Source organism: Gossypium raimondii, chromosome 8, assembly GCF_025698545.1.
Source record: "Gossypium raimondii isolate GPD5lz chromosome 8, ASM2569854v1, whole genome shotgun sequence".
Lineage (NCBI taxonomy): Eukaryota > Viridiplantae > Streptophyta > Magnoliopsida > Malvales > Malvaceae > Gossypium > Gossypium raimondii.
The window spans coordinates 43,261,919-43,322,866 of record NC_068572.1 but is presented as its reverse complement, the minus strand read 5'-3'; the positions used below and the strand labels follow the sequence as shown (position 1 = coordinate 43,322,866).

The window sequence follows — 60,948 nt, the reverse complement described above, 5'->3', positions numbered from 1 at the left end:
AAACATTACCTTAGTTGATGAAGAATCAAGCGTTTGATTGAAAATATGAAAAATCCAAAAGTTAAGCAATAGAGAAATCTATGGTGTTTTTGATGGTTTTTATGGAATTCTAAAGAGATTTAATGTTATGGGGATGAAAGAAATCAAAGGAATTGAAATTTGGAAATCAAAATTGAATGAGAGGAGCTTGGGAAAACAAGGGATGGCAAACACAAAGAATGGGAAAAACTAACGTGGGTTTTGTGAAGATAAAGGGGAAAATAAGGTATCTTTAAAACTTTGGTAAAATTGCTTTAAAATTACTCCTAAATTGAACCATTTTACAAAATAGTCCTTATTTTACAATTGAAGGTCTTTTCAGCATTATTTTCAAATTTTTATTTAGTTTTTTAAAAGTCATGATCGAAAATAATTTCGAGTGACCACAATTCAGAATTTTTCGAACCCATTCCGAGCCAAAATTCCTAATTTACCCTAAAAACTTCTAGGCCCAATTTTGGGATGTGGCATGTTTTGTATTTATTTTAACCAAAAGATAAAAACATATAAAATTTGGTTAATTCGGTTAACCGACCGAATTAATCGAAATATTTCGATTCGATTAATGTGCTTGAAAAAAACTTTGATTTGATTAACGGGTAAAGATTTTTATAATTCAGTTAATGCTAATACGGTTCGGTTATTAACAGAACCGACCGTTTGAACACCCCTAATTAACAATATGCATATAATGGAATTTGAACTTATGCCAATTGGGTTAACAAAACCTCAAATTTACCACTTAACTAGAATTTTATTTTGACATTTTATATATTTTAATTCTATTATGCACATTTTATCACCTCCATTGATTGCATATATTAATAGTAATGTTGTTGATTGAGATGGTGTAACAAATTAACTCGACACCAACTTAGGATTGATGACAATATCATGATAAATAATTGTATTCATTTAGTAATCTTAATATGATGTAGTCATGTATTTAAATTTCATTTTACTTAGAATTTAATATATATTATTTTAATATCATACATATTTTATGTGTTATTTAAACACATATTTATATTCTAAATTTGTGGTTTCACACGCATACGTGTGTGATAGGATTTCTAGTATTAATTAATTTGATATATATATGATTTATATGTTAACATGTATTAATTGATATCAAGACATGTCAATTAGCATGACATACTACTTGCTAAAACATAATTTGTCAAAGTGCCATTTTATTTATTTTATGAGTCGATTGCATCGATGATCCTCAGACTTTCATTTTAAATTGATCCCTAAATTTTAGGTTATTTTAATTACATCTTTAAAATATTGAGGTTATATCAATTAGGTCATTTTGTTACTAAAATTGTTAATTTAACTATTAAATGATAAATAAGATCTTATGTGACATAATTTAAAAAAAATTAAAAAATAAATATTATAAAAATAGATGTTTTCAAAAAAAAAAATCTTAGGTTTGAGATTTCCGAAGCTTTTACAGAAGCATTATCGTTAGGGGCGAAACCAGAACAATTTTTTAAGGGGGGGTGAATGAAATTTTAATTTTTTTATAGTCTATATATTTATAATTTTTAAAGTATTAAATAAAATTTTTATAATTTTAGGGGAGGCCAAAGTACAATTTCACTTTTATTAATTTAAAATTTTAAAAAAAATTTAGAGGGCCTAAATGATAATTTTTCATTTTAGGGGGGGCCGAGGCCCATGCCAGCCCCCCTAGAATCGCCTCTTGTTATCACTCTCTTTCGCTCTCTCTCTCTCCCCCCTCCCCTCAATTTTACTTTATTTTTAACTTTTACTTTTAAAATTTATATAACAATGTTCTATTTATATAAAATTTTCATTTTAAATTTAGCTACATAAGAATTGAAATATCATTTAACGGCTAAATTAACGCTTTTAATAACGAAAGGACCTAATTGATATAACATCAATATTTTAAGGATATAATTAGAATGATTTCAAATTTAGAAACTAATTTAAATTGAAGGATGTGTGGTACAAGTAACACTTATTTTATTATTCTTTTACTGCCCTTTAAATACAAATGATATCATTTTAGACTTATTTGTAAAATATTTTTATTTCTAATATTATAATCCATTAATTAATAATATTAACAAATTCCACAGGATATGGAAAATGTTTCATTCTCTTCGAGACCAGCAATTGACTGGTTTGAAATTTGAAAATAACATCTCAATGTAATGGGATTTGACCTTATTTTAATTTAGGCATAATAGTTTCCTCCACTTTCGTGACTGAGTGTATATACTCATGACACATGTATAAACTAGGCTGGACAAAGTATTTTAGAATATTGTTTCCTTCGATTTATATTACTTATTAATAATAAAATATATTATTTATATTTATATTTATATTTGTATTTATATTTAATTAAAATTATAAATATAATACTCGTTTTAAATATTTTGTTTCTAGAATAATAAATAAATTACCCATTATAAAACTGATTTGAAATATTGGTTAGAGTGTTGGTTGGCACTTAAATAATATAAATTCAAATCTTATCATTCTTCTTAATATTGTTTTTAAAACATAAATTTTAAAATTATAGATAAATTTCAGTTTAATGTACAATTTTTACATGAATTTTGATTTTATGCAATTTTATGAATGAAATTTTGATTTGATATAATATCATCTTATGCTTATATATCACATACACAAATAATTATATTTATTTAATATAAAAATAAATTGATGTATTTATTTTTTATATGTGTATGATTGAATTAAAATTAAAGTTTCAGATATACATTTAAACCATAATCAAAATATTATGTGTATAATTGCACCAAATTAAAATGTAAGTGACTTATTTTAAATGATAAAAGAATTCAACTTAGATATGGTTGTATTGAGATTTGCAATATTTTTCTTTATTTATTTTTGTTGTATTGATTTTATCGTTATATTTTAAAAAATAAAAATTTAGAATGGGGAGATGGATAATAATATAATGAAAAATGTTCTCACCGTCCATCTATTTTAAATTAATTGATAATCCCTCTTTGGTTCAATTCAAAGTTATAGTATTTGATAGTGTAATCAAAACTAATGTACGATTAGTGAATAAAATTATGCTTTTTCTTGATAATACAAGATTAAGAAGAACAAATGCTTTTATAAAAATAAATACGATAAAAGCTATGCACTTTTTTCGTAATCGTGATAGCAGTGACGTAGAAATTAAACTTATTTAGTAGCCATGGACTAATCTTTCCGCCCTTTCTGTGGGTTGTATAATTTTTTAATGTTAAAATAATTCCCCATTTCAGTATTAAAAATATTCCAAGTATGTAGCACTATCTCTGTTACATAGTACAATAATCCCCCATTTTTGTATTTACTTCCTCTTAACTCTAGATTTTCAAATGCAAGAAGTGTGATCAAATAATTTGGTCGGTAAAGAATTTATAAAAAAATTAAGGAAAATGATTTCGATTTGAATATGAAAAGAAATCTATTCAAATTAAATATTTTTCATGATCTTATGTTTATTTAATGATATAAAAATAAATTTTTTATTAATTATTTATCTCAATAATATCATTTTCAAATATTTACTCTAAATTCTCTCTAAAAACATTTTATTTTAAAAATCTGAAAAAAATTTAGAAGTTTTCTTCCGTAAGTGGAATATTTTCTTTCTACTCATAGTAAATATATTGGTAGAGGTGGCTGTGGACCCGAACGAGGCACGCCCTGCAATGCAAACTGTGGGTTTTTACATAAATAGGTTGAAAAAAAAAATTTACTGAAATAGGGTGTCAGAAAAAATATTTATCAAAATGGGTTACTTTTTTCATTGGAGCCTATTAGATAGGCGCCAATAAATAAAATAATAATAAATTTTTTTTGAATAAAATATAATTTTATACTTTTTCGGGTTAGTATAGAACCCGTATAATACATAGTATTGGCGCCTATCTGGGAGGCGCCAATCCGGGCCTGGGCCTATGATTTTTGCCCGGGCCGGGCCTGGACAAAATTTCAAGCCCATATTTTGGGCCGGGCCCGGGCCTAGGAGTCGGGCCGAAAATTTTTTGGGCCCAGCCCGGCCCATGGACAGCTCTAGGCGCCAATGAAGGCCTCATAAATTTAGGATTATGTTATAAATTTTTGTGTTTGTAATTATTTAAAATTTAATTTATTAGTAATAAATTACTAAATTACTAATAAGTTACTAATAAATTTATAACATAATCCTAATTTACTAACAAATTAATTATAAAATAATTACAATATTCATACAAAAATTACAATATTACAATATATACCGACATTACAATATTCATACAAAATTATAATATTACAATATTCATACAAAAAATTGCAATATTCATACAAAATTATAATATTACAATATTCATACAAAAAATTACAATATTCATACTAAATATAGATAATTTATAATTAATAATTAATAACAAAAATATTGCAATTTTATATGAATATTGTAATTTTGTATGAATATTGTAATATTATAATTTTGTATGAATATTGAATGTCGTATATATTGTAATATTGTAATTTTTGTATGAATATTGTAATTATTTTATAATTAATTTGTTAGTAATTTAAGATTATGTTATAAATTTATTAGTAACTTATTAGTAATTTAGTAATTTATTACTAATAAATTAAATTTTAAATAATTACAAACACAAAATTTATAACATAATCCTAAATTTATGAGGCCTTCTACGCCATAGACCGTCCCATGGGGGCCTGACCCGATGGTCCGCTTGAAATATGGGTTTGAGCAAAAAATTAGGCCGTTTAGAAAGCGGGCAGGCCTCAGCACAACTTTTTGGCCGGGCCCGCCCGAATACAATAAATATATTTTTATTTTTTATTTTTAAAATACTTTTTTATTTTTAAAATTTTTGGTGTTTATTTAAAAATGGGCGGGCGGGCTTGGGCACATGATTTTTTCGGGCAGACTGGACAAAATTTTAGGCCCATATTTCGAGCCGGTGAAATTTTTTGGGCTGACTACGCCCATGGACAGGTCTAGTAATGGCGCTCTCTATAAGACACCTTCATTGGCGCCTCTATGAGGCACCTTCATTGGCGCCTACGATAGGCGCCACCCGACCCGACCCGACCGTTGACCGTATTTTGACCCGTATTTTAAAAAAATTATTAAAAATATAAAAAATATTTTATTCAAAAAATATTATTTTTTATTCATTGGCGCCTATCTAATAGGCTCCAATGAAAAAAGTAACCCATTTTGGTAAATACCTTTTCTGACACTCTATTTCAGTAAATTTTTTTTTTCAACCTATTTATGTAAAAAACCCGCAAACTGTCAATGAGGTAGGCAGCTATGGCCCAATATTACGGTACTTTTCAGTTTTTATCATTTTCCCAAAGAATTAAAACATATTACAATTATAACAACTTATTGAATCAAGTAGCGTCTCTCAAAAGAAAAGAAAAAGAAAAACTTATTATGATAATATATTTAAATAAAAATTTGAGTCAAATATTTTAGATATAAAAAGTATAATGTTGAGAGAATTTGTCATTAGGAGTTCTAAAATTAAGGTTTGCATTTTCAATAAAATAAAATTAAAGTTTGTATTTAATGTATATTATTAATGAACTGTGTTCAAATACAACCCTATTAATTTATAAAATTTATCATAAGTATATGTGCATGAAAATAACGATTTAAAATATAAATTTATTTTTAAAGATAAATACAATAAATAATGAAATATGTTATTTGAAATTGATTAATAAAAATACACATGAAATATATACAATCTTAAAATAAAATATTATATTAAATTATGAGTGAAATGAAAATTAAACATGTTAATACATCATATTAAGAATACTAAATGCATTATAATTATTTATAATGGTGTTGTCAACAATCTTGCATTAGTGCAAAGTTGACTTACGACACCAACTTAATCAACAACATTATTCATATGCATAAATATATAAAAATTTAAAACATAGACATAACTTATTAAAATTTTAAATAAAAACTAAAAATTGATTCAGTTCAAATGACAAATAAAAAAATGATAGAAATGATGTTTTGGTTTAAATCTGATCATGTATAAATTTTATTAATTATAAAAATATAAAAATAAAAACACACATAATCACAACAAAAGGAATAGTATAGATTTTAAAATTGATTAAAAATAAATATATTTATTATATTTTTAACTAGTAAGACTCATCATATATAAATACTTAATACGTAAATGACCACATGCAAATTTACTTTTTTATATTTTAAAGGATTTTTACCTAAATAATATAAAATAATAAAATAAATATTAAAATAGGATAAACACCCTATTATTTACCAAATTATGCAAAATGAACAACATATCATCGGTGTCGCCTAAACAATTGGCGACACCCATCTTCCCTATCACCAATGATTGCTTGAATCATTAAATTTTAAAAAAATATATAATTTTTTTGGATGTCATCTGAACAATCGGCGGTACTAATATTTCAGATAAAAAATATACCATTTTAAATTATATATTCTAGGTATTTTTTAGTGTATTTCTAAGTCTGAAATACTGGTGCCATCGATTGCTCAAACGGCACCTAAAAAAATTAAATATTTTTTAAAATTTTAATGATTCAAGCAATTATTGATGGTATGGGAGATGGGGGCTGCCGGAGCAATTGGCGGCACAGATGATACACTGTTCATTTTGCCTATTTTGATAAATAATAGGGTGTTTATCTTATTTCAGTATTTATTTTATTATTTTATATTATTTCATTAAAAAACTCTGTTTTAAAATATACTGCTACTAATAATAATTATTTTTTTTAAAAATTCCCAGAAAATGATTATCAGTGTATAAGCCCAGAAACTGCCATAAAATGGGATATACTCATCTGACTGTTAAATCTAAGCCCTTCCTTCCTTATCATACCTCAAAACCCTCTCTTATATCATCTCTTTCTATTGCCCCCACCGCGGATGAGAGCTTCAATGGTTATGCTCTCTTCGTTATCCCATAGCTGAAATACCTTCCTTTTTTTCCAGCTTTTTATTAACAAAAAAACTATTCTATCTCTGTTCTTCAACCTTCAAGTCTCGGAAAAATCATCTGTTTTTTGCTGCTGCTGCTGCTTGGTAACCATTGAAATATTAATTAGTTCCAAAGTTCATATAAGTCGGGAAAAATTTTCTGCATAGAAAGCTAGTTTCGATTGGTTTCTGCCATTTATATGTTATATTGGAATTAAAATAAGAATTGGGATATACTCCAAAACCTGCTTTTTACAAATATGTTTTATCGTTTGATTAATTTTTTGTTTATGAAGATGACGATACGTAACATGATTCATTTTCTTGGTACAGGCGTGCAGCTATAAATATCTTATTTAAAAGAGCTTAAAGTTAGAAATTCCCAGTTCCCATCCCCATCTACCCCAAGGTTGAAAATGGCTCCAAGGAACAGCCGAGGGAAGGCCAAAGGAGAGAAGAAGAAGAAAGAAGAGAAGGGTATTACTCTATTAGTATTTCTCAATCGTATTTGATAAATTACTCAAATTTAACAGCGGCGCCCCGCCCCGCCCTGCCGGCGCCGGCCTTTTTTCATTTTGTTTGCAGTTCTGCCGGTGGTGATGGACATCACCGTACACCTCCCCGATGAAACTCATGTTGTTCTCAAGGTTGGTCCCTGCGTTTTTAATATTTTCATTTTCATGTTCTTGAGCCTCCCTTAGCGATTTTGTTTATCATCGTGGCACCATGTGCGTGTGGTATGTGTGTGCGTTTTCTTTTAAATTTTAAGAGGCGTCTTTTCGTTTTTCATGCTTTTGGAGCTGGATTTCGTTACACAATCGTCTTTTCGTCAGCAACCATTTTATTAATAATTCTTTGGGCCCCAATTCTCACAAATTAAATATCTCAACCAATTATGGAAATGGAAAGCAGTTGAGCTTTTATTTTTTATTTGGAGTTGAGCTTCTTTAAATGAAGTTTGGAATTTGGAAGAATTTAAGTTCAATTTAAAAAATACAATTCGTTTTAATTTTAAATTTAATTGCGACATAATATATTCTAAGAATAGATAATATTTATCTTTTCGACCTTGAAATGAAGTTGGTTGCTAATATGTTGAATATATAAATATGTGCAGGATACAACAATACGCTACAATTTTTTAGAATTATCATTATTATTTATTTTTCTTTTTACAAATGGTGTAAATTTAATAATTTGTAAATAAAAATGGGCAGGGGATATCGACAGACAGGATACTAGATGTACGTCGTCTTTTATCGGTGAATACAGAGGCCTGCAACATCACAAACTTTTCCTTATCCCATGAGGTAAGGTCGTGAGGGTACATGCATTTCTAGTACAAATAATTTTTGGTAAACTAATTTACAAATTTTTTATTTTATAGTTAGAAAAATCATTAGGCCCTTTTATATAATTTATTTTTAGATTAATAAATTTTCGACCAAATATCAGAAAATCATGTCAGCTTGAAAAGAATATGACAGCAGAAACGACACACAGATCATGTTCAAGTTGATAAAATAGCTCTTGGAAATATCATGGCCATCATTTTCCGTCTCCGAAATAATGGACTGTAATTTTGTTTACGTCTTCTTTAGAAGAAGAAGGAAAGAAAGGTGCATCTCATTTTGCACTATATACAAAATTTATTTAAATTATGTTTTGATAAATATTCATAATAATGAAATTAATTAATATACTAAAAATTTCATTTATTATTATCGTTATTATTATAAACTCGAAAATAAGTAATAACCGCGGTTAAAATGAAACAAACTTCAGCATTTTTCTGTTTTAACGGTTACAGGTAAGAGGGTTGCGGTTAAAAGACACCGTGGACGTTTTGGCGCTCAGACCGTGCGTATTAACCTTAACGGAGGGTAAGCTAAAGGAGGGCAAAAATGTAAATGTATTTTTATAAACGTCGATTAGTTACGACGTGGACGAAAAATATACGTTGAAAAGACACTTTTGCTTCTCGCGGCATTTCCCTCCAAAAAAATAAAACCCCTAACTGCTACGTTCTCTGTGTTTTAAAATTTGAAAAAAAACCCAGATGATTACGATGAAGAGAGCGCGGCGGCGCACGTCAGACGGGTACTGGATATTGTGGCTTGCACCACGAGCTTCGGCTCATCTGTCACCGCCAAAGATCAGCTGAAGCCGGACGCCAGTAAGAATGCGTCAGTTGCGCAGGAGAAAGGCTGTGCAGCAGCTAAGAAAACCGTCTCCGGTGCGAACAAGGAATCGGCTTCGAAATCTTCTACGAAGGACGTGCCGGTAGATGCAGAAGGAGAGATGAGCCATTCTTGCCCTAACCTCGGCACTTTCTACGATTTCTTTTCCCTCTCTCATCTCGCTCCTCCTCTTCAATGTACTGTTTCTCTCTATAATTGTTTCCGTCTTTATTTGTTTGCATTTTTCTCTTGCTTCCCTCGCGTACGGTTTGAACTTAGCTTAGCGACTATTCCTTTTCCTTTTCAGTTATAAGGAGGGCAAATACGCAGCAAGTTGAGGAGATCTCAGCCGATGATCATCTCTTCTCCCTTGACGTGAGATCTTCGTCCTTGAACCTCTCCTTCTTGGCAATACAGTGTCTTCCGGTCTCTCCTGTATCTGTAATATATTTGTTTGATAATGACCAGATTAAGCTTTGCAATGGAAAGCTGGTTCACGTGGAATCATGCCGGAAAGGTTTTTATAGCGTTACGAAGCAGCGGATTCTCTGTCACAATCTTGTTGATTTGTTACGCCAACTTAGTAAAGCTTTTGATAAGGTCAGTTTTTCATTTTCCCTCCTTTTAAGATATTACTTATGTCAGCTTATCTAAAACGCTTTGAAACGTGATAAGCTTTTGATTCCCTTCTTAATGAGTTTACCAGTTTTGGAGATATTAGTCTTTCATGCCTTCTTTTTAATGGTTTTCCCTCGTTGAACATGATAATATTTGGTTGCGCAGTTTGTTTATCAGCTAATAAGAGTCTGTTGAGTTATGTGATGGGAGTTTCCATAATATATATTTGTTTTAAACTGAATATGAACAATCTGGAGAATGATTCCGATCCTTCGAGATCTTATAGACGTGGGTTAGATTTCCGATCTACGTAGATTTTAGACCTGTGGTGGATGTTTATTGAGTCTTCGGTAACCGGTATAAAATTTGCTTCTTTTGGACTAAAGTAAGGGAAATGGCGTTGAGGCGAAATAAGATTTTGAAAATTTGAGATGTTTAATTATTGGTATTTGGTAGTAATGTTTGTAATTGCCTTGGCGGATTTTGTTTTAATATTGCACCAATGTATGGTTAGTCGGTGTAATGGTGCATAAGAGGATATTTGCTTAATTTGAAGTGGTTTGGTTTCGGTGAAAAAGTATCTAACCGTGATTATTTAAGTATCTATTTTGGAGTGCAACGAACATCTCCATACTCAATAGTCATGTTGATTATTTGCGATTACAGTTTTTGATTGAGGTATAAATCAGTTCATGTGGAGTATGTTTAACTAATGGAGAATATCACTTATTCTGGTACATGCCATATGTTGTGCTTTCTTCGTATAAAAGCTGAAGTTACGATTATCGAAACATTTTATATGGAAGTTCATTTTTGATTGGGTATTTTGAGTTACAGAAATCTATTTTGCTTCAAATAAATTATATGGCAAGATCAATTATTAATGATAGTTATGCACATTTGGTGGTAAGTGTGATCTCAAGTCCTACATTTGGTTGGTTTTCGTCATCTTGTACATGTAATATGATTTCTAGCAGGGGGAGTTATTGGTTGAGATCTCATTAACTGGATTTCCTTATGGTACATAGATTTTGAATTTGACTTTGGAGATGATAATATATTTAGTTAAAAGAAAATTTTGGGATATTTATGATGTATATAGGCTTCAAGTGCAACTGTTATGTAATAATTGATCTTTTAAATTTGAAAGCTATAGTATTTCGATTTGGAGTTAAGTTGGGTATCAAAATTTTATGTTTGAAATTGTGAGGGGTGAAACTGGTATTGACTTGACATTTATCATATTGATGAGAAGTATTTGACTTGGAGATATAATATGCTTGGTTAAAAGAAACTTTTGCGATATTTATGGTGTTTTTAAGCTTTTAGTGCAACTGTTGGTATGCGATAATTGATTTTTGAAATTCGAAAGCAGTAATATTTGGATTTGGAGTTGTGTTCGGTACTCAAAGCTTTATGTTTTAATTTCTGTCGTGTGGATCTTGTCGATATAAGCTATTGCATTGGCTTGACTTTTATGGTTTAAATTGATGAGAGATATTTCAATAGTCTGCGAAAAGGAAAACCTTAAGTATGTGATTTTCGAGGTAACTAGATGATTTGTTGGCATTGTTTTTCTGACTAAAATATTAAATTGTTGTAATTACTCGACATGGATTTCAGTTAAACTTGCGAATAGGACGGATTTAGTAATTTTAGATCGGATTAAATTGAGTTGAATGGATTTGAAATTTTTTTTAATTATTTTATGGGTTTGAATTATTTTGAATTTAAGTTATTTGAAATTTTAATTATATTGAGTAGCTGCTGCCTTTCTTTTTGTAATGTCTTTCGGAATTCTGTTTTGGCAGGAATATATTTATGACTTGTTTTAACTTCATTTGTGTCAAGTAATGGCTTCTCTTTGAATGATGTATACCATTCAGTTAAATTTACTTCCTGATTTCCATTCCATAAAATCCAGAAACTCTCACTTTTTTTATTCATATTTTATGTTCATTTAAACTTTAAAGCATATATTAACTCGTACCTTTTTCATGTTGCCTCTTTTGATAATATTTCCTCATGTTAATACCCTGATAAGAATATTACAGGCCTACAACGATCTCATGAAAGCGTTTACGGAACGTAATAAGGTATATGACCATTTATCAGTGCTTGTCCCTTTATTTAGTTGCCTTGACTGAAAATGCTCAAGAATCAAGAAGTTGTTCATGAAGATAGCCTAGCTTTTGTATTGTTTCACAACTTCATTTTTCTTTTTTTTTTTGGTCAGTTTGGGAATCTTCCTTATGGCTTCAGAGCGAATACCTGGCTTGTACCTCCAACTGTAGCGCAATCACCATCAAATTTCCCACCTCTTCCCATGGAGGATGAAACGTGGGGGGGTAATGGAGGTGGCTTAGGAAGAGACGGAAAAAACGATTCGATACCTTGGGCCTATGAGTTTTCAGTTCTTGCATCTATGCCCAGCAAGACAGCAGAGGAGCGACAAATACGGGACAGGAAAGCATTTCTTCTTCACAGCCTATTTGTCGACACGGCAATTTTCAGAGCCATTAGGACTGTGAAGCATGTAATGGGAAAGATGAATCCGACCTGTTCAATAAAGAATTGTGAAACTCTGTATTCTGAGAGAATAGGGGGCTTGAATATTATGGTAATGAAAGATGCCCCCAATGCAAGCTGTAAGGTGGACACTAAGATTGATGGAATTCAAGCAACTGGAGTAGATCAAACAAATTTGCGTGAAAGAAACTTATTGAAAGGGATCACAGCTGATGAAAATACGGTTGCGCATGTAAGATATTTTCTGGAAAATTTTAATGATGAATGAATCTCTTTATGGTCTAGATTCTACTTTCGGAGTTGGTAAGATTGAGGCAATTTTTATATTTTGACTGCAGGATACTTCCACTCTTGGTGTTTTAAATGTGAGATACTGTGGCTATATTGCCTTTGCGAAGGTTGAGGGGAGAGAGAATGAGAAAAGCAGTCCACCATATCAAAGCATTGAACTTGAACAGCCAGAAGGCGGGGCCAATGCCCTCAATATTAACAGGTACCAATTTCTTCTGTGTCAAATATCTATTTGCTTGAGCTGTATTATATTTTATATTTTATAGTAGAGGGAACAAACTGTTGATTTGATAAATTTTAAAGAGTTTGATAAATGATACTCTTCTTGAGTGTATTTAAAGGGGGATTTGAAAATAACATAATATTTTATGTTTCAGCTAAAATTTTTTTAAAGTTCAATATTCATCTATCTCGGTGGGAAAACTTAAACCTCACAGATGAAAATAATTGGATTGGTGTTCGCTTAACTTGCATTTAGATGGAGTGACTACATATCTTATTAAATTTCAAGCTAAATCTTTCATATTGGTCTGTGTTTATCTATCCTGGAAGGAAAACTCGAAACTCAATTTTGCGGATCTTTGGATTGATGTTCTCTTGATTTGCATCTAGATGACATGGCTTGCATATAGTTGTTGGTTTTAATGGAATTTTAACATTTTTATGTCCTTTAATGCAATTTTCCTTTTTTTATTTTTCGAATAAGAAAGAGAGTTTTGAAATGGAAAGGTATAATATGAAAGTTTTCAAGAGAGCATTTAATAAAACTGTTCTATATTTTATTAACTAAACAACTGAATTTAAATAGAGAAAAACGTATAACCTAATTGGGAAAACAATTCCCTTATTCTAATAAACTACTAAAAGATAAGAAAAATAATTCCTTATTCTAATAAACTACTAAAAGATAGAATAAAATATTCTTAGAATATCTCAAATGATTTATTCTAAGATTTATCTACCTAAATAAGATTTATCTACCTAAATAACTTTAAAATATATCCCAAAATATAAGAGTTTCACATATTTCAACTCTCCTTCAAGTTGTTGCATATATATCAATCATGCCCAACTTGCGTACAAGAAAATCAAAGCTTGTCTTAGAGAGCCCTTTGGTGAGTATGCCAGCAGTCTGTTGTTTTGTAGGAACAAACGACATGCACACTTGACCTTCTTCAATCTTCTCATTGATAAAGTGTCTATCAATCTCAACATGTTTAGTTCTGTCATGCTGGACTAGGTTGTGAGCAATACTAATGGCAGCTTTGCTATCACAATACAACTTCATTGGTGAAGTTATTGGTTTCTTCAGCTCTTTCATAATTCTTTTTAATCACATCATTTTACAAATTTCTTGAGCCATTGATCTAAACTCAGCCTCTGCACTACTTCTTGCTACAACATTTTTTTTTGCTTTGCCAAGTCACAAGATTTCCCCAAACAAATGTACAATATCCTGATATAGATCTTCTATCTGTTATTGAGTCTGCCCAGTCTGCATCTGTATAAGCTTCAATTCCTCTTTGTTTGTATTTCTTGAAGAATAAGTCATTTCCAGGTGAACTCTTCAAGTATCTCAGAATCCAAAACACTGCTTCTTCATGTTTCTTTATTGGGGAGTACATAAATTGACTCACTAAGCTCACTGCAAAAGCTATGTCTGACCTTGTATGTGATAAGTAAAATAACTTACCAACTAATCTTCGGTACTGCCCTTTATCAACTAATCGACCTTCGTTATTTTCGAATTTTACATTTGGACCAATTAGTGTGTCAGCTGGGTGGCAACCACTCATCTTAGCCTCTTTTAAAAGATCAATCACATATTTTTTCTGAGAGACCACAAGACCCTTCTTTGATCGAGCAACTTCCATTCTAAGAAAGTATTTCAAAGGACCCAAGTCTTTGATCTCAAACTCCAATGCTAGATGCTCCTTGAAACGCCTTATTTCATCCACATCATCTCCTGTAAGAATGATATCATCGACATAAACTATAATAACTGCTATTCTACCTCTTTGTGAGTGTCGATAGAACATTGTGTGATCAGCTTGCCCTTGTGAGTATCCTTGTTTTTTAACAACTTGAGTGAACAGTTCAAACCAAGCTCGAGGAGACTGCTTTAGACCATACAAAGATTTCCTGAGCTTACATACTCGAGTTCCAAATTTTTCTTCAAAACTTGGAGGAGGATCCATGTAAACTTCTTCTTCAAGTTTCCCATTTAGGAAAGCATTCTTCACATCTAGTTGCTGTAAGGACCAATCAAGATTAACGACAATTGATAAAAGAACTCTAACAAAATTTAATTTGGCTACTAGAGCAAATGTTTCAAAATAATCTATCCCGTATGTTTGAGTGTACCTTTTAGCCACCAGTTGAGCTTTGTATCTATCTAAAGATCCATCTGGTTTGAATTTGGTTGTGAACACCCATTTACAGCCCACAGTTTTCTTCCCTACAAGTAATTCCATTGTTTCCCGTGCACCTGTTTTTTCAAGAGCGCACATCTTCTCTAAAATAGCCTCCTTCCACTCAGGAACTTGTAAAGCATCTTTCACATTTTTGGTATTTTTCACAGTATCAAGACACGAAACAAATGTTGAGAATGTCGAAGACAAGGCTTTATAGGACACAAAGTTAGACATGAGATATTTGACAACATTTCTAACACCTTTTCTTTTAGAAATTGGAATGTCTAAATCAGAAAATTCATTGGTTGGATTATGAGCTTTACCTGGACCTTTGACAAGATCTTGCGGGTCGGATTCTTGGAGATGAATTTGGTGGATTTCACTTTCTTGATTTCGATTTCTTTTTGAGTAAACAATTAACTCCTCTGTTTGTTCTTTATTCTCATGATCAGACTCTACACCTTCATACCTCTTTTCATTAATAAGATTGACATCATTAATTTCTGTATTAATCATAAATTCACCTTCCCCATAATTAGAATCCTATGTTGTATATTCCTAGTGTTTTCTTGATCAATTATAGAATCTTCCTTACCATAATTCCCTCCCTGAAGATTAGAATCAAAGAAAGATTGTGTTTCAACAAATGTGACATCCATGGTAACAATAATCTTCTTATCAATTGGATCGTAACATTTGTAATCCTTTTTATTAGAAGCATAGCCAACAAAGATGCATTTTTTTGTTCTAAGATCTAGTTTACCTTGGTTGTGAAGATGAACAAAAACACTACACCTAAAAACTCGGAGGGATAAATCTGTGATCAATTTAGAGTTAGGAAAGTTATCTTTAAAGAGACTGAAAGGAGTTCTATAGTTTAAAGTTTTACTAGGCATTCTATTATTAAGATATGTAGCTATTAACAAGGCTTCACCCCAAAGATAATGTAGTACCTGACTAGTGAACATCAAGGCTCTAATTACTTCCAAAAGATGTCAGTTTTTTCTTTCTGCAACTCCATTTTGTTGTGGTGTATTTGTACAAGAGCTTTGGTGGACTATACCATGTTTGGTTAAGAAAACACCTAATTGGTCACTAAAAACTTCCCCACCATTGTCACTCCAAAGTACTTCTATTCTCACACCAAATTATGTTTTCACCATAGCATAAAAAGACTGAAACATATTTTTAACTTCAAACTTATCTTTTAATAAAAACACCCAACAAATGCGAGTATAATCATCAATAAATGTGACAAACCAACGTTTTCCTGAAAAAGTTGAGACTCTTGAATGTCCCTAAACATCATTATGAATTAACGAAAAAGGTTTGGAAGCTTTATATTTTTGAGGTGGGAAGAATGACCGATTATGTTTAGCCAGTTCACAAAATTCACAGTGATATGAAGGACTTTTATTTTTAAATAGCTTAGGTAACAAATATCTTAAATAGAAAAAATTAGGATGTCCAAGCCTATAATGTCAAATCATAACTCTATCAAAACTAGAAGCAGAATTTAAACATAAAGTAGTTGTTGGTTGACTTAGATGGTCGTCGTCAAGAAAGTAAATTCCACAAAATTCTTTAGTATTGCCAATCATCCTACCCGAGACTATGTCCTAAATTTACACATAAAAGAGTCAAATATAACATGACAATTCGAGGACTGGGATAATTTACTGACTGATATGAGATTACAAGCTAGATTTGGCACATGTAAAACATCATGTAAAACCAAGTAATGCGAAATTTTAACAGTGCCTTTCTCGGCTATTGCCGAGAACGACCCATCTGCTACTTTGATTTTTTTGTTTCTTGCACAAGGTGTGTAAGTTGAAAAAAGAAAATGACTACTAGTCATGTGATCACTAGCTTCAGAATCAACGATCCACGTTTTTGTTTTACAAGGTTTGGCTTTGAAAATACAGAAAAATCAGTATCTAATTGGGCAAAGGAGGAAGAAGGATTATTGGATGAATTAGGAAGATAAGAATTCATCTGAAATTATGGTGTTTGAAAAAGCTTGTGTAGATGCTCTAGTTGTTCCTTAGTGAATGGAGACCCTTCTAGAGAACTTTGGCCCTCATAATTTTCATTAGTTGTTTCAACGGTAAAATTTTCTTCCTCAATTTGATTGCTGGATATCTTATCTCCAATGAAGGCTGTTTTAACCATGATGCTACTAGAGATAATCTACCTCATATGCCATAAAAGTTTTCAATAGAGTATTTAATAAAATTGTTCTATATTTTATTAACTAAACAACTGAATTTAAATAGAGAAAAGAGTACCTAAAAAAAATTTATCTACTTAAATAACTTTAAAATATATCCCAAAAAATATGGGTTTCACATATTTCAACATAATAATTCATTTACTACGACGCGGCTATTGCTCTTTAGTTTGTGGCTGTTTTTTTGCTCCTTCAGCTTCAAAAGCAGAATTCTTAAAGAGTTCCCTTCCATTTTTCTCTCAGTTTGAGATTACTTCTTCATAAAACGATACCTTCAGAACTTAATAAGGCAGCTTCGCCTTCACAAGTTTTGGAACATGAAGGACTTAGTTCTTCCCAAGTTTTGATAGAGAGATTGCTGGAAGAAAGTCTTGCTAAGCTTGAGGAGGAGGAACTCGAACGGAAACCTTTTGTGAGATGGGAACTAGGAGCCTGCTGGATACAACACTTGCAGGACCAAAATAGTACACAAAAAGATAAAAAACCATCTAGGGAGAAGTCTAAGAATGAGATGAAGCTTGCAGGACTTGGGACACCTCTTAGGTCCCTCAAGAACAAGAAAAAATCAGATGGGAATATGGGGTCAGGAAGCTCAAACTCTCATCCGGATGCTGTTGAAAATGTTACAGCAGCTTCTATAGAATCTCAGCTTGAAACCAGTTCAAAAGATGATGAATTTGTGCTGAAGAGGAAGTTATCCGAAGAGGCCTTTGCTCGACTAGAAGAGTCGAAGACTGGACTTCATCACAAGGTAGATATTCTTGATTACTGTAGCATAGAATTTTGTATACTGGAAGCATATGTCTAACATGTTCATTTTGTTTGAAAGACTTTACAGGAATTAATTGAATTGTCGCAGAAATATTACACTGAAGTTGCTCTTCCAAAATTGGTAATCCTGAGAGTTATTTCGTCACTTTCCTGATTTTGTCTGTAGTTAGGTTTGTAGTAGTTCTGGCTCTAGTACTTATTATGCAATAACAGGTTGCAGATTTTGGTTCTTTGGAACTCTCACCGGTTGATGGACGAACTCTGACTGATTTTATGCATACTAGAGGTCTTCAGATCCGTTCCCTTGGACATGTTGTAAGTGCCATACTCTGATATATTTTCTGATTTATAAATGCTTGCCCTGTACAACATCTTTATCCAGTTTGAAAAGGAATTCTTTAATACTTTTCCTCTTTGTTGCCGAAGCTGTCAAGCCCTGCCAATTTCTTTCTATTTTTATGAGTGCACAACTTTTATTAGATTTTTTAGCATAACACATATCCACCGACATTGCATCATAGCTTGTTAAGATTCTGTGTACAGTCCATTTTTTGCTACCTAACCCCCTGTCCCAAAATTGGTGTGTGAGCCTATGAGGTATAGAAAAATGGAACAATGACTTTATTATTTCCCACGATAAGTTATTGATTGGTATTTCTTTCCTGCTCAGGTCAAGCTTTCAGAAAAGCTATCACATGTGCAGTCACTTTGTATTCATGAAATGATTGTTCGGGCATTCAAGCATATTCTGCAGGCAGTGATTGCCACTGTTGTTAAAATTGATAAACTGGCTGTGTCAATAGCTTCTACACTGAACCTGATGTTTGGAGTTCCTAAGAATCGAGAACTACACAAGTCTTGCAAAATCCATTCCCTGGTGTGGAAGTGGTTGCAGGTCTTCTTGATGAAGCGATATGAATGGGATATTAGCAACTTAGACTTCAAGGACATTAGGAAATTTGCAATTCTACGTGGATTATGCCAGAAGGTATAAAAGGCTATCACTTTCTGTTCAAATTTGAAGGGTTTTGGAGATGAAGTAGTTATAAGAAGCTATTTTTTCCCTTTGCCACTTTTTTTTGAAATTACAATGGATAGTTTCATTAGTGCTTTTTTATGGAAAGAGGGATGCATATACCTGGGCCAGCTTCCTTCTCTAAATAGAGTTTTACTGACGAATTTTGCTATCAAATTGGTTAAAATGTAAATTGTTCTGATCAAAATTCAGAATAAGGGAACATTCTCTATGGCTATGTAGGGTACTTTGCATGCCAAGAGAAAGGTTATAAATCATAGTCTAGTTGCGTGTTACCAAAAATAGGATGTGGCTGTTGATGGAGCATGAAAAATAAGTATCAGTTTCCTTTTCTCTCCTTTGCTTCTTTTAGGTAGGAATTGAGTTGGTTCCAAGGGATTTTGACATGGATTCTCCTAGCCCATTCCAACCATCAGATATTGTCAGTCTGGTTCCTGTACATAAGGTTATAAATAATTCTTGAACATTGTCCTTTCTCCTTCCTCAACTCTGTTTCAGAATTTGTTGATTTTATCATGGTTTTGTATTTGCTTGCGTTCTATTTCTCTTCAGCAAGCAGCATGCTCATCTGCTGATGGAAGACAACTTTTAGAATCATCTAAAACAGCCTTAGATAAGGGAAAACTCGAAGATGCCGTAACTTATGGAACCAAGGTATACATTCCAGATGATATGCCTATCATGTGCTTCATCAAACTTTATTTTCGTAAATCTAGTCTCTAATCTGTTAAACATCTCCGTTTCCGGCAGGCTCTTTCTAAGCTAGTAGCAGTTTGTGGTCCATATCATCGAATGACTGCTGGAGCTTACAGCCTTCTTGCTGTGGTTTTATATCACACTGGAGATTTCAATCAGGTCTTCTTGTTAACCATTTCTACCTGCAGTGTGGAAATCCATATCATACTAGAATACCCTAAACAATTCTATAAAAGTTTTCTGTGTGTTGAGGGTTTCAAGTTGAATTTAAATCAATAATCTACCCCAACTGCAGGCCACAATATACCAGCAAAAAGCCTTGGATATCAATGAGAGAGAACTGGGATTAGATCATCCTGACACAATGAAGAGTTATGGAGATCTTGCTGTCTTCTATTACAGGCTTCAGCAGACAGAACTTGCTCTTAAGTACGTTTGTCTGCATTTTATATATGGACATTTTACTGTTTTAATTATAGATGTTGAAGCAGTGATCTTCACACATTCTGGTGGGCCTTTAAATGGATTTCAGTGTCACAAATTCTAATTTAATCTGCTTAGCTAGGTGTATTTTCCTTTTCAAATCTTACTTTTTGAACCTGATATTATTGTTTGCTTTTGGACATTGTAAGTTCCTGAAGAAATATCTTGTAAGATGGTAGTGGCAATTTCAAGTCATATTTGAAATCTTTCCGGTTAGCCTCTTGATCATAACATCTATAAGTTATTGTTGGATCAGATATGTAAAGCGTGCTCTATATCTTTTACATCTTACTTGTGGGCCATCTCATCCAAATACCGCTGCAACATACATAAATGTAGCCATGATGGAAGAAGGACTGGGCAATGTGCATGTTGCCCTTAGATATCTTCACAAAGCTTTGAAGTGTAACCAAAGGTTACTTGGTCCTGATCATATTCAGGTTTGAGTCATCTTTTTGTCATATGCATCTATGGTTCTATTTCATGTTCCAGAGAAATTGAATCATTATAAAACCTTTCTTAAATGGATAAACTAAAAAGTCACTGCCGAGGTTTTTGAATTTTTTTTTACTTCATATTGTGGGTGCTAAGACAATGCTGTCTTAGATGTTTTTGATGAAATAAAGGCTTTCCAGAAAAATGTAGTTAGTGCGTGAAATCTTAATTTCATGTTTATGCATGTCCCAAATCAACTGTCAGGAAACATTACTAAGATTTTATCCTATTGTGTACTTTTGACTTCCTTTGTTTCTTCATACTTTTTTCGTGACAAAGAAAAGAGAAAATCTTCGAAGGAATAATCCTTTTGTCCGTTAATGTCTTCAGACAGCAGCAAGTTATCATGCTATAGCAATTGCACTCTCATTGATGGAAGCATACCCTTTGAGCGTCCAACATGAACAAACAACCTTGCACATTCTCCGAGCAAAGCTGGGCCCAGATGATTTACGTACCCAGGTATCTTTTGCAGTCCATAGATTGAACATGTAATTTCTTCGTTATATGATTCATGCCACTCAAAATTTTGAGCAACCAGTGACCTAGAGATAAGCACAGCTGCTTCAAGCTCTTAGTTTACAGTGCTAAAGTGAAAGTTGGCATCAATAGCAGCTTGATAATTTTTGACAGAAGCGCATCAAATGCTTGACTTGAGTGAATAATTTCTGCCAGCAGATGATAGATATGATAGTTTTTTAGGGTTGTTTTCTTTAATTCATTATCAATGATTAAACTTTTTGATGAAATCTTTCAGGATGCTGCTGCATGGCTCGAGTATTTTGAGTCCAAGGCATTTGAACAGCAAGAAGCTGCACGAAATGGTACTAAAAAGCCAGATGCATCCATAGCTAGCAAGGGCCATTTAAGGTAAAATATCTTAGCATATTCTCCGAAGAAGGGGATTAGGAAATAGTTGATTTTTGTTGAATGTATTAAGTTTCCTTTTTGCCAATTTATGTGCTATTCACATAATTGTCCAGCTATCATGTCACATGCTCCTGCATTTCCCAGCTCAGAATAGAAAAAAGTAATCCGTGCCTTTGATAGGGTTTTTCTCGAGAATTCTTGAGATTTGACTGTGGAACCATCTTCAACTTCCTTATGGAAGGGTATGCTTTAAAAAGTTTAAAATAATATTAAAAAAAAAAACCTTTTCATTTATGAGTTCTAATTGGAGAGTCTCTTAAAAGCCTGCTTCAGCCTCTTTTTCTGTGGTGTACATTTATATTTACCCTTTCAAATGCCACTGGTGGCGAAGTACCTCTATCATCACTCTTCATGTTGGCTCCCCCTACTCAGATCCTTGTTCCCCACGCAAAAGAAACAAAACAAGACCTGCCCGTCATGGCGGCTGGTGGGACCAAACTACATGACTTATTTGTCCCCTCCATGTACTTGTTTTGAGTTCGTTCTTTGATACCCCATTCATTTCTCGTGGATTATTACCATCTTTGTATTAGTTTAACTTAGCTTAGTGAGCTATACAATTCCTGAAAATGCCGTTGTAATGGTTTTAACAAATTAATATAGTAGTAGTTAGTTTGGTTTTCTAAGAATTCTTTAGGTGCTTGGCCTATAAAAAATTATTTTGGTTAGCACATGGTTGGATTACCAGCATTTGTGTGTTTATATATATTCTCCATTTGTGTGTCTGCTATGGGAAAATTCAGACATCCTTATATATATATATTAGCTCACCAATGTTAAGCAATTTATTGAAAAAGCCAGCAAAGCTGGAAACGTTTACAGACATATTTACGCTGTTTCTTATGTTTATGCTACTCTGCAGTGTATCTGATTTGCTTGACTATATTAATCCAAATCATGATGCCAAAGGGAAAGATGCTGCAGCAGGAAGGAAAAAAAGCTGTATTATGAAGGTAGGATAGAGTTTAATTTGTGGTTGGTCAAACTTATTGTTGATTATAGGAACCAGACCCAAATCTGATTCTCTTTAATAATGACATTGATTGAAATGAGTTAATACTAGCGCATTATCTAGGGGCTGGTGACCAAGTTTTTTGCAGATTGTACTAATGGCTAAGAACTATAGAAAGAAATATGTAGTTTCAGCTCCTCAACTACTGAGCTAGCCAAATTTCCATAACCAGATTTTGTGCTTCATTAAACCTATTCCAAGCTTGTCCATATAATGTTGAGAAGGCTTATTGTGGATGGAGAACAGTTAAAAGTAGGACCTTTAGATGCGGGGCTGTGGAGCTAGCATGGTATCTATAGAATCTGGTAGAAATGTTGTCTCTAGAAATGGATGTCATCCATGTCCAATAGGAAAAAAAATAATTGTGCCTGATACAGTAAAACATATATGATGGCACATTCTTCTCCAAAGAAGGGGAAAATTTTTCATTCCAACTTCAGTTAAAGCCTGGATAGTTGCAAGTATGTAAATCAGGAAAGGGCAACATGGCTGCTAGCATGGACCATCAGATGCATTATTTTCTTTTTCTTTTTATCCAACATGCACCTCTTATGAATCCCGATTCTCCTCTACAGGTGAAGGGAAAACTTTATCCAAGTTGTGAGGAATCCTCTAAAGTGGGTGTGAACAAAGCTTCAGATGAGGAGACACATGTACCTGAACCGGAAGATAAACTGGATGCTAACCAGGAGATGAGCTCTTTGCCAGCACGGTCTCAGGCTCCTGTTACAGAAGAGACAACAGAGGCAAGACCAGACCTTGATAATTGCATCCTATCTGAAACACATGCTGAAGGGGATGATGGGTGGCAACCCGTTCAAAGGGTAAGAACATCTGTATCACTTGGGAGAAGACTAAAGCAGAGACGAGCAAGTATAGGCAAGGTTTTCAGTTATCAGAAAAAGAATGTTGATCCTGATATGGAACTCCCTCTAGTCAAGGCCAGTCATCAAAATAATAGGTATTACCGTTTGAAGAAACGAACAATATCTCATGGAGGTCATGTGGATCAGCACACTATTAATCCCTCCCAAGGTTCAAGATTTGGAAAGAGAATAATTAAAACCGTTACGTACAGGGTTAAGTCCACTTCTTCATCTACTAAAAGGACAACTGAGATCTCTAGAAATGGAGGTGAGGTGTTTAGACCTGGGGACTCTGCCTCTGCCTTTACACCTAATGATCACTATCCAAAAAATTCTACAGTCAGTCTTGGGAAATCTCCTTCATACAAGGAAGTAGCATTGGCCCCTCCGGGTAGTATCTCCAAACTACATTTCAGGCCTGAAACTAGTTGTCCTGATAACCCAGACTTCACCATTGAAAAACATCGAGAGGAAATGAATGAAACAAAAGACGATACTGATCAGTTGACTACGGGGATGGAGAATATATTTGAAAAGAAGAGTGAGAACACTATACTGGATTCAACAGAGAGCTTGAAAGAGGAAATCTCGAAAGGGGAAATTGGTGTGGATGAAAAAAAGGAAGAAACTAGGCCAACTGCTGTGATGGAAGATAACTCTTGTTTGATGGTGTCCGAGAGACTGGAGGGACAAGAACTTGAGGCTGGAGGTAATGAGGTTCATGAAGTTGTACAGGATGGCATATTCGTAAATGGTGTACCTGATTCAATTGATTCTCCTAAAACGGAAATCTGTGAGAAGGATTTATCTACAAGTGTTTCAATTGATTCTCCTAAAAAGGAACTTTGTGAGAAGGATCTATCTAGAAGTTTTGAACTGCACAGTAATTCAAACTCCACATTACAAGGGGTAGAAGAATTGAAAGGCAAGCCCTTGGTCCTAAACTCTGGTAACGGTCAGGGGCTTGCCAATAAGAAGCTGTCGGCATCTGCCGCTCCTTTCAACCCATCAACATCGATTTCACGTGCTGCTCCACTCCCCATGAACATCTCCCTTCCTCCTCCTCCTAGACCTGTTCCAGCCATTGCACCTTGGGCAGTTAACATGCCTCTTCACTCTGCACCATCTACCATCTTACCAAATCCAATATGCTCCTCTCCTCATCATCCATATCCCTCACCTCCAACTCCAAACATGATGCAGTCTCTACCCTTTATGTATCCACCCTATGCTCAATCCCAACCTGTACCAACAATGACCTTTCCTGTAACTAGCACTCCTTTTCATCCCAGTCAATTCTCATGGCAGTGCAATGTGAACCCCAGTATGCCAGAGTTTATTCCTGGGACAGTTTGGCCTGGTCATCCAATGGAATTCTCTGTACCATCACCGACTATTGAGCCAATTGCTGATCAGATACTGGAGCCTGAAGTGCAAGGTGATGCAAATCCAAGTTCAGCTCCTATGCTGCCACTAGATATTGACACTGTTGGGGAAGCTAAGAAAGAAGTCAACCTTTCAGCACCTCTGGCAATAAGTCGTGTTAAGGAAGAAGCTAGAGTTGGTTTGGAAAATATACAGGAAAATGTTTGCTTGAATGAAAATATGATTGACAATTCTGAGAACGGACTGAGCCAACGCAACAACCTGAACAAAAATACTGAAGGCGATGCTGAAAGGAAGAGTGATGGTGAGAAAACCTTCAGCATTCTAATAAGGGGTAGAAGAAACCGAAAACAGACGTTGAGAATGCCAATCAGTTTGCTAAGTCGACCATATGGCTCACAGTCTTTTAAAGTTATATACAACAGAGTCATTAGGGAGAGTGAATGTCCAAAATCTACTGGCTTTTGTTAGTGAAAGTTGTACTCCCAGTGCTACATAGCTGAAAGCTTTATTTCTTGGATAGCAGGATTGTCAGGAAAAGGGTAGAAGAAACAAACTTCGATCAACCCTACAAAAAGGCAAAGACATCTTTCTAGCTTCATGGTAACAAATGTAAATCCACGTTGGATTTGCAATCTTAAATTGAAGTTGGTTTTGTTTAACAGAGGCCTGCTGTAATGCCTTGTAAGCTCATCCTTCTCTCTTAAAATCATACACATGCAGAAGATTCTTCCGTTTCACTTTGAACAATCATATTAACAATCCTAAATTTTTCCGCAGATTCTGTACGTTTGAATTTCTACATGATTTTAGATGATAGTATGAACAAGGAAAGAAGTGGCTTTTCGAAGCAGGTATTGTAATTTCACAGTTTCTTTATGTCATCTTTTTGCTGCTTAGAAAGTTGAAGGAAATTATCCAACTGGGTTAAGAGAATGTTGAAAACTCTGACTGTTACGGTTTATTCTGAAGATTCAAGTGGTAACTAACTAACGGGGATTAAGTAGGGCGCTATTGAAGTGACAATTTTGGTGTATACTTCAGTTAGGAAATTTATTAGATCTTGGATCACAGAATGTTGTTAAGACTGATTTCACCTTTTTGATTTTTTTTCATAGCAATTGACATTTCATAATCCATTTCTTTCAATTGTATGACATTATAATTTTGCCCCATTTATGTTTTCCTTTTTGGGTATTGTTATATTGTTCAAATTAACAAGTTGGTCAGTTATAGAAATGATTTGCATCCCTTGGTGGACTTCCCCATAGGCGTCTATGGAGAGTGATCCATTTGCCATACCCGTTAATGTTGATTTAGGTATGTTGCATGCTAAAGCTTCTCTTTTTGACCTTATAAGGTGGTGTGGTGTTTGTGAATTTTAGTGTGTATAGTTTGATTTTCCCCCCATAATGTAAATAAGGTAGACAATCACTAAGAACTTTTAAACATATGCGATTTTTTTTTTTCTCACAAAAAATTGATATCGTAATTGTTTTTTAACAATAAATTTCATATTAAATTTTTTTTTTGAAAAAAAATCATATAGATCTCTTTCATTTGTTTGATGATTGGATTACTTGGCATGTATTTATATTTATATTATAGGCTTGAGTTTTCTTAAACAATACCTGCAATTTATAATTCTTTTTAAACTTTTAAATATGTACTTAAACATGCTAGAATCTCTATGATTTTTAGTTATTACAATACCAATAATACTAAGTTAAAGCTCAGTTCGTTTAAATTTGAAGCTCCTAATTATTACAATAACAATAATACTAAGTTAATGTTCAATTGGTTTAAATTTATATCTTCATTTTTAACAAAGTATAATTGTAAACGGTAATAAAGTTGAATATTAAAAGGAAAGAGATTTAGTTATATTGGTGTAGTTTACATCATTTTATAATTTTTATATGATTAATATTTTAATGGTCCAGCGTTAAATTTATCAAGATAAATATAATTGTCATGTATGTAATTTTTAAATCATTATGATATTTCTATTTTATCGATCGAAAATATTGTTTATATTAATATATATTAAACGGTTAAATTTTTTTACATAAAATGAATACTTAGAAAATTTTAATTTATATAAAACTTGATATGCATGATTTACATGAATGAAGTATGATATATGACAATCGAATTGTTAAAATAAATTTTATAAAAATTATGAAAATGTGCAAAATGACTCAAATTAAGATGCCTTATCTATTAAAAAATATTGATTTGTGTTTTAAAATGATATGAATTTAAAAGAAAACCCTTTGAAAACGTATCCTGCCTAGGAATAGGATAATGATTGTAGCAAAATTTGCACGTTATTAAACAAACAATAAACTATGGATAAAATATAAAATGAATAAATTAATTAGTGAAGCTTGAAAACATATATAGCGTGGGCTATATTCCTCGAATGTCTACTGATTGTGTGGAACAAATGGATTTTCATTCTTGTAATTTCCAGGAGGCTCATAGTTGCACATAACAAAAAGGCCACCGTTAGCACACCTAACTCGGGCACATCCTACTCTTATTGAATCCCTCCATACAATCTGTGTATAATGGCCGCAGAGTTTCCCCGGTTGGCAAGCAAAGGTTTTCTTATCATAATATTGCTCTTCACCCACCCACCTTTGGACAGCCTCTCGAGGTGTCCAGTGGTCGTTGTTCGCCACGAAGATGTTCTCGCCATAGGGCGCATTGGAGTGGACTATTCTGCAATCGTTGATGCGCTTATTGCCCCATGATCGAGCAAAGTCAGCCAACTTTTGATCCCAGGTGTATAATGGTTCATTCTCGTGAATTCGAGCAGCGTTGTGAGCGTCGAGGAATTGTTGCGCATCTGAATCAGGAGAACTGGGGGTTAGCGGCTTCGGTTGAAATGGTTGAGTGCTTTGATTTTGAGGTTGTTGGGTTGGGTTTTGAAGCTGTTGAGAGTTTGTATCTTGGTTTGTATTTGAAGGTTGCTGAGGGTTTGGGTTATCGGATGAATTCTGAGATTGTTGAGAGATTAGGATTTCAGATGGCTTTCGAATTGGTTGACGGCTTGAAAATTGGTATGTACCCTGAGGATCTTTAGAGGGATTCACTAGTAACTTGGGATGGATTTGGATTTGGATAGATTCAGATGGATTTGGATGGGGGAGAGGCTTGGGATTTAAAGGTTGGTTTTGAGCTGGATTTGGATTTGAAAACTGAGGCTGTTGAGAGACTGGATTTTCATGTGGAGGTATGTTGCGCAAATCTGGGAGAGTTAAAACAAGGGGAGAAAGTTGAAAGAAAAAGATAAGGATGAAGAAGGGTGTGAAAATATGGGATCCCATTGAATTGTATTGTCTTCGTCTAAACCAGATTTGGTTTTGGTTTGGGGAGGGAGGGAGGACCCCGACACAAACACAAAAGAGATGTTAAGGAAGGATTGTATGATTCAACGGCATTTTAGGATTACCATCCATTTTTCTTTGCCTTTTCACAATATACTATTACTAGTATGGCTCCGCTCCGGGAGAATTTCCTATATATTTAAAACAAATCAAAAAAGAAACCATTATCATAATTGAATTGTACTTTGACTACTTGCCCTAATGAAAATTACCAAATAAAGAAATGATTCAACCGTCATCCCATTAAGTTAATTTTCAAAAACAAAACTTGTACGGAAACACAAAAAGATGCTATCATCAACCAACGCTTCCGACCACGTCAAAACTTTGATAAATGGAGTGAAGTTATAGCTCTGTCTCCTCTATATGATGATGAATAGCTATATGTCTATTAGTTTCATGCTAAAAGGAAAGCTTTAAGAGGAAAGAAAAGAAAATAATTATTAAAATGGTGTCCAACTTCTTACTTGTATAAGCCCAATCATAGTGATGTTCATCAATATGAACTGATGTAAAATAAGCAAAAAGAAAGCATCATCCTTTCGGTATTAGCTACCATTTTATCTCTTTTCTTTCATGGCCTTCCTCTTCGCCCATCATTGGGGTCTCCGTAATGATTAAATCATATAATTAACCCACAGAAGCTAATAAAATATACATATAATCTTAATTCTATTGGTTAAATTACTTACCTTTCATGTAAAAAGTAAAATTAAGTAATCGCTCCAAATTTATCGAAAAATTTAAGTCTTTTAAAATTTCAAAGTTTATCAAGAAAAGGTTATATTGTATTAATGAATGCTATGAACCTAAGTACATTGACTAAAATATCTACCTCATAGCAACCTACCAACCATCCAATTTGTATTTGATTAGTATTATATGTAGAAAAGATTGAAAATGAGAACATAAAATTATAAATTTATTGACTGTCATCTTTTAAGAAGCAGATTATGCATACTATATACATATTATTTTCATAATTCTTATAACAGAGGACATCTAAATTTAAATTTTAACTTTTATGATTCCAAACCTAAGAGAATTACACTTCTAAAATATTAGAATTTACTGGAATTTGTTTGGAAAAAAGGATATGGTAATGAATTTTATTTTTTAATTCATGAACCAAATTCAAAATATTTATAGATTAGTTATACTCATTGAGAACACCATTGACCAAATTGAATAACGACTAATCACATAAAGAAATGGACCAAAAATTTCAAGGAATATTAATGAACATATAGTAAAATCATACAATTCAGAGCCAAGGTGAGGATCAGTAACAGGAAAAGAGGAACTGGAGCAAGTTGAGGGAAAAACGAAAGTGGAAATGGAGACATGGAAATAATTAAACCGATGTTAAATTTAAAAGAACTATCTTGGTTGTCACTGCCGACCACAGTATTGAAACTCATTGATGAATGATTGATGCTGCAAATGAAAGATACTATCTAAGAGTAAACCAAGCTCACCTGAGATGTCATAGAAAAGATCGAAGCTCTTCTAGATGACAGAGTGAAGAGAAACCTATTAGCCGGTTGGCTTAGTGGCTGTAGCCATTGGTAATGGCTCGATCAAGCTCAACTATTGTCAGTATGAAATCCTATTGAGCAGCATTGGTGGCTGCATTTTTCGAATAGGTTGTTGGTTAACTCCATGGCTCCTCGCATGGCTATTTTGCTTCATTTCGTTCGTAAATCTTCACTAAAGTTACCCCGTTATAAAGCAATCCATTCGGTGGTCGAGATAAAACGTGAATGATGTCACAGAAGAGGTGTAATAAAATACAAAAATTAGGGGTACATAGCATAAGGGTAGTGTCATTTGAGCACCGAATATTCAAACAATGACTTAGTTCATCCCTAAGAATTTCACCACACACAATTTCTTTCATGCTTTTAATTACACTAATAAATAATTATTGATCCTAACATCATTTATCTACAAATATCTACATTACTTATTTATCCTATGAAACAAAATCAAACATTTTACATAATTACCTTTAGTCTATTATCCAATTTAACTAAGTAAACTAATTAAACTACCTTAAAACTAAACAAATTATCTCCAATCAATAAAAAAATGTATGCTTGACAAAAATCAACACATAACTTATTATTCTCAACAAATATTCTCAGATTTAATGTCATCCAAGCATCATGCAATTCAAACAAAAAAAATGAATTTTTTCGGTATATAACATAAATAAATAACAAATATGATAAATAAAATATAAACTAAAATCCATGTACTCCCTTCACAATTAGAACCTACATTGTCCTCAATGTAAAAGAATTAAAGCGCAAACAAGAAAGTTTCCCTGATAAAGGTGAATCCTTATTGTCGTACCGACATCGAAATCTTATGTGCTCCAAGTAGATAGAGAAGTACCTAACGGAAAACAAAACACTAAGACCACATAACATGGAACATAATACTATAAAAGTAAAATAACAAAAATAGAAGAAGAGGTGTTGACAATGGATAAAAGAACGCCGAAATAATGAGTTTTGGGAAAAAACATGACACTTCAGTAATTGTCATGAAACCATTAAATGTAGTCACGACATTGAGGTAGCTTGTTGTGACAGAGCATTCTGGCTTGAATGTCGTAGCATCGGGTTGCAAATTTGAAACTTTTATGCTTTCATGTCGCGACATTGAGTCCAATTTATGGCTTCTTCAATTTTTTTTGTTTCTGTCACCCACTATATCAACACCTACTGTGAAAAACAAATAAAAACAACTAGGATTAATATTAAAAATAAAATAAACAAATAAGAAAAAGTAAAAAGTAGAAAGTAAAGAAAATCATAAAAGTCCTTTTTAAAATACCGAGATGATTCATATCACCACCATAAAAGAACTTGCAGCTAGTTCTCGACACTTTGATTTGTTGCTTGTTCTTCCGTTGATAAATGCAAACCAGCCTCCTCGATTGAATCCACTAGCACCACCTTATCTTTGACCAACACGACATCCACATTACAAGCCAATTGACGTCAAATCTGAGCCAACCTCATATTATGTTCTGGGGTATTATTACATCGTGCATCCTCACCCTAATGTTGCGTGAGGCTTTGGTTGCTCGAGCTTTGCCTCCACCTTCAAACGAGAATAGAACAAACTCATCGACTTCTTCAGTTGGCATCTCTCTAACTATGACCAGAAAGTGTACAGGCTCTATTACACCTTCATTTAGATCCAATTTAAGCTCAGTGTTAGTCGTTACTCCTACTTTTACTCCTACTCCTACATATACTATTACGTTAATTAGATTAGAGACTCTTTCTTCCTTATTAAAATCTTCATTGTACAATTCCAAGCTCTTATTGAACTTCTCCATTTAACTCAACATGGTCATCAATTGTATAATGACCTTTATTGTAAGAGTGGGGAACATCACGCACGACCTTTTCTGTTGGAGTATTTTTAGAAAAATTTGATCATCTAATTCATCATGCTTTCCAAGGAGGACAACTGATTTAGCTGGGAAGTCATATGGCTTTTCATGGATGACATCATCATCCTACACTCAGATAGATCATCCTCAAATGTAGTCATATGATCATCTAATGACAAGTCCTTATATTTTTTAGGATCCATACCCCAATCCTGATAGTAATACTGAGGTTGTGGATCATAAGTTAGATAGTTATTAGACAATCCTTAGTTGTAGCTCTCTCTCGGTTGCATACTTATATGAATCATAAGGAGGTTCATATGAATATCCGTTCCTCCTATATCCTTCGACATAACTCTACTGGTTCTTCGAGGCTTTGTTCGACCAACTCGATCATTGTTTGCTCATGTTTTGTGTAACACCCCTTATTCGACCAGATCGTCGGGTTCGAACAACAGAGAGACACATTCGTTGTCGGAGTAAATACTAACTAATTCATAGTAAAAACATCATTTCACTTCATCAATCATGCAATCAATCAATAATACAACATTGAATAACATGAACATTCTTTTCGGGTCTTATAAGAGTACACAAATGCGTTAGAGTCAATCCGAGATCAAATAAGGACCTTTTTGTAATATTTTTAAAATTTATGATCAAGTATACCATAAAAAGTCATTCAAATATTCAATCATATAATAAATACCTATATATTAAGATACACAATTAAATTTGAGCCTTAATTGAGCTTACAAAAGCTCTTTTGTAGACCCGAGCATTAATAAGGACTAAATTGTAAAGTTTTTGAAAATTTAGGGCCGACGTCACGAAGTCACCTCCTCTAGATCGTGATGTCACCAAATATTTTGTGACGTCACGACATCTAGCCACCCAATTTCATGACGTAACATACTGTTTAGCCGGCGTTACGATGAGGAAATGTGGTCGTCGAGACGAGGACTTTTTTCTGTTGGTAAAGTTAGGCCATTTGGTACCTATTTCAAGCCAACCAATTCAAATACACTTTTGGTGCATATTTACACAACATTTCCCTGTATAAAATCATGCCAAAATGCATACGTAACATTAATTACTCAATACTAAATTTAATCAACTCAACATGCCTTAATCTAGCACTAAAACACATCAAACCATTTGCTAAAATACAAGCTAATCTCCCATGTCTTCAATCCATTTAAATAATCATTCATTATGTCATTTCCATGTTCAAAACATATCATTTACACAATCAAATGAACCATTCATAATGATTCACATATAAGACTTATCATATAGCAAAGTCATACAATTATGCATATGTGGACATTATCATCCTAAATCAATATTAACCGAAGTTTAGACCAAAACCATCCATTCACAAGATATCACATAATATAAAACCTATGTACATGCCAAAAAATGAGCTTTAAATGATAGAAAGACTATCAAATCAATAACAAGATAGTGTGACCTCCTCGACGATCCGCTAGACACGTTCCACAAGTTGGCGATCTACAAAGAAAGGGAAACAACGGGGTAAACATATCAAATGCTTAGAAAGTTCACAAGTATTTAAGAAACAACTTACCTCAATTTACAATCTAATACGATAAGCTCCTACCTTGTCAGGTTTGCCTAAACATGACTACCACATATAAAAAAGGTGAGTTAATCATATATTGGATCATATAGTAAGTCAAACATATAATATTCCTATTCATTTATTATCAACATTTCAATGTCATTTATTTACTCAATCAACACTAAATCAATTCAATATCACATCCATATCATTTTATATACATATATGCTTAAATCCATATTCTGATTTCAACAATTTTTGAGTCTATAAACATCCTTTGTATTCAATTAGCCTTCGGGGCTCATTTTTAACTCAATTCAAATATCATTTATCCAATTTAAATTTTATATCCCTATTAACTTTATTTAGACCTAGACGGATACATGAATTCAACCAATCACACTAGTTTGGAACCTAATGCCTCACCGGATAATGCCGAAGTAAATAGTTTGTGCCCAACGCTCACCAATGTGTTTAGAACCCAGTACCTCATCAGTATAATCGAAGTATAAATGTGCCTAGCACTCATCGACTCGTAGTTGAAGTAATTCGTACTCGACCTATCCTATGACATGCTAACTATATCTGACTCTACCCGAACATTTAATAGGGTAACCTTTTATTCAATCATCATATTATTAAATTTGCATTTAAACAATTCAATTGATATCTCAAATCATCAATTTATCACATAGCATATCCTAATTCAAACCAATTCAAGGTTAATTCCATAATTTCATCAAATCACACTATTTTCAATTCTATTCAATTTAATACTCTATCTCGATAATCAGTCAAATCCATACCATTATGATTTGATCAGTCATCATCAACTATTAATTCATTAATATTTCATATTACAATTCATCATATTCAATTTATCGCTTAATTTATCATTTTCTTTATGATTTAGTCAATATCTCATCTTTTGTACCAAATTGCAAACAATTTAAATTACTATTAAACATAGACAATTTTGTAACTTAAATATATATATATATATATAGCAATTTGTGTATAATCATACCATATGAACTTACCTAGTCAAAACATCAACAAACAACTCTTTAAGGACTAATCAACAAAATTTTTCATTTCCGATTATCTTCGATTTAGTTCAATTTCCAATATATTCAATAATTCAATTCAATTTATTAATTGCAACCTTCTTATTTCATCATATTATAAGCATATATCAACTTAATTTCATTATTCAAATGCCCTTAAATTTTTTCATTTTGTTCAATTTAGTCTCTAAAATCAAAATTAGCAAAACTTTCAAATTTGAGCTTTGGTTTCGAAATCGATCTTAATTTCATCCTTCCACAGCCCTCTAACATCTATAATTATAGAAATTTCATGCCAATTTTAAAAATATTTACACTTTAGTCACTATATTCAAAATTAAAAATCTTCACTTTACAAATTAGCCTTTTTGTTTTCATTTCTAAGCTTAAAATCTAACCATTTAACACAAATTTCATTAACAACTCATCAATGGTAGCTTTTAAAAACTTTAACAATTTTGCAAACTGGTACACGGGTTAGCTAAATCAAGCTCGCGGGACCTTAAAAACATAAAAATTATAAGAAAATGACTAAATTGAACATACCAATTTGTAGCCAGAATTTTGAAATCCTAGGATGTTCTCTTTCTTTCTTTGCCTGTCACATCCCAAAATTGGGTCTAGAAATCTCAAGGGTAGTTTTGGAATTATGGCATGAAAATTAGGTTCAAGAATTCAAAATATGCAACCTGAAAATATCTTCGTTCTATGTCTTTTGAAAATTAATCCAATTTATGGAAATAGTGTGAAAAAGGCTTTAAATTTTAAAAAGTAGATTATTTTGTAAAAACGTTTAATTTAGTAGTAGCTTAAAAACAATTACACCAAGTTTTAAAAATCAGCCCATTTTCCCCCCTTTCACCCTTCTATTGACGTGAAAAAAAGGAATAGAAATACTCCCTTCCCTTTCCTGTCGTCAATTGAAATCTCCAAAATCCAATTCACTGATTTTGATTCTTAAAACTCTAATCCCTTTGATTTTTACCATCTTCCAAACACCAAATCTTTTCTTAAGTCAAAGAGAAATATCAAGTACACCATTGAAGCCATTGTTATTCATATTTAGGGTTTTCTTGGATTTCATCAACCTTTCATTTTCCTCCTCAATCAAGGTTTTTTATTTCTAATAGCCTTTAATGAATTCTAGCCATTTAAATAAAGTTTTAATTCGTCAAGCCAAGGATTTTGTATGGTAGTTGAAATTGGGGTTATTAATGGCGAAATTTGGAATTCTAAATGAAATTATTGTTTCTAAGTGTTTTTCAACTTGCTTTGATGCGATTAGAAGGTTTTTAAAATTGTTTTAAACTTTTGTTACAAGATTTGAAGGTTATGTTTAATTTCCATTAAAAATAGCCATGGGTGCCGAAATTTTTGGAACCATAAGCTTGAGGAGTTTAGGGTGTTTTGAAGGTTGAAAATTGTTCTTAGATGAGTAATTGGATGTTTAGAATTGATTTTAAGTGATAAGAATAAGTTTGGATTAAGATATTTGAGTTTTGACTAATCTAGTCAAAAATTTTAGTTCAAAGAGGAGCTAGTATTACACCTGCATTTTTGTTTGATTTGAGGTGTGTTATTGGTTGTTAATTGCTTGAATGTCTTGTATGGTTAATATGTGAAGTTTTAGAATCGTTGGAACCCTCTACGAGCAAGGCAAAAGGTAAGAAAAAAACTAGTTTGAGCTTGCAATTATCGAGTGGAAATGTGATCGATGAGTGTTTTGGAATCGTTGCTTGTAGACATGATTCATAGTGTTAAATGAGTGCTTAGGAGTAGCCTAAAACCTATCTTAAGTTCTGAGTGTAAGCTTTCTTACTCCTTTTGTGTATTTTGCAAAATTGTGGTCATGTGATTATGCTAATGTGTAACATGAAACTACTGTTTAATGCATGTATATGTGAATTATTGTGGTAATAGCTCATTGAGCTATATGTTAGCACTTGTAAGTGCAACATTAAAGAGCATGGTAAGCATGCTATGTGGTAGTGACATTGTTGTGAGTGTATGATGTAAAAGAGTAGTGAAATTGTGCAAAAAAGGTAAGTAAATATGTGTATAATTGTGGATACTTTAGCGTTGTGACCTCTTAAGATTGTTAGATATAGTTGGCATGCCATTGGATTTATGAGTACTCACCCTCTATGCTGTGATTTGGGGCATTGAGGCTCATGACAGCTTGGAGAGATAAGGTAATGACTTGTCGTCACGGCGTTACTCCTATTTTGCCAAAAATCACTTTGGTACACATTTCATGCTTCCTATCAAAAACATTTATACACATATTATGTTTCTTTCAATTCAATAAGACATCATTTTATACCAATCTGTACCAAATAAAGCATATAAACTGTTGAAACCAAACATTTAAATGGCATGAAACTCATGATCAAAATCTAAACATATCCAAGCCATGTACCAACCTTAACACACAAGTTACCACATTTTCATGTTTAACACATATGGCTTATGTAGACTATGTAATCAATAATTCAAATGACAGTAACATGACCAAATTAGACATAAAGTAGGCCATATATCGAGTTTAACATACAAACTTAACCTTAGCAACAATTACAATATTGGTATTCATAATTAAGGATGACCATTTACTTAATAAAAGACCCTATATACATGCCATAATATTAGGTACCAAAATAAAAATACTTCTACCATATTGATGATAGTGTGATATCCGCAATGATTCGAATTTTTGAGTTCCATAATATAGAGATCTACATGTAAGGAAAACAAAAATAGGTAAGCATTTAATGCTTAGTAAACTCAAATGGAAATTACAACACTTACCTTGCTTATAGGTGAGCATGTTACTACTGAAAGATTAGGCATACATTTGACTATAAGATGACACATAATGTCACAAATAAGTTTGCATAATAAACATAGGTATCAATATGTGTTAGGCATTATAACATGTCCAAAGCATCACCAATTCATACCAATTCATATAAGATCATCACCATGTCATATGCAATCATCAATACACAAGTTCATATCATTTCAATTTAAATCACATATCATAATTGCTTACCAAATTTGGTTCGTTTTATTTTCTGATTTCAATATTCAATTTCAATGTTTTGCCTAATGGAATCATTATAAAATAGACTGCACGCGGGTGAACTACCCACACCAAGGCATGAGTGAAAAGCCCATAGACACCAAATATATATGTATTCAAATAAATTCCTCCACCACACAAAGGTCTCCGTAGAAATAGTGAATACTTGATGATCTGCAACAAATGTTGAATCTCGAATTAGCATATCATAATCTCCACATCGTCAACTATCTCATACACAAGTGTGCATATGACCCTATCGACATGCCAACTGTATCTTATCCTTTTACTAAGTTCATATGGGCATCAATAATTCATATTTGCATATACATAATCTGTAAATGTCATACATTAATTTTTGAATTCCATCGATTGAATCTAAACATGAATCACACATACATTTAATGATACATTTTAAGATCTTTTGTCATTTTTTTAGTTATAGTTAAGAGGCAAAACATCAAACACTTATCTTAAATCATCTCAAATTTCAATTACATTTTCTAGCCAAGTATGCAAATTTCCACCTAAATCTTAACTTAAGTTCAAGCATAGGTAAAAAATGAAATTGAAACACAAGCATAACTATCAAACAAGGAAGGGTAGTAAGATATACAAGAACTTACCTTTCAAAACGCAAACGAGTAGATTTCTCAAAGCCTATTGACCTGCCGCTAATTGTAGTTGTATTTTAGATGCATTTCGGCATTTAAAGAGTTTTTTCTAGCCATTTTAGTATTAATTATTAAATTTTTTATACTTAGTAGTTAGTTAGTAAATATTAATAAAATAAGTGTTTTTAACACATTTTTGAGTGTTAGTGACCTATTAGGCCTACATAGGCCTTAGATAGATGTAATCTATTAATTTAAGTATACAAGATGTTGAATTTCATGCCCAATAGACATAGGATCAAGGGACAAGTGTTGCACATGCTTCTTGAGCCGTTAAAGCATGAAACAGACCTAGAATCCTAAGAAATTGGTGTCGTGTCACACCATGCAATGTCTATGGCGCGACATAGGCTTAACATGGAGCCCAAGTCCTTCAAGGTTAATTTTGTCTACACAAACAAACTTATACAAAGACTTAGGACATGATGAAGACCTAATTTAGGCTGTTAACACTTCTATAAATAAAACCGTAAGTGTTTGATGTAACCAAGTTATCTTGGATACTTCTAAAAAACCTAGTAGTTTAGGATTAGTTTTAGTTTAGTTTTCTCCTTTATTTTCTAAACTCTTTTGTTCTTTTTTCTTGGAATTAGTTTTGATCCAATCTCTTTTATAATATCGAAGTATTTCAATTTATTTTCCTTTGCAAGAAACAATATCGTTTTCCCAATTAAGAGATTTACTATTCTACACTCACCCGACATCCACAGGATTATTTCTTTATCTCTTTTCTTTTTCGATTTAGTTATGTTTATTTACATGTTTATTTCAATTGAGATTGAGATTATGAATAATATCATAAGTAGCTACTTCACTTAAAGAAGATCAATGAGTGGATGTGGGAGTGATTAACGGAGCAGTTAGGGTTTCTTATAGAATTAGTTGGTATAAATTATGCGTTTTTAAACCCTAGGCTTGACAACCCGAGAAAGTAATCAAGGATAAATGAGGTCGGGAGAGAAATTTTTCGAGTAAATCGTAATTTATCCTGGTTGAGAAAGTGATGTTGGGAGATAAGTGAGTATTCGCTAATTAATTAATCAATAGAGGCCATGAGGTAATAATTGGTTAGTTGTTAGCTAATTCACCTTAAAACCTAAATTCGAAGTTAATTACAACCACTGAAACAACTTAATCCTCTTGATTGGTTTAATTGATTTAGTTGTTTGTGTTTTATTTTTAGTTATTTATTTTAGTTTATGATATTATCTAGGTTTATTGGTTGTTGTAATATAGTATTTAATTATTACTATTTAGACCTGTTATTGTAAAAGTGTTTCCAATACATTTAATTCATCCTCCCTTGGGTACAGTCCTTAGAATATTTCTCAGTGTTTCGTTGTACACTTTACTATATTACAATTTGACCCATATACTTGCGAACACCACTTCTTTATTTTAGATATTTTTGGTGTAGTATTTTTCAGTCAAACATTCGCACATTTGGAGGCAGTCACCTATTCCGCAATTTTAGCTTTTCCTCTACAAGCTCAATTTTTATCCGTTTTCAATTCAATTTTATGGCTGGATGCTAAAGGAGTTGAAAGCTTTTTCTTAGGTTTTCATCTATAGTGGACGACGGAATAATGAAGAAGATGATGAAATTCCACTAACATTTCATATTTATACCTTAATTAATTGTTAATTAATCTAGTTTAATTCACTTAATAATGATTTTATTAACATAACCTAACTATTAATTATACTTAATAGAAAATGTTATCATCATCGACTATCCTTTAATTAAAATGATTTAATAACTATTTTGGCCTCTAGTTAATTGATATCTAGGTCCTCAAGCATTTTCTTAATTAAAACCGAATAGCAATTGGACTTTTATAATTTAGCCATTGAACCTTAGTTAACTTTTTATTGGCTAAATTACTTGAACATTCTTCAATATATTTTATATTAACTCCATAAATATTTATATTTTATATTTTCGAACTCGGTTTACGAAAATAGGGCTCCAAAATTGCATTCTCCGGTACTACTGAAAATTGTACCTTTACGTAAAACATCCTAATAAACTCCCATGGGATAGACATGGATTCTTATAGTTTCCTAACCGGGTAATGTTTAGTTTCCTTTGTATTTCAACCTTCTTACCTTTTTAGAAAGAGAGAAAATGATGATAACTTTGGTTTACAATCTATAATTCTCTACGTTGGATCTGAAAAGGCATGTTTATGAATATGGGGCAAGAGAGGAAACAAAAAACTACAATGTTGATTAATCACAATAGAATTTGACTGGTCTATCATCCTCTTGCATTTGCTCCTTCTTGATACTAATCATAGAAAAGCTATTAAATTTAAGCATTATATTCAAAGGATTTTTGTCTACTTCTTTGGTCAATTAAAACCGATGTAGTAAGCAAGTCATAGAAAAGGCCGATGAGAAAAAAAATAACAAAGAATTCATCCTCTTGAAACCACAACTTTATCGACCTTTAGTCTTTAATCCCCTAAAACAACAAGAAACAACAAACTTGGAACTCCAACCATCAAAATAGAACTATAGAAATTTCAAAAATTAGATTCCTAAAAGTTGTTGTCATTGTCATGTTTAGCATCTCTAATAGAATCCTCACATAAAAAAAATCTATTAAACAAATTCAACACAGAATAGTATCCAAGCTAACAAGTTTGTATGATCAGAGTACTAATTTTAACTTCCAAAAAACATAGATCCAACACATGAGATTAAACCTCAATAAATTACACAAAGCCAAAATGTGACTGTTAAAAAAACAAAGAAAAAGAGTAAACTATTCAAACACTGAAAAAGAAGTAATTTTTCTCCAAAAAGGAAAGGAAAACCCTCCAAAGAATCTGGACACCTGCTGGATTAGAGGGTGCATAGAATTGGTACAAATAAGACATTCAAGGAGTTCATGAACACTAGTAGTGCTTGGATGAAGCACTACTGACATAGTACTATTGTTGCTATTGTTGTTTCCATTGTTGCTATTGGGCTTCAAAAATGAAGTCAATTGATTATGATGATTGATCTCATCATCACCAACTACATCTAACGATGTCATACAACCTATGCTATTTAATTCCATAGTAAATGAGATAAAGCTAAACAAATTTGATCAGCTTTTCCACAATGGTTACTATTCTTTTCTAAAAAAAAAAAGAAGGTTGGATAGGAAAAAACTTGTCTTTTCATTAGATATGAAATGGGGTAGCCAACTTTTGAGTTAAAATGAAGAACAATCAAAGATTAATTGTATCTATAATTTCTCCATACAAGGGGAAAAAATGAACTACCATTTTCCTCTTTGGTAGGTGTAAATGTCTAAATTTTCTCAAGAGACAAATTATATAACATAAAAAGGTTTGGGGATAAAGAAAGAACTTTGTTAAAAGAAAATAAATTTATAATTAAATATTAATTATTAGGAAATCTTTGGTGTTACGTCATGGATCAAAACTCATGACGAATGTACACTAACGTAAAACATGTGGAGAAGACCCATCAACTTAGCATAGTGAATTTGGAAATAACTTATATTTTACCAAGGTGAATATTTTGTAACCTTAGGAGATTTTGTAATCTTAGAAGATTTTGTAATATTAGAGGATCTTGGAAAATCCTTAAGAATCTCAATTTGTAGATAGACTTTGATCTCAATCATTGATGTAATTTAAACTATCTTTGTTAGATTTGGAGGAGCTCAACCATAAATAGAGGCCTTTCTATCATTTTATTCATCCCATTCTTGAGTAATATAATATATTTGAGAGAATTTACTCGAATACTCGGTGTGCTTAGTTTTCTTATGACTTTTCTGATTGCTTTTTGCTTCTTCGTTTGAGAGTTTGCTTTCAATTTATTTTGTTGCCTTAGAGAATTTCTATTGAAAATTCTCATCTTTCGAGAGTTAGATTGACTTACGACAAATTTCTGCCTAAAATCGTGTGATTCACGAGATTTAAGTTCTAACCTATTACATTTGAAACAACCCAATTAATAATTTGCCTTCACCGTTGTTGTAACCACTTATTAATTATTGTATATATATTATATTAAATGGGGTTCATTTGACCCACTTAAACTGGCTCGATTCGAAGAACAAGTGACAAAGCCCTTCTATTTGAAGCCTTGGTGGCCCAGCGAAGCACTTATGGAAAGTTAGAACTACTTGGTAAATATGGAAAGTAATTTTAAAAGATATGTAATCTGATAAGATTTGATTTTGTAATATTAAAGGATTGTAGATAGGCTTTAATCTCGACTGTTGATGTAACTCAATCTGTACCGTTGGTTTTGGGGGAGCTCAACTATAAATAGATGTCTTTTCCCTCAATTGTTATCATCCTATCCTATCCCATACCATTCCATTATTTGTATTCTTTTTAGAGTAAAAAAAATACTTTGAGAGCATTTACTCAAACATTTATCATGTTTTGCTTTCTTGTCGCATTTTCTGTTCTTTCGTTGCTATTTCATTTTAATTTACTTCTGTTTTAATTTTGGAGCCTTGGAGAATTTTTATCGAGAATTCACTTGGCTAGAGTTAGGTTGACTTAAGAAGATTTGAAACGAAAAATTGCCTAAGGCTGCACAGATTACAAGATTAAATTTCTAACCTCGTGATAATTGGTATCAAAACTAGTATTCAAAGGTACTAGTTCAAATGAAGAAAGGAAGAGACGAACAGAATATCTTGATGGAGACCTGTGGGAGGTCTAGGAAAAATAGAAGATCGAAGGATATGTTGTTTGCTCTGGAAGGTCGAGTGATCAATATTGAGGAATCCATGAGTGGTGTGAAGAAAACACTCAAGGTACTTGAGGGATGCATCGATGAGTTAGACTTGATGTGAATGTAGTTTAGGGACTATGTGGCCAAGGCTCTCAGTTTCAGTCGAGATGTGATGAGAGAGATCCTCAATGTTGCCATAGATGATCAGATCGAGAAGTTGATAGACAAGAATAATGCTCTTGAAGCCATGGTAACGTTTTTGAAGGAACATGTATTGGAGCTCAAAGAGGAGCTCACTATCTGTAAAATTACTCTGGGTAATGGGATGTTGACTTTCGGATCGAAGAAACACAAAATAGATGTTCCCAAGTCGAAAGAATTCGAGGGGACGAGGTCCGCGAGAGGTGTAGACAATTTTCTCTAGGGATGGAACAATATTTTTATGCAATATTCTTATATTGGAAAAGAGAGTTTTTCTTCTTACTTCCTCAAGAAGTATTGTTACCTAAATCTTAAAGAACTTACAATGTTTCTTTCTCCTTAAAGCTAGAGTTTTAGATCTAGGTCTCTGTTAGTAGTTACTTCATGTCAAGGTAAGTTTTATGACTTTTCATGTTATGCTATGAAAAATTAGGACCGTAAGGGTCTGAATAGTAAGATGAGGAAGTAAGGCTCTATATGAGGGATTATCTGGGTTTGTGTTGATAGAAAAAGGCTAAAAAAAATGAGTTTTAATGGTACTCTTCCGTTTCTTAAACAGTGGTAGCTACAATTTCTTGTTGGATCTGGAGTTCAAGCTACTAATTGTGGATGTCAAGTGAGTCTTTGTACTGACTCTTGCATGTATGCTATCCATACAATATACTTCTATAGTAGTTGATTGAACTATGAAATAGAAACCAGAAATGCATAGTCCGAATGTTTACCGAGGTTACATGTATAGTCCGTATGAGATTGACAAGTATGTGAAGCTTGAGTTTAGTTGTATGGCACACTTGAAATGCATGTGATGAAGTGTATGATTAGTGACTAAGTGTTGAGTCTTAAGCAATGTCAGTATATGAAGAGTTTGTAAAGTAAATCTATATATGTTTACTGCGGTAGAGTCTAAAGAGGTCCATTGGGACTTTAAACACGATCTTTGAGAGGAAAAGCCCATGGCCATGACACCTTCCAAAAGGAACTAAAGGATGGTGATTACCTAATGGGGTTCCTTGTGTGTCCTAGTATGATGATGGGAAAACCTCACATAACATGACTTTAGGCAAATCCATATTGTAAACACATCAGGAAAGAAATGCCTATGTGGCATAATATGAAATGAACACCTATGTGGCACAATATGAAAGAAATGCCTTTGTTGCGAATCATGAAGGGATAACCTCTTTGACGAACCTTGCAATGATAACCTTTGTGGCGTATTAGGAAAGAAAACCTTTGCGGCGGAATGTGAAAGGAATGTAATTGTGGCAAAATCCATAAAAAGTACCCTCGTAGTGCACTCTTAAAAACCACCATTGCGGTGAACAATGAATCAATAGCTTGTGTAGAAAATTCTAATGTGACAACCTTTGTGACGAAAACCTGCACGAAAGACATATATGGTGAGTCTAAAAGTAGTACCCTTGTGATGTATCCTAGTAAGGCTCACAATAGCATAACATAAAGGAATGATTCTTGGCGGACTTTGTATTAAACTGTTTAGTGCGTTTAGCATGGCTTGTAAGTGTGATTAGAAAGATTAGTAAGGCACAGTGTTTCTATGGGATACAATAAAGTGTTATACAATACAGTGATTTAATTGTGAATAATGAGGTGATAAGATATAGAAGAAGTGGAGGGGTAAACATAAAAGAAGCGTATTCTGAATAAGGATCTTTCTCATTGCATATTAGAAGGAATGTACATGCTATGCATAGGTGATCAAACATAAATTGTGGAGCCACGACCTAAGGTAATGTATACAAGGGTAAGGGTGGTTCAGACGAATGGACCTCTATAAAGGAAATGGGTAAAGACTTTTGAAAGAGGCAAGTGGCGTACCAAAGATGTTGATGGGTAAGAAATGAGTTCTGAGCAAGGTATGGTATCTGACGTGTAAATGAGAATAAAAATAGATGAAGTATTCGCCAATGACTAAGTTGAAGGTTTAGAACGATATGATCACCTAATTAAGTCATCAGTTGAGACATGCAGAAATGATACAGGTAAATGATGTTTTCCTCACTAAGTTCTTACGAACTTATATGAGTGTGTGTTTTGTTACAGGCGAATTGATATGAGTTTGTGCTAGGAGGAATGATGCCAGTCCTACGCCTAATAAGTGGCGTACCAGACTGTTATACATATAGAGCAAGTTTGGCGGTATGTTTAAGAACCAAGATACTCCTTAGAAATTCACTCAGGGTATTTGTTATAAATTAAGGCTTCAATTTGGGTATAATTTTAGTTTAATTACCTCGTGTTGTATCTATATTTACTTTATGTACTTATGTATTTTAGTTTGAAACATGTAGTAATTATTTGTAATTTGTATAAGTAGATTAAGCTAGTGTATACATTCGTGTGGTAATACCCAAAATCTGGATCTAGTTAGTCGAATAGGTTTAAGGGCGTTACAAGTTTGGTATCAGAGCCCGATTCAGCCAGTTCTCAAATTATGAAGTTGAAGAAGCCCTATAGGCATAATACACCGAGCCTGGTAAAGATTCTTTAGGTATGTTAATACATTAATAAGCGTGAAGAATACTCTGTTATGTTAGTAATATTGTGATAAGAAGGAAAATGGACAAACAAAAATAATAACTTCAGTAGTAAAAGATTTGGGAAATTATTATAGAAGTGATGTAAAAAGGAAATACAAGGCAAAACAAAAAGAAATTTTTAATTTCCTCATTTGGCGGACTAATCAGTGGGCTCATTAGGAACCTTATATGTTTGAGGATGACCTTTAGGATTTTGCTCTATATCTACTAAGCTCGCTTCGTTATCTTCAGCTTCTAGCGCAGTGGAAATGGAAAAGACAACTAATTATTTCCACTCTCTTTGAAAGGCATCCCACTCCTTGCCCTCAAGATGGTAAACGTCAAAGTTGAGTGACTCCGTAGAGATGTCCTTTAGGTGATCGAAGTCTACCTTGCTAAGTTCAATAGGACCAGAGGCCACTTGGGCATGCAGAATCAGATTTGATTTCCATTTTGGCAGCGCCTCAATGAGATTCTTTTAAGTATCCTCTCATTACTTTCTAAAGGTTTCGTCATAGGATTGGCGTAGCCTGTCCAGCTCCGCCTTGTGACTTTCGTTTTGGTCTTTGAACTTCTCCTATAAGACCGATTTTTCATCCTTCAAGTGGTTGATCTCATCTTTCAACTGATTATTTTCTGTTTGGACATACTCATGCTTGCTCTTCAGAGTTGTGATCTGTGTAAACAACCTTGCAATCAAATTGCTTGAATATTGATATTTCTGGCAAAGGCCAACCAAAGCATCAGATTTTACAAACTTTTCTAAATTTGCTACCTTGTTGTGGTAGCGCCTACTAGCTTTTCTGAGAGCCCCACTCCAAAGACCGTGTTCGAGGGATGTGATCTTGAAGACTTGAGCCATAAGAGATAGAGGATCCTTTGAGGAATTGGACGTAAGGTAGGGGGAGAAATGTTCTCTTAATTATTGAGGCAACAAGCTTAGTTGTTGCTGAAAGATATAACTAAGAGACATGGGAGATGGCACTGACTCTATCAGATCGCTGCAAGGAAAGTTGCTACCTGATTTAGTGAGGTTGCAACTTGTGCTTGAGAAAGAAGGGCAGTTGACTAGATAAAAGGGATTGCCTCTGAGGGGTTCTCTGATAATGAAGGATCAAAAATACGCTTGGGAGAGTTTATTTGCGGAACAGAGCCTTCGAGAGTTGAAGGTATCTCGGGAGGAACAGGAACCGAGGATGAGTGAATGGTTGTAGCAACAGGCTCCTTGTTTGATTTATGCCTCGCTAATGGAGGGCATTCGCTGCTCCCAAAATTGTAAGTACCCTTATTTGATCTGACCATTTTCTGTGTTCTTTGCTATTGTTTTACATGGTGGAGCAGTAGTAGTCTTCTCCTTGCCACGAGCTCCCTTAAGAATTGAGGAAATATCCATGTCTTGATGGTGGGAATGTGACAAGGACCCTGCACCATTAATAGGCGAGTTAGCTTGATCTGAAGAAATAATTTTCCCATTTCTTGGGCGTAGATTACAGATAGTATAAAAGTACAGTGGAGGCTTTTTGATACGCCCTAGTAAAACGTGTGCCAGTTCATTGTCTAAGTTATAGGGCCAAGCTTTGAAGGCTGACAACACGGATGGATCAATTCTTTGAGTGGAGGAAAAAAATGGATTGTAACCATTGGGACTTAGATTTTGTCAAATGGTGCTTAAATACATTTCTGACTGAAACCAACTCCACTAAATCAAGTGTACGATCAAGAAATCGCCTAAGAACGCATGGATTGCGAGATTAAAGTTCCAGTCCCGTGACATAATGAACAAGGTCTCGATCTCAAGGCTGAAAATAATCTAAGTTACTTTTCCACTTTATAGTTGAAAGATGAGTGATGGATTCACAAAATTGTAAGGGATGGATTACTAGGCTACCACTCCCTATTTAGTACTTACGTAGTCTTAAAGAATTCAAGTTTTTTGACTTTCTATACTCAAAAAAAAAAGTCATTATGTATATAAGAGAAATTATTAAGTTGGAATATGATTTTGCGGTGAGTTGTCTCCATTACCATGTTCATGTTCATGTTCTTGGCTTTTCTTGATATTATTCACTCCTAGGGCTATACTCAATTTCTTTCTATCTCAACCATGTCTACCAAGACTTGGATCAAGTCTTAAGTTTATTAAATGAGGTTGGTAAACGCTTTTCTTATTAATAAAATTTTAAATAAATTAATTAATACTTTTATGTTTTTTCTTGATAAATTTATTTTACTAAAAACATTTGAGTAATTAACGGGCGTAAAATAATGCCAAATATTTAATTATTATTTTATTATAAAGAAATTATATATAAAAATTATATATTATCCAAAATGTTAACCAATTTTATGGATTGAATTTGGTTGGTTCATTGGATTTTTTAACATCTTTAATATTTATCTTCATTTTTCTTTTGAAGTACTTTAAGAAAACTTGAAATGGTTCAGCTGGAGCCAATGCCACCATGTTGGATTTAAGAAAATTAGTGGGATATAAGATGGAATCATGTTTTCAAATAAGATTTTGAATTTAAGTTTTGTGAATGAAGAAAATAATAGTTAGAGAGTTTTAATTTTGTTTAAAGGTTTGATTTTAAATTTAATCAAGTCCAATGTGATTATTTGATAAAAAATTCATATTGTTCTTTTTATGAATGGTTCAAATTAATAAGTGATAAAAGTATCATTCTGAATAATTTGTTTTAGATAAGAGAAAATATAGTTTCGATTTTATAATTAAACCCTACATTTTACTCCAAGATTTTTGTTTGAAAATGTTTCTATTTTTGGCAACTGATTGTACAAAATAGGATGTGCTTATCAGGACTACATCCCCATACGTAATATCGTATAAATATACATATTGAGAGAAATAATGGGATAATAATAGCAAAAGAAGGTGACTTGGGTTCAACGTTACTTCAACTTGAAAGGGAAATTAGGCTAATTACTAGTAGAGACAAATTGTAATCCTGTAGGCCGAGGATATAACAAATGCTGAGATTCGACAATCTTTTAAGAGTAAATACATGAACCAATTGGGTTCAAATTTTGATCATTTAAATTAAACTGTAGTTAGTGATTCTCTGTTTACTGGTTTAAAGAGGGTCACCTAATGGCCCTACTGCATTAACTAATAACATTGATTGCCAACCAATCTAACATATAAGCAAAGCAAAAATTCAGTTCCAACCTTCCTTCTATGTCCCATGTCTGACCTGGTTTGCTGGATTCCTCCTGGTTTTGCCAGTTGTGTGGGATATTATAGCAATTGTCTCTTGGAAGAACTTTGTACCTAAATAAATTATCTAAACTTTTTTTTAATGGGCGCTACATGCTATGGCATAGACCACGTAAATCATGGATATATATAATTCCTTGCATACAAGTTGAAAATTTAATAGGCAATTTCATTTTGTTAATTTTAACTGTACAACATAGCCAATCAACCAGCACGAAGTCTATTGCTTTATTGCATAGAAAACCGATCTAACATTCTAGCTCTTTATTTATATTCCAAGAATTAACAAAACAAACACGTGAATGTCACAAAACTTACAATATGAGGTCTATTGCTTAAATGCTATCATGACCGATTGAAAATGACACAACTAGACTCCTCAAGCTCATAGAGGAATTTGATCGAAATAGCTTGATTAATGCAATTAATATTTGATCGGTTTGTGCATTATATAAGCACATGAACACCACTGGAATTTGTTTGCCCAGTACTTCCCTATGGATTTATCGGCGTAACACTCTGAGAAATGCCCGATAACTTAATAAGGAAACCCATCTACCATTGATTGGGAAATGTTTCTCAATAAGTTGCATCCTCACCCTGGGTCATCTGTCTTAGCGTTGCCTCTGTTGCCCGGGTGTTCAAAAGTCTCTGAGCTAACCTATCTTTTGTTGTAACTTTCTTCCGCAGCATGGATGCTAGAGTTTGTTTGTTTCTCCCCACTGGATTCTCACCAACAGTTTCCCCCATGTCTTCTCCAAACACTGTTGATCTTGATGTTGAAGCTATTGCAGCATCACGAAGAACAGCATCATTGTGTTCCCGAACTCTTGCTAGCTTTTCCCGCTGTAATGACTGTTTAGCAAGTTTTCTCTTCCTTGCATCCTCTTTATCTCGCTCCCTAACATTCTTCACAGCTTGTTTTGCTAACTGCTCTGCCAAATCAGAGCCTAAACCAGGATCTGTATCATCTGTTGAAGAACTCTGATTGATTTGGTTTCCTGCATCATCACGAGGTATAATGGGCCCATGAAATGGGCAAATCTTCAAGTCTCTTCTCTGACAAAGTCCACCTTTTTTCAAAGGCGCACGACATGGTTGGATCTCTCCTAAGTTTTCCTCGTAAACAATCGCCTGAAGATTCAATTCTGCAATTTTCTCGGCTGGAATCACGGCATCGTAATCTACTCTTCCCCAGTGATTGTCAAACTCCAAGCCTTTCTGATTTAATAATGTATCCTTGTTAGAGACTAAGCCCCAATTATCCATGAAAGAACCCCACCTGAGAACTGGAGCTTCAGCCAAAAGCTCACTCCTAGCAGACTTTTCACTACCCGAACACTCTTTGCCCTTAGAACTACTGCATTCTTTATCTTTGGCTTTCACCTTGCAAGAAGCTGACACTTTAGCAAGATTTCCACTCTGTTTATTAGACTTCTTAGAATTCCTATCCTCAACAGATTTACTTTTCTTTTCAATGTTGGAACTGTGAACCTCCCTTCGCTTCTCAGGTTCAGTAGTACTTCCATTCTCAGTCAATCCAAAATTACCTTCCTCCCAGAAGTCTTCCTCCTCTTCTTCATTTTTATTCACAGTTTTGGGTAAAGTACAACCAGATTCTTCACAATCCTTCTTCACAGACATGAGACTGTTTCGGATATCAATCAACTCCTTCAACATGGAATCTCGTGACCTGTTGTCAGCCACTTCAACCCTTACAAGAAGAGATATCCATTCTTGTACTGAAACCAGATGCTTGGTTACTAAAAGCTTATACAGCTCTCTTAATGCATCGAAAACCACTTTGTTATCGCTGTTCTCATGAACCTTTTCTCCTTCCTTTAATGAATCAAGACGGATCTGCCTCAACTCAGAAGATCGAAACTCTACAAAATCTTCGCCATCCAATAAGACGTGTGGCACGCCTTCCTCTTTAGTGCGAACAATATCTAAACATTCTCCAATCTCATCAACTGTAGCCTGTATTTCTTCCTTAACAGAACTAAAATTCGTTTTCAACGTTTCAAACTTGTTCTGTAAAATCTCCCTAGTCCTTCTCTCTCTTTCCCTCCTCTCTCGTTCTATCCTTGCTGCGGTCTCCTGAAGGTTAGGAAACTGAAACCTGAGAGTATTCTTAAGATAATCAAAACCTAACCTAAGCTGCCTGTAATGAATCCCAAAAGATGCATTCCACTTCTCTAAGAACTCAATTGCCTTGGAACGCAAAGTTGATGCAATAGCCGGAGGAGCTGGGAGCGGCATATTTCTTCTAAACCCAACACTTAAGGCCAATAACTGATCTAAGTTCTCAACCAAAAGGGCTCTAAAAAGCTTAGACCGCATGAAAAGTTCATCAATTATAAGAAGCGTGAGATAACGAACCTGCAATAATAGCAAGTCTCAAAAACTCAAATTCCTTCAAACACCAATCTCTTCGCATTTTCCTTTTTCAATTTAGAAAAGAAAATAAATTATTAATAGTTAAAAGGATCCTGAATTTCATTACAACAATAAAGACTGGATGCCCTAGAAATCCAATTGCAGAACGTGCATTAAGCAAGGAAACTAAAATTGAAGAAAGAATGGGAAATTTAACCGAAATCAAAATCCACTTATTTACTAACTCGTTAGAGAAGGATAGATAGAAGACCTGGGAATGATCGCGTTTCATGAGGTCCATGAGGGTATGGGCGGCGAGTCGTAGCTCCGAATCGGAGAACCGCACCACTGATTTGATTGCTTTGAGAAGACGTGGATCAACCTCGGCAGCGGTCGAATTCGTGGCTTTTTCTATCAAAGCCCCGACTTTTCCTCTCTCCTCCATCTCCATCTCCACCGGCATCGCCATGCCCCGATGTTATGAGTTTTCCAATTCTTGTTATTTAATTTTCAAAATCCCTAATTTATATAACATCATATTATAATAACCTCTCCGTGAAATTCCGTTGCGAGCAAAGTCAACAATCAACACGGATAGAGGCGGATACTGCACTGAGCTAAGGCCTAAGGCTGAGGGAATGGTTAAAATTTGGTTTACAGGCCTTCAGCATGGCCCTTTTTGGAGGTTTTGTGTGCTGTCAAAATCTAGCCCAAACACTAAGCGTTAGCCCTATTATGCATTTCTTTTTTCTTTTTTTTTAAATCATTATTATTTCTCTTTTCATTTTACAAACGAATTATATTATTTTCAACTTTGAAAATATTTACATTAAATCAGCTAAATCTGTGAGTTGAAATAAATTGTTGATTGAGCTCCGTTTAGACCATTATTTCAGTCAATTCAACGAGTTGGGTTTGAGCAACTGACAAGAATTTTTGCCTTCACTTGTTGCACCGCATTGATATAAAAAAGGACAAAGTTAATCATACTTGTTTTCTTTGCATCTGCATGGCATTTGGAGGAAGAATAGTAAATGTGTTGCTGCTCGTAAAATTCAATTCGATTATAAAAAATTGACTAAAAAAATTAAATTTTGAATTATTTGAATCGAATTAATTCAATCAACTCGATTTTTTTTTAAATTTCAAGTTCAAATCGAGTTAAATTTTTAAATTCGAATAAATTAAATATTAAATCTTTTTTACTTTCATTTCACCAACCCCCTCCACTCAAACCCTTTTACTTTCCCCAATAAAAATTTACTTTCCCTCAAACCTCTATTTTTTTTTTCTTTTACTCTCTCCTCAAAATTTTTATTTGTCCTAAACCCCCAAAACTTTTACTTCCTCTTAAACCTCAATTTTTTTCAAATTTATGTTTACTATTTATATTATTAAATTAAATTTCATATTTTTATTATTTATATTATCAAATTCTTTAATGAATCTTTATCAATTTCTGTTAAAATTAAACTATTGATGATGCTATAAAATATTCCTGTTAAAGTTTTCTATGGTATCAATTTTACTTTTATCTTTAAAATATCTTTTATTAAAAAACATATTTTTACATTTAATATATTTTTAATTTCAAAATCCATGGTAACAAGAATCGAAGATAATTAATGTAACTAAGCAAACAAAGAAGCTAATTTGTATATAAAAGATTAATAAATTAATTATGACGGGATGAAAGTTAATAACAAATTTGATTACAGTGGGTGATATGGCTACAAAGACCCAAAGTATTTTTTTAAATTTAACTCGAACAAATATATTTGCTTTAATTCGATTCGAATTCTATCTCACTCGACTCGATTTGAGAAAATTTTAAATCGAATTAAAATGATAAAATAAGATTCATCAATATGATTAACTCGAAATTTTTTCATTTGATTTGATTTAATTCAATCGAACGCTCACCCTTATTACTCCTCATGCCATGAATGTACACATTACAGTTTCTTTTCTTTTAATATACATATAGATTTTATATTTCTTTTATTGTGTCGACACTAGACTTTCCATCTAATTGATGTTTCTGTTTATACTTTGTGTGAAATTTGTATTCATTGGGAAATTTTGTTAAAATCTTTCAAAGTCTTTCACCAAAAAAAATAAAAATTCCAGGAATGTAAAAGAAAAATATTCTATTAGAAACTTTAAAATGGATAGGTATAGTGTTATTATTCGTGAAAATAATAACATTTGGCATTATTATAAAAAATAAAATATTATCATTTATTGCAATAAATAATTTAAAATAGTTATAAAACAATTAGTTAAAATGTCAACAACCTTTTAATCTAATGATACGAGTATTATATTGTAGGTATGAGAGCTTAGATTCGATATCAAGGATCCTTATTCTCTCCCCAATTATTAAAAATAAATGATGCTTATTATTTTATTAAATAAAATTATAATTTTACATATTTTAATAATTTCATAAAAATAAATAATTTGAAACTTCTTTTATCCATCATTTTAATCTAATCGCAGTTTGCTTTTAGCAGTGTTTGGTTCATTAAATATTAGATTACGTTTTGTAATAAGATTATGGGAATGTAAGGTTACAGATATAATGTGAGATTACCTTATTTGGTTCATTTGGCTGAAATGTAAGTTTTAAGTATTTGGTTGACGGAATATAAGATTACCCAAAAGCAAATTTTACTATATTGTCCTTAGTACAAAATATGAACCTATTAACCAAATAATTAAATCAGTTAAAGAGCAAGTTAGTCCATGTAAGGACCCGATTTTTATTGGTGCCTAAACACTCGATTTAAAGTTGAACTTTCTAAGACTAGCCATTTAAAACTTTAAATTGAGGAATTGGTGGGATGAATACGAAGTTAGATAGTTGTATAAAGAAAAGGATTTAAGTGAATAATTAACCAACATAGTATAGTAATCAAATTGCAAGGTCACAAACTAATAGGATTTAATAAAACATTGAACCGGACCTTAAATAGTAATTGAGCCATTAAATGTGATAATCACTAAACTAACTATAAATACGAAAAAGGCAAGCGCACTTATCGAACAATAGTATAACTATGGTGAGTAGAGAATATCGTATCCATGAGGACTAAAAGTACTAGTAATTACCGTCTTCTTATTATCTAGCCGAAAAATTGGGGTGATGTGTTTTAATCTAAAATTACTAAACTAATTTATCTAAGAACGCAACAGAGAATAAATCAAACAAATAATCGAATAATAACCAATGAGATAGACAATACCCAGGACAGAATCCACCTAGACTTCACATATTATTATGAATCTAAATTAAACGATTTATTCACTTGTGTCTTGATCCGTAGAAATCCCTAAATTATGTTAATATATCTTTTGAGAGTAAGAACAACTGACTCTATGTTGATTAATTGAAATCTCTTTCTAATTAAAACCTTTATTGTCGCATTAACTCGATCTATGGATTCCCCTATTAGATTTGACTCTAATCCGGTAGATTTATGTTGTCCTATTTCTAGGATTGCATGCAACTCCACTCAATTATGCTAGATCTACTCTTAAATAGGGAATTTTGCTCCACTGAATTAAGCACATTAAACATGAATTAATATCCCGAAAATATTAAAACAAGAAATTAGCACACATAATTGAGAACAAGAATCAAGTATTTATCATGTAAATTAGAAATCAAATAATAAGATTCGTCATAGTTTTCATCTTCCCTAAGTATCTAGGGAATTTAGTTCATAATCCTGAATAGAAACATCTCAAAGTCAGAATAACCACAAGTTATAAAGAAACTCAATAAAACTTTGAAAGAAATTAAAAGGGAGATCTTCAATCTTGATGGAGATCATCTTCCGAGTTGGTTCCGATGGCGTTCTTCGAGTGCTTTCCTTGATCTTCTCTGATTGCCCCATTATGTCCTCTTCTAATGGGTATTTATAGACTTTAGAATGCTTAGAAAGCCTAAAAATTGGATTTTTCCGTATATTTGGGAAGTAGGGTACGAAATTGACACGAGCTAGCACATGGGAATGTGTCTAGCCCGTGTGGAAATGCCCAGGTCATGTGGATCTTGAAAACAACTCTATTTGCCCGATTTTGGCTCGTTTTTCGCTCCTTTCGCTCCCAAATGCTCTCTTAAGTATAGAAACATGAATTTAAAGGATTACGAGCATTAAATTCACTAATTTGCATAATTAATCATCCAAAAATGCATTAAGAATGAGATTAAAATATGTTACTTTTATAGCTTATCAAAAGGAAAGTTTGGTCTTTTACTTCTCCATTGTCATAGCTTTCACAAGGAGAAAGGTGAGATTTTTCACTTATTTTTATTGAATTTTAACCTTTTATATTAGATTACTAAAGCCAAGTGTTGGGAGATTAAATTGTTAAATTGTTGAAGTTTTAAGTGTGAACTATGTTGAATATTAAGTGTTAAGTATGCCTCATATTTCAGTAAAAGTTGAGAGATAATCTCCCAGTTAAACTTTGTTTATTTATTTCAATCAAACTCTGATTAGTCTAGAATATTTTATTATTTGACCTACGAATTTAGCCTATAAATAGACTATTTTACAACCTTAGAAAATATACACATTAAAAATATTAGAACTCATAACACTTTTGGAGAATTTTGTGTTTACGTTTTGAGGGTTCTTTTTTTCGGGTTTTGGGATTTAGTTTTTATCTCCATCTTTTGTACTCTTCATTCTTTTGCCATTATAGTAAAATTATCTTTACTCGTGGTTTTTTTTATCCTTTTCGGAGGGTTTTTTCCACGTTAAATTTGTGTGTTTAACTTCTCAATTTCTTCCGCTATTTTTTATTTGTTCATTACTTAATCGGGTCAATCCCCAACATTAAGTAGAAAGAAAGGATGAGCGTTTTGAATATTATGGTATGGAATGATAGTTGGTAGCTTTTGTAGTATAATTACAAAGTTGGTCATGAATTGATCAGGTAGATTGTTAAATACGAGCATTTCAAATATTACTGTTTATGGGACTAAATTGAATAAATGTTTAACATGTTTAATTTGAATGTTTAATTATTTGAATATGAAGTTTTGATGTTGTACTCGTATTTAATTTATTGAACGTAGCTAAAGACTAAATGGGCCCATCGAAAGATAAAGGGAAGACGAAAGCCCTTGAAGATTAATGATATTGATTTGTACTTTTATAATTTGTTTACCTTTTTGTGAACTTAATTAAGCAACTAAGATTGTTGATTAATTAGTGATAGATAATTCTAGTTCGTGTTTGATTATATCATGTTAAATTTTGGTGTAGTTGGTAAGTTGTTAGGTACATATATACGAAATTCGTTATGTTAATGTGATGAATAGTACGTGTAGTATAATATATGTGCTTGATGAGTATATAATAGATAATGATTTATGAATGTGCCATATGCAAGCTTTGATATTATAAGTTGGTAACTATGATTACTTCATGGGCCGATATCGTAAAATTATGAAATTGCCTTATTAAACAATGTAACAGCCCAATTTCGACCCTAATCGGACATAGTAGTTTCGGGACCACAAGTCTGAGTCAGAAAAATATTTTAATATTATTTTGTGTGTTTATTATGTGTGAATTTGATTGTGTGAAATTTTCGTGTTCTAATTTTATCGTTTGAGTGACTGATTAAAGAAAAAGGGCTTAATCGCGTAAAATGAAAAATTGGCTAGTTAATGTGTAAAGTGTTAAATTGCTAATGTCTTTTTAATATGGAGTCCTTAATAGGTAATAAGCCCACTATTAAGTGAGTGGGTGATAATGGTCAAGAATGACCTTGTATTATAAAGTATAAATATTTAGAAACAAAGGTTAATAAGGTAAATTAATAATATGTTAATATATGTTAACTAATATCAAATTATAATTCATTAGTTATCATCTTCCTAAGGCCGAAACTAAAGAAAAGAAAAAAATAAATAAAAATTCAAGCAAGGTTCGGCCATTGTAAAAGCTTGATTCAAGGTTAGTTTTGTTTCGGTTTTTGATAATTTTTACGTTTTTAAGATCGTTGCTTCGAATACTTCAAAACCCAAGTCTTAATTTTTGAATTTTTGATGATTTTGAAATGCACCATTGATGAATGTTTGAGATTTATGATGTTAGTTGATGAAATATTAAATATATGTGAAAGATTAACATGTTTTGTCTTTGAATTTTTGGTGAATTTGAGTAGTTAAGGCTAAATTGTGAAAAGAAATTTTTAAGGGACTAAAATGCAAAATAATTGAAATATATGGATTTGTATGGACTAGGGTGATATTCGGCCTAAGCATAGTATGTGTAAATTTTGTGTATTTTGTGTTTTATGCAATAGAGACTAAATTGCAAAAAGTGTAAAATGTCAAGGGCAAAATGGTAATTTGCCTATTTATGTGTTTTTGGATTAAATTGAATGCTTTGATGAATAAAAGGGTTAAATTTGAATATGTTTAGATCAAGAACCGGAGAAAACGGAATTGGATCGAGGGAAGTTGAAAGTAATCGAGTAGTCGACTGTGTTCGTCGAAATTCGAGGTAAGTCGATGAGCATTTAAATTTTGTTAAATTCATTGGTATATAGTAGATAGGTGATAAATGGAATTATTGAATGTATTAGAAGTCTTGGCTGATTTTATTTGTTAAAATAGGTAAGTTATTTGAGTTCGATTCAATTGATAATTAACGTCTGTAAGCCCGTACGAACTCTAGAAATGCATGGGATTTTCTGATAAGTGTTTTCGTGTAAGACCATGTCTGGGACGTTGTCATCAACTTGTGTTTTCGTGTAAGACCCTGTCAGGGACAGCGACGTCGATCCGTGATTACATGTAAGACCATGTCTGGGACGTTAGCGTTGTACGAATCTTACGACTATTCTCGTATCCTATTTAATTTCGATCGGTTCAACGGGAAATGTTAAATGAAGACAGTTATATAATTGAAATATATGTGCAGGATGTATTAGTTAAATAAATATATGGAAATAAGGTAAGTTAATCATTTGGAATTATATATAGTATGTTTGTACAAGTTTCTAATTATTATGGTTGTATATATATGTATAATTGGATTTTGGTTGATAACTATCTTTGTTAAAGGTAAAAGTTTTATATGCATTTATACAAGGATGTAATCGGTTATTAAATTATATATATGTGGTTAAAGTGTGATATGTAATATATAATATTTTTGTATAATAAACTATGTGCCTTTAGTTCTTACTAGTTAAATATTATTTATGCTTACAACTTACTAAGCTTTAAATAGCTTACTGTATGTGTTTGTGTTTGTTTATCTTTGATTTATAGATTTTGAATTCGTTATGAGCTCAGGGATCATCAGTAAAGCCTATCACACTATCGACTAATTACGGTATCTTATAAGCTGAAATTTATTTTGGGGCTATGGCATGTATAGACTAGATTTGAAGTTTGCTTAATTCAAATGTGTATATACTAAAGCCATGCGAAAATGGCTTAATTAGCTTGTTGTGTTTGATTTTGGGTGAATTATGGTTTAAGCATTTTTATTATGGTTAAGCATTTTATGGATGGTATTATATATGTGAATGTTATGTGTGACTTGTTTGAATTAGTAGTAAAGTGAATATATGATATGATTTATAAATGGAAGTGTACTTGTAGATGTCGAGGTGAATTACTTTAGTATTATTGATAAAGTAAATGAATGTTTGCATATTCAATTGTGTATTGATTTGGATTTGTGGTTTGGATATGAAATTTCAAATGGTATGTTTAATTAGTGGGGTTGATTTTAAATGATAGTATATGTGTATATGTTTGATAAATTAATGTGATTGCCGATGGTTATAAATTTGATAATTATTTTATAGCATGTAATAATATGGTATGGATTAAGTGATATATATATATATATATATATAACGGAAATGAAATGCTTAGTTTGTATGGTAATGTAATGAAATATAGACTTTGGAAGTGGTTTAAATATGAGCGTTTGTGCGCATGCATTTAAATAGATAGTTCGATTATATGTATTTAAACAGGTAAATGATATGTTGTATATGCATTGGTATTGGATGATCAATTTGGTTAGTTTGATGTTAGATTTATTTTAGGCATATAATGCAATAGACGAATTGGTATTACTTTAGCCACTTCAATTTGATTATTTAGTAAAGAAAATTTCTATGCCCGGGTTTGCATTCGGTTTATTTAACCATGATTTATTCATTAATAGTTATGCTTAGTTTTGAAGCTTTTGTTAAATTTGATTAAAATGGTGTTTTAGCTTATGCATATTAGGTCATAGGTTAAATTCAAGTTAGTTATTATATTTATTAGTATAAGAATATAATTTGTTATTCAAGTTGTATTTATATTTGATTAATTTATGTATAGGTTGAATAAGAATTTTGAGATTTAATAAATAGGTATAAGGAAATATTGTATTTTCAAATAGATTATGTTTGTTTCATGTTTAATTCAAAAGTGTGGTTGACTATGAAATTTGATTGAGTGTTATATTATCTTAATGAATATATATAATGTTTCTTGGAAATGGTAAGATTATATATTTGAATAAGAATAGTGAAATTTTAATTTATTCAAATTGATAAAATGTACACCTTTATTATATTTGAATGGTTAGTCTATGTATTCAATTTGATTGTTAAGCATGCAAATTTGGTTTATTTGAATTGTTATATTTGATTTTGCTAAGCTAAAAATATATATATAAAAACATAGTGCATGACTCGTTTTTTTTTTTTGGTTTTACCATTTATTAATTAAAATTAGAATTAAGCTTTTGGTTTGGTAATGCCTTGTAACCCCAATCCGGTGATGGTCAGGGGTTAGTGGTGTTACAAACAATGTTAGACATATGTTACTGGTGGGAGCATTTTGGCACTACGGTGCAATTCATTTTGCCACTACTGTGCAACTCATTCTAGCACTTCAATGCAATTCATTCTATGGAGTGATAGGGGGATCAGCGCATTTATGCCTGATCAACACTTCAATGCTTATTGTAGAGTGTTGAGGGATTAATCTGCATATTCATACTCGTGTTTGCATCTAGTAATTAGGTTCTCTAAGTAAATTAAGATAAGTTACTCTGATTTTGATATTGATAAGTTATTTTGACTCTAATAATGAAATGTTATTTTCAAAATGATATTGATAATGATAATTCTAAAAATGAATTTGAATATTCTGGATACTACAAGTGATAAAATGAAATTATATTCTTGAGATTATCATTGATTTGATTCAATGTACTAGTAAATGCTTAGTATTTTCATGATTCTTATGTTTAAATTCAAATTATGTTAATACCACTGCGTATTCGTTACATAATGTACGGTTTTGTTTGTTTCCATTCGTAGGCTTGACTTAGGTTCTTGGTGTGTTCGTGATTTTGTCAGCATCTGACCGCATATAAACGAGTTATCATTTATAGAGCAAATATAACACCAAAAATATAATAATTGAGAACGACAGTGTCTGCAAGTACATTGATCAAATTGTAATATAGTTGTACAACAAAATGCCAGAAGTATTCCAAGGATCATACCCAAGAGAGGATGGAACAAATAATGAAAATACTTTTTACAATACTAAGTCTAAGCAGTAATAGTTAATTCCTATATTACAATGGATC

General features: G+C 32.6%; 3 protein-coding genes across 3 annotated transcripts; 1 reads left to right on the top strand and 2 right to left on the bottom strand.

The window, feature by feature from the left end:
- Positions 1 to 6,949: 6,949 nt before the first annotated feature.
- LOC105791535 (protein REDUCED CHLOROPLAST COVERAGE 1) lies at positions 6,950 to 26,212 on the top strand. The gene is made up of 25 exons (XM_052634595.1): positions 6,950 to 7,180; positions 7,409 to 7,552; positions 7,661 to 7,722; positions 8,293 to 8,390; positions 8,891 to 8,958; positions 9,135 to 9,452; positions 9,563 to 9,630; positions 9,724 to 9,855; positions 11,928 to 11,969; positions 12,110 to 12,634; positions 12,741 to 12,895; positions 17,584 to 18,091; positions 18,170 to 18,232; positions 18,325 to 18,426; positions 18,782 to 19,099; positions 19,500 to 19,592; positions 19,700 to 19,801; positions 19,898 to 20,002; positions 20,139 to 20,272; positions 20,583 to 20,766; positions 21,152 to 21,283; positions 21,579 to 21,691; positions 22,614 to 22,704; positions 23,339 to 25,699; positions 25,796 to 26,212. The coding sequence occupies exons 2-24, from the start codon at positions 7,492 to 7,494 to the stop codon at positions 25,484 to 25,486; spliced, it is 5,622 nt and encodes a 1,873-aa protein (XP_052490555.1). The 5' UTR covers positions 6,950 to 7,180; positions 7,409 to 7,491; the 3' UTR covers positions 25,487 to 25,699; positions 25,796 to 26,212.
- A 1,155-nt stretch (positions 26,213 to 27,367) lies between these two features.
- On the bottom strand, positions 27,368 to 28,548 carry LOC105793341 (protein PRY1). Its single transcript, XM_012622259.2, has one exon. The coding sequence runs from the start codon at positions 28,348 to 28,350 to the stop codon at positions 27,445 to 27,447; it is 906 nt and encodes a 301-aa protein (XP_012477713.1). The 5' UTR covers positions 28,351 to 28,548; the 3' UTR covers positions 27,368 to 27,444.
- A 20,577-nt stretch (positions 28,549 to 49,125) lies between these two features.
- On the bottom strand, positions 49,126 to 51,900 carry LOC105791533 (UV-stimulated scaffold protein A homolog). The gene is made up of 2 exons (XM_012619615.2): positions 51,579 to 51,900; positions 49,126 to 51,310 (listed from the first exon to the last, which is right to left on the bottom strand). The coding sequence occupies exons 1-2, from the start codon at positions 51,774 to 51,776 to the stop codon at positions 49,508 to 49,510; spliced, it is 2,001 nt and encodes a 666-aa protein (XP_012475069.1). The 5' UTR covers positions 51,777 to 51,900; the 3' UTR covers positions 49,126 to 49,507.
- Between the last annotated feature and the right edge of the window lie 9,048 nt (positions 51,901 to 60,948).

Bases quoted from the DNA above. Each gene is read 5' to 3' on its own strand.
- LOC105791535 (XM_052634595.1), top strand. From the start codon at position 7,492: ATGGCTCCAAGGAACAGCCGAGGGAAGGCCAAAGGAGAGAAGAAGAAG. The intron at 7,553-7,660 runs GTATTACTCTAT...TTTTGTTTGCAG, and splicing joins GAAGAAGAAAGAAGAGAAGG to TTCTGCCGGTGGTGATGGAC. The intron at 22,705-23,338 runs GTAGGATAGAGT...TCTCCTCTACAG, and splicing joins AAAAAAGCTGTATTATGAAG to GTGAAGGGAAAACTTTATCC.
- LOC105793341 (XM_012622259.2), bottom strand. From the start codon at position 28,350: ATGGGATCCCATATTTTCACACCCTTCTTCATCCTTATCTTTTTCTTT.
- LOC105791533 (XM_012619615.2), bottom strand. From the start codon at position 51,776: ATGGCGATGCCGGTGGAGATGGAGATGGAGGAGAGAGGAAAAGTCGGG. The intron at 51,311-51,578 runs GTCTTCTATCTA...CTATTATTGCAG, and splicing joins TGAAACGCGATCATTCCCAG to GTTCGTTATCTCACGCTTCT.